This window comes from Cyprinus carpio, chromosome A19 (genome assembly GCF_018340385.1).
Source record: "Cyprinus carpio isolate SPL01 chromosome A19, ASM1834038v1, whole genome shotgun sequence".
NCBI classification, from domain to species: Eukaryota; Metazoa; Chordata; class Actinopteri; order Cypriniformes; family Cyprinidae; genus Cyprinus; species Cyprinus carpio.
Window position 1 is genome coordinate 10,332,112 of NC_056590.1, and position 72,089 is coordinate 10,404,200.

The 72,089-nt window shown below is 37.4% G+C and overlaps 3 protein-coding genes, 1 long non-coding RNA gene and 1 pseudogene across 4 annotated transcripts; 3 read left to right on the top strand and 2 right to left on the bottom strand.

Annotated features, from left to right (window-relative positions):
- Positions 1-13,675: 13,675 nt before the first annotated feature.
- LOC122148787 lies at positions 13,676-26,789 on the bottom strand (annotated as a pseudogene).
- Positions 26,790-29,171: 2,382 nt separating this feature from the next.
- LOC122148785 (succinate dehydrogenase [ubiquinone] flavoprotein subunit, mitochondrial) lies at positions 29,172-38,682 on the bottom strand. Its single transcript, XM_042776316.1, has 15 exons — positions 38,527-38,682; positions 37,555-37,638; positions 37,211-37,372; positions 35,959-36,102; positions 35,666-35,830; positions 35,373-35,521; positions 34,337-34,461; positions 33,894-34,062; positions 33,333-33,528; positions 32,050-32,221; positions 31,822-31,940; positions 31,577-31,688; positions 30,809-30,939; positions 29,927-30,040; positions 29,172-29,778 (listed from the first exon to the last, which is right to left on the bottom strand). Exons 1-15 carry the CDS (start codon positions 38,644-38,646, stop codon positions 29,692-29,694), a joined length of 2,049 nt encoding a protein of 682 aa, XP_042632250.1. The 5' UTR covers positions 38,647-38,682; the 3' UTR covers positions 29,172-29,691.
- A 564-nt stretch (positions 38,683-39,246) lies between these two features.
- Positions 39,247-40,813, top strand: LOC122148789 (coiled-coil domain-containing protein 127-like). Its single transcript, XM_042776322.1, has 3 exons — positions 39,247-39,481; positions 39,827-39,955; positions 40,053-40,813. The coding sequence occupies exons 2-3, from the start codon at positions 39,838-39,840 to the stop codon at positions 40,778-40,780; spliced, it is 846 nt and encodes a 281-aa protein (XP_042632256.1). The 5' UTR covers positions 39,247-39,481; positions 39,827-39,837; the 3' UTR covers positions 40,781-40,813.
- An 821-nt stretch (positions 40,814-41,634) lies between these two features.
- Positions 41,635-42,858, top strand: LOC109085160. The gene is made up of 3 exons (XR_006162620.1): positions 41,635-41,665; positions 41,946-42,071; positions 42,213-42,858. It is a non-coding gene; the product is annotated as an uncharacterized LOC109085160 (long non-coding RNA).
- Positions 42,859-47,976: 5,118 nt separating this feature from the next.
- LOC109076717 (coiled-coil domain-containing protein 127-like) lies at positions 47,977-48,861 on the top strand. Its single transcript, XM_019092387.2, has 2 exons — positions 47,977-48,104; positions 48,188-48,861. The coding sequence occupies exons 1-2, from the start codon at positions 47,984-47,986 to the stop codon at positions 48,766-48,768; spliced, it is 702 nt and encodes a 233-aa protein (XP_018947932.1). The 5' UTR covers positions 47,977-47,983; the 3' UTR covers positions 48,769-48,861.
- The last annotated feature ends 23,228 nt before the right edge of the window (positions 48,862-72,089 follow it).

Below are 72,089 nucleotides of genomic sequence, written 5' to 3' on the forward strand. Positions count from 1 at the left end.
AGTGACCAGCAAAAAGCGGAGACAGAGGAGCAGAGAGAGGCTTCAAATCACTCCTCTCTCTCAATCTCTCTCTTTCTTTCTTTCTCTCTCCCTCTTTTTTACTTTCTACCACGAACTGCGAGGGATGCGCGCGCGCCTGTTGTGTGTGTGGAGAGAGAGAGGAGAGAAGTGAATGAGGAGGGTAGAAGAGCAAAAAAAGAGGGAGGGAAAGTGCATTCATACAGACTTCTGCGGACTTTTCTACTCGTTTCGTCTCGTGTCGACAGAGTTAATTTCAAGAACTTATAAAAGGATCTTACATTGCACCAAAATATCTGCATTCATCAAATGAGCTGTTGATGTTGACGTCCCAGCGATTGGCATATAGTTCAGTCAGATTATTTCTTTCTATTTATTTCTGTTTCACAGCTGAACACATGCAGGACCGATGGGGTCCGCCGTACAATGAAGAATTTCACCCAATCAGATCCTTATCCGCTCGTGACGTCACGTGCATCTTCGTTCCCTTTTCAGGTTCTCCGGTCACAACAAACTCCGGTCACTCAAATAAAATAAACCACCGCCAGCAGATATGGATCAAAACGAACGTTTAGGCCCTGTCAGCAAAAAACTTAATTTTCGGGGCTACTCAATTACACTATTATTAAAATAAATGTTTATAGTATGACAATTTAACAGAGATTTTATAGTAACGTTTAGCCATGAAGCATTTGCTATGAAGTAGTTTCATATATAAAAGTCATAGCCACATAAGTTTTAAGTGCCAAAAGTCAAAAGCAACACTGATAAAAATGATTCTGTGGTGAGGTAAATACTACAGAAAAACAAATGTAATGTTCTGCATGAAAAAAAGTTAGTCCAGTTAAGGGCAATAATTTAAACATAAATACAATAAAAGTAAAAATTCTTTATAAGAACTCATTTAAGCTTGTAGATAATTAAAGCATAAATATCAACGTTTATAAAATTAATGTAAAACTTACTCAGCTTTTCTGATACTGTTGTTCCCATCATGCACTGGGGGATGAATATTTAATAAGGTTGATCATTAATTATTATTTCTTGCTGTTGTTCCGCTTACCTGTTTTATCATTGCTTTGGTTTAGTAACTTGCCGAGGTTTGTTACATGGGAGTTCATTTTCAACTCAAAATGACATTCACATACTCAAAAATTACCATTGTTGTAATTGTGTACCTCTCTGTTTTCAGGTGAGTGCTGCATTACTAATTATGGTTAATTTGGTGTCTACATGATAACTTTTGAAGTTTCTGACTAAAACACACTTTTTAAAGCATTGTTTAACTTAGGCGCCTATACTGAGTAAAAATCAAAGTATTGCCAAGCAAGCTTTGACCTAAAAAATTACTCAAACTTTTACTGGCAAAGCTAAAGTTACTTATTTTCTGTGTTAAATTTACTTTACTTAGTTAAGTACAGAAATTAAGTATGTGAAATTAAATATGATTATGTAGTCTAATTTTTACTTAATTTCTTTATGAATGTTAAGTTCAATATTAAGTAGATTGTACAGAGTAGTAGCAGTAAACTGTTCTTAAAATGTGTTAAAATTGTTACGAAGATTTTATCAAGTAAATCCTATATGATTAATCATGAGCTCGCTCCCATTTGATCTCTGATACTCCCAAGAAACACATTTTGATGTTTCTATACTTTCCTTTATTTTAGGCTCCTATAAATCCAGCAAACTGCAGTTATTCAAAGTAAGGGATGAAAACAGAAGCCCAGTCATTTATTTAGGTCACTGTCCAGATCTTTATAAGGACCTGTGCTTTTGTAGAAAAAAAAACATATATAATGTGTCTCTGTTTACTCAAATAATATTAAAAAAAGTTCCTCAAGTGCATAAAACAAACACTGTCAGCATCACAATATGACCTGCACTGTGTTCTTTTATGAATATTAAAACTCCTACCAACATTATTAGGAGCTGATGAGAACTTTTTCTAATTTTTAAGGGGGAAATGATTCAAATCAGTGCTTCTTATGGACTGTAGCCCATTATGGTCTAAAGCAGACAATTCGTAAACCAATCAGCCATGGCGCCATATGTTTTTGTGTAAGGCCCTCTGGCTGGTGCACTCTAGCATTTCTATAATAAAACAATATAATCATAGCTTTTTTAAAATCTGCAGTGTTCCCATTGACACAGAGACACCGGAGGAGAACGTGAGAAAGAATAAATGTTTTAAAAAATGTGAGAAAAGATAATGGAAATGAGGGATGTGGGTGGAAAGTGGGAATCAGGTGTTCTTTACTATATTACTTCTGAAGAATAAATTGCCAATGCAGTATTTAAATTACTCTCGCTCAAAATTTGTCCAAAGTACATGTAAGGGAATAAATTATATATATATTGAATTGCAGATCAGAGCACTTTTTGTTGTGCGGGAATGCAGATTGATTTTTTTTTTTATTTATTTATTTTTACTATCACTGATGCTAAACCTAACTGTTATGCTTGCTATGCACGCTCAGAAAAAAAAGCACAAAGTTGTCACTGGGGGGGGTACCTTTTCAAAAGGCACATCTTTGTACCCAAGGAGTCCATATTGAAACCTTAAAGGTCACTTTATTACCTAAAGTGAACATATTAGTACCTAAAGAGGTACAAAAGTGTACCTTTTGAAAAGGTACCGCCCCCAGTGACAGCTTTTGTACCTTTTTTTGATCTGAGAGTGTGCTGAGTAGGATAAAAACTAGTTGTGTGTGTTCAAAAAAAAATTACAGTTTAGTTATGAACAGCATTCAGGAAAAAAAGGAAATTCTCTAAACTGACATTAAAACAATTAAATGCATTATTAAATCGCCTACTGCTTGGTCTGTCTGAAACCATGGCAGAGCACGTGAACATAGACATTGAGAAATGTATAAAACCAAGCAAAGGTTGGCATACAGGTGAAGACCCTGAGAAAGGTATAAAAAATACAGCTAATAGGTTGAAAATGGCCTGAGACACCAACTTTACATCCAGAGAAACAGTGAAGCACAAATATAAACTCAAACTCTGCAAAGTACGAACCTTGAGAAAATCCCAACACCCATAAATAGACGACTGACAAGAATTCTTGGCATTTTGTACAAACCATGTAACCGATAAAACTTCAAAGGTAAAAAGCCACTCAGCACTCTGACAGAGAAATCCTCAAGACCAGATGTTTCCCACCTTGAGCCAATACAGCTGTTCGGATTAATACAGCCTACTAATTTGTCCACAGTAATTTCAGGCTTTGACAATAGGCCGCTAGCCATGCGGTTGTGTAGGTTTTTGGTTGGCCACCCATGCTAGCAGATTTTATGACAACATCTGAGATTTGCTGTGTGTGTGAGAGAAAATGAATTATCTCCCGATAAGGCTACGTGCACACATGAAGCAGTTCAACAAAAGGCAAAACAACTCAAGTTTTCCTTGGAGTCAGACACGGCAAGTGCTTGCGGACAGCCTGGTTATTTTTCGCAAAATGGGGACCTTGTAATTACAATAAAGCGACCAGATTATATTGCAGACTTCCTTAAAAAGTCTGTATTTTTACTGGGCAGGGCTGCAAACCACGCACACACACACACACCCTAAGCCCACTACAACACACCGAAATAGATCGGAGAAGGGGGGAGAAATACACTGGCATGTGCATATTTGTGTGTGTGTGTGTGAGGAAAATGGACTGGGGTTGGTACAGGGGTTTACAGCGGGAGCACTGAAAAAAAATTGCCTATGTATGTAACTCTGTTTTTATGCTACACAGAGCTCCCAGTAGTAGTAGAGACCCAGATGTAAGAGCGCAAAATGAAAGAGCGAAAGAGAATGGCTCAGTGATTTTGGATGCTGGACTCATATACGCCTGTGAAAACTGGAGGTCTCAAATGAAGCAAGCTTAATGCCAGCTTGTATATGAGAGCTATATCAAACCGTCAGTTATGCTTCTAGAGTTTAAAGCAACAAATAAATGTTTGTTAATTTGCTGTACAGATGATCAGAGTGTGTGAACAACACTGACATAAGCTCTCGGGTTGATTAATTTGTTCCAGAATTTTTCTAAATGGTGGCCGCTGAATGTGCTTCAGATCATTTAGCACAATTATGCATCTTTAAAGCAAATTTACTTCAGCTTCTTCAGTCGCCTTAGTAATGGTGACTATTCAGGGAATGGAACATTGATAGCTCATGTATTGGACATTTCAGAACAGATATTCTTGTTTCACCAAGAAAGCAATGAGATTAAATGAGAGTGCAAAATGAGACTTTTGCCTTCTTTCGCCACAGAGATATATATATATATATACACAAACCCGATTACAAAAAAGTTGGGACACTGTACAAATTGTGAATAAAAACAGAATGCAATGATATGGAAGTTTCAAATTTCAATATTTTATTCAGAATACAACATAGATGACATATCAAATGTTTAAACTGAGAAAATGTATTATTTTTAAGGGAAAAAAAAGAATTGATTTAAAATTTCATGGCATCAACACATCTCAAAAAAAAGTTGGGACAAGGTCTGTTTACCACTGTGTGGCCCTCACCTCTTCTTTTTATAACAGTCTGCAAACGTCTGGGGACTGAGGAGACAAGTTGCTCAAGTTTAGGAATAGGAATGTTGTCCCATTCTTGTCTAATACAGGCTTCTATTTGCTCAAACTGTCTTAGGTCTTCTATGTCGCATCTTTCCTCTTTATGATGCGCCAAATGGTTTGCTATGGATGAAAGATCTGGACTGCAGTCTGGCCAATTTCAGTACCCGGATCCTCCTTCTACGCAGCCACGATGTTGGTAATTGATGCAGTATGTGGTCTGGCATTGTCATGTTGGAAAATGCAAGGTCTTCCCTGAAGAGACGACGTCTGGATGGGAGCATATGTTGTTCTAGAACTTGGACATACCTTTCAGCATTGATGCTGCCTTTCCAGATGTGTAAGCTGCTGCCCATGCCCACACGCACTCATTGCAACCCCATACCATCAGAGATGCAGGCTTCTGAACCCAGCGCTGATAAAAACTTGGGGTGTCCTTGTCCTCTTTAGTCCGGATGACATGGTGTCCCAGTTTTCCAAAAAGAACTTCAAATTTTGATTCGTCTGACCACAGAACAGTTTTCCACTTTGCCACAGTCCATTTTAAATGAGCCTTGGCCCAGAGAAAATGCCTGCGCTTCCGGATCATTTTTAGAAAAGGGTTCTTTTTTGACTGGCAACGGCGAATGGCACGGTGGATTGTGTTCACCAACAATGTTTTCTGAAAGTATTCCTGAGCCCATGTTGTGATTTCCATTACAGTAGCATTCCTGTATGTGATGCAGTGCCGTCTGAGGGCCCGAAGATCACAGGCATCCAGTATGGTTTTCTGGTGTTGACCCTTACGCACAGAGATTGTTCCAGATTCTCTGAATCTTTGGATGATAGTATACACTGTATACCTATGATGATATTGCTCCACTATTTTTCACCGCAGCATTGGGGGAATTGGTGATCCTCTGCCCATCTTGACTTCTGAGAGACACTGCCCACTCTCAGAGGCTCTTTTTATACCCAATCATGTTGCCAATTGACCTAATAAGTTGCAAATTGGTCCTCCAGCTGTTCCTTATATGTACATTTAACTTTTCCGGCCTCTTATTGTTACCTGTCCCAACTTTTCTGGAATGTGTGGCTCTCATGAAATTAGGGTGACCATATGCGCCATTCATACGGGACACGTCCCGGCCAGGATTTTAATATTGCCTAAAATATCCAGGTTTTGGCTGTTTTCAGGTCAATCGTTGTGTGGACATTCATGAGAGCTAGAGAGCAGAGTGCAGATGGCTCCTTATGCTTTCGGATCGCTCTCGCACCTACTTGCTGTTTTTTTTTTTTTTTTTTTTTTTGAGCAGTGACGCTTCAAGTCAACCAACGAAACGAACGAACATGTGTGCGCATATTTGCATAGCTTTGATTGTTCCCTCTAGATCTCACCTTCTCACACGCAGCCCCACGATTGGTCGACTATGTACAATACCTGCATGTTATTGGTCAAGCTGCTCTGGATGTTTAAGGCATTATTAAAATTCTGGCTGGGACGTGTTCCGTATGAATGGCGCATATGGTCCCCCTACATGAAATCCAAAATTAGCCAATATTTGGCATGACATTTCAAAATGTTCTCACTTTCAACATTTGATATGTTTATCTATATTCTATTGTGAATAAAATATACGTTTATGAGATTTGTAAATTATTCCATTCCTTTTTTACTCACACAATTTGTACAGAGTCCCAACTTTTTTGGAATCGGTTTATATATGTAGGATATATATATATATATATAATATATATATATATATAATATATATATATATATATATATATATATATATATATATATATATATATATATATACACATATCCTAGCTTAATAACCGATGGCACAGAACTAACTATATTTATTTAAATCAGGTGAAATGAACAAGTGTGGGAGGAAGACAGAAGAGTAAGAGTATGGCTGAAAATGACTATGGAAAGAGATGATTTGTAAAAGAGCGAGAACAGGTACTGAACTATTTGAGAAGTCACGGAAAACTCCACTGAGGGAAAAAAAAAATCACTGGAATGAGTAGCGAAGGTAAGGGGGGTCCGATGGCATGCAGCAGGAGAGAGGGAATGAATGAGGCCTATTGATGGAGGGAGTGAGAGAGAGAGAGGGGGATCAAACAGTATTTACCCAGAGAGAGAGAGAGAGAGAGAGAGAGAGAGAGAGGGAGGTGGTGGTGGGAGGGAGTCCTGAGCAGAAGGGAGGAGGTCGATTCATGTGACCCACTGACTGAAGTGGAAATGTGGGGACATACGGATGAGTCAAGGGAGGAGACGTGATGGAGGGGACACAGAGAGAGAGAGAGAGAGAGAGAGGATGTCATGAAAATTTCAAAATCTCATTTGAATCATGGCAGTAAAAGAGAAACATCAATTGTTTTGTACTTCTATATATATAGTTAAAAAATAAATAAATAAATAAATAAATTTAATTTAATGTGTTAAATGTGTGGGAAACTCTGTTGAACAGATTTAAACATTGCAAAATGTTAAAATGAGCTGAAAGCATAATTAGACAAAAATAAAAAATGCAAAATAAAATGATCAACATTTAAATAATAAAGATAAATTAATATACAATAATAATACAGAAGAATGCATGCTACAGGAAAAACTGCTAATTGATTAATTGTATACAAAATACATTTTCCAAAAATTTTAAAAGTATATTTTGTGATTACATCTAGAAGTTGTAGGAACCTTAAGGCATCAATCATTCTTAGTATTTCTGTATCTGCAGAGCTGGACAAGACAAACGTCTCTGCAGCATGTGTGAAACAACAGGTCTGTTTGTCGAGCCTGATCTAACACATCAGCTTGAGGCCATCCACACACTGTACCGTAATAATGCAGCTTTGTAACCGACTACAGCTGAAGGTGAAGAGAAGAGCCTCACAAATGAGACACGCACTGCAGCAGAAGATGAGGAGGAGAGGGAATGTACCACTTTGGGTGTTTGAGGAAGAAGGGGTGGGGTGGCCGGGCTAAAGCTCCGAGAACAGAGGGGTCTTTTTGTGAGGCAGGAAGGGAGAGGACACACAGCGAGCCGTAGGTACAGTACAAGCCTGATGGGAGTGGAGAGAGAAGAACAGATGGAGAGGTAGAGAGAGAGACGAGAAGAAAGACAGAAGAACAGATGGAGAGGTGGAGAGAGACGTGCGGAGCGAGTGATGCCTTCACAAGACAACCAGGACCTGGACATTTTAGGGCCTACAGTATGTAGGGGGGGTTTATGCTGAACAAACCAAATCAGATATGGTTTGTTGTGAATGAACTCAAATATATTCACAAAAGTGACCTAAAGTGTTGGCTTTGCTACCACCAACTGTGCAATCAACATTTTGAAGAAAAACTAAATGACATAAACGTCACTTGCTCCAATGACGTTCACTTTTCCAGTCATTTCAACAGCTGACACAACAGCATTTAGCGAGTGACTTCATGAATAAACAAACACTGGGATGACAAATGAATAACAAACTCGTCTCTTTCCTTCTGCTGTCTTTCCGATCCTCTCTGATCATCTTTCAAAATCAATTGAAACTGTTCTGTTTGATCAAATTATAATAGCAGGAAGAAAAATAAAATTAATTATTTTGGAAAATCTTGATAATTTCCAATATATTTTAATTGCCAAATAAATCTGTTGGCAATTTCTATATTTTGCAACAATAATCACATACAATATTTTGTTTTAAAAGACAAAAAAATTTAATATTCTTTTTTTTTTTTTAAATACCAAATTATAGTGTTGGTTATATCCTCATGCACTTGTTTTCTTTCGCTCTCCAGTGTGCTCACACAAAAAATGAAGAGAAAACATTACATTTCAGAAAAAAAGACCTATAAAGTAGAAGTATGTTTTTAAGAGAACAAAAGCCTTTGGACATCCACTCTGCCACATAGCGTCCACAGACTGCAGTTTTTCTATAATTTAGTCAACAGCAAATATGCATTCCTCACTGCAACACAATCCAAACCAGAAAAACAGAACAAAACGATCACAAATGTTAGCAACTATAAAAAGACAATTCTTCTGCACAGATCTGAATGGGAAAAATATAAACAAAATAATACACACAAACAAACCTGCTCATAAGGACCTTTGTCATCATAGCAGATCCACAGTCAAGTATAATTAATCACTCTTTAAGAAAAAGAATTAGTTTAAAGAACGAAGGAGGTGGAGATGAACATAAACGTCCTGGTTTTGGACTGTACTTAAATTAGGACTCAAAGTGTTTGTGTCCAATTCACTGAAGTCTGGCTCTGAAGAATTGACTTGCCTCACGTTGCTGTTTAAACTCATAAACTAAAGTGTTAATTTGCAAACCTCTTATGGCTGATACTGCTCATTTACAAAAACCTACATCTCTGCAGCTCTAATTTAGCAAATGCTCATTAGCTAAACTACTGTGTCATATAACCAGCACATCATTGTGCACGTCATGCATTGTCACAATTTACTGTTGATTTAATGTCAAGCTGTGCTCAAAGAACCTGTACATTAAAACAGCAATAACAACAACAACAACAAAAAAAATCCCCTTTTTGCTGAGCAGGTAAAGTCAACAAATCAGCATCCTCAGCAATAAACCATCGTTTCAATCAAATGACTGGATGAAAGGTAAGTTAAGAGTAAAAAAGGCATGCCGTGCCTTATTGTAGTTGTGAAATGTGACAGAAATATCTGCTGTTGCAAGCAAAACTCAAAAATGGTCAAGGACTAGGTTTTGGCGTCACCTCCAGAACTGCAGAAAGTCTACTGAGAAAATATGCTGCCTTCACCTTTCCAGTACAGAGGAGTCGTTGTAAGAGCGCCACCTCACGGCGGACAGAGGAACTGCAGGCGCATCACACACACGGAAAAGCGCGCTGCAGCAAATCTAATAGGCATATTAAACATCTTTCAGTCTTATAATACAGATATTACGTTTTATTTAGACAAAGCAGTAGGGAGTTATTAAGAAACAAAGATCAGAACGGACAGTAAGACAGGTTGAGGAACCTACTAGGCCTATTTGTCTGTTTTTATATTTGTTTTGTGTGTCTTTATAGATCCAATTTTAATGTCAGGTCAAAAGCACGCATTAACACATCATAATCTGGACATTGGAATTCAATTTCTTATATATATTCTGCTTTTTTTCCTGCCTGCATGCGTGGCTTGGAATTTAGAAAAGAAAGGACAAGGGAAGGAGGAGTTAAAAGTTGATGCAGAAATATCATTTGGTTCGTTCCAGGAGTGACGTTACAGAAGGTCTCCCTCTAGCGGCCGCAGCGCGACACTGCAGCGCCAGCAGCGGCTCGGGGCCCGGGGGTCCTGCTGGACTGAAGAGAGAACCACCTCACCTACCCTCCCGAGGGACCCCGCAACCACCTTACAAATCAAGAGCTCCTTTAAGTGAAGGCAGGGGAAGGAACAAATTAAAAATCAACAATAATGTTACAAATAGGGGGTGAATCGGAATTTGAGCAAAGGTTATTTTAGTTAAACTAAACCCATAACAAATTGATACTTAATAAATGTTAACTGAAATGAAAGGAAAAAAGCAACAATTCTCATTTCCATTTATGTACTAAAATAACCCTGTAACACTTTAAATTAAGGTTGGTTTCTTAACATTAGTTAATTGCATTAGTTTAACATAAACTAAAGCATGCACAATACTTCTACAGAATTATTAATCGTAATGTTAAGTTTAACATTTACTAATGCATTAATAAAAATAAAAGTTGCTCTTGTTAACAGTTAATGCACTGTGAATTAACATGAACTAACAATGCACGACTGTATTTTCATTAACTAACATTAACAAAGATCAATAAATACTGTAATGTATTATTGTTTGTTAATGTTAGTTAATACATTAACTCATGGAACCTTATTGTAAAGTGTTACCAATAACTCAAACTAAACTGAAATAAGAATTGAAATAGCAAAAAGTAGACATTTAATAAAATTAACATGAAACAGAATATTTTATATATTTCAAAATATTAACAAAAACTAGTATCTATATTTCAACTAACAGGATACTGCTTAAAGTGAAAAAATGCTGTGTTGCATCTTCTTTAAAAAAATGTAACTAAAGCGAATGAATTCTATAGGTCTGGTAAGTAATGTGAAAAATACTTCAAATACAAGGAAGGCAGCTTGTTAAGAGAAGATAAAATGTTCACACACACTGTGCTGTAGTAAAACCTTTACTTACACATGGTACATACAACAAAAAACAGTTTCTGAATTTAATGACAATAAAGCAAAAAGAAAGACATTTTCCTTTCTCCACACTCAATCATTTCCACAACTGCTGGAGACAGATTCAAAACTAGACAAGAAAAATGAAGAGGGAAGGGTGTGAGGGGAAAAGACCCCAAATACAAAGTTTTGCACTAATACGTCAGGATACACAAGATGTAAAGCATGAGAAAAGACCAGCCAGAAAACATAGTGAGAACACAATATTTTTTTTTCTTTTGTTGGGAGAAAATTAAGAAAGCTCTTTCATATCAAGTCCGTAATCTCTTAAAAGCCTCCCGTTAAACATCACTCCCGTTTTCATCGACACCACCCCCTCACAAAACTACAAAATCATCATCATATAAGCCCTCCTTCAGCTGTACAGGATCCTGAAGGGGAGTGGAATCTCACAAAAAACATGTCCAGGTCCACATCACACCTCAAAATCAATATGGAAAAATAAAATCAATTCAATTCCAATTATCCTAAATAATGATATTCATTTAGTGCAGGTCAGTGATTTTGATTTAAAACGGCAGAAAAAAAAAAGTACAATTTAAATGACATATCACTTACTTTTGATACACTGATGAAAAATGAAAATGTGCATTAAAAAGGTCCTAAAAAATAGAATTAAATATTTCCTTCTTTCGATTTTGTGATGTATGACCCGAACTCAGTTTTTTTGCGATTCACCAGTATGAACCCACTTCACCTTCAAAAAACACCACACATATCTAATGCATATTTCTCTCTTTACACAAGCAAACATTCAGCAATAAAGGCACCAACGCAGATAAAAGTGAATCAGCTCTCAGACTGTAGCGTGCATAACCACTTCGTTCTCAGGCAGAGAATAATTCAAGTGTGCACTGTGCATATTTCAGAGCGCCACTCGGCTTCAGATACACATACAGGAGGGCTTTCCCATGTGTGTCCAAAATTGCAGCAAACAAGGCCTTAGAAAAACGCAGAACAGAAGCCTCCGGATCTCGGACTCAGCTCTGTATTAATAGTTGCAAATAGGGCTCTGTTTAGTGATCATCACAGTACACAGTCAACCACTAGGGGTTAGTCACGAACACACTCCCCTCACACCTGTTTGGCAGTGCTGAATCAGTTCAGGTGCATCATGGGTAATTCAGGGGTTACGGTTCATCATTATGAGACCGAAAAAATTATACAAAATCTGTGCAAGCCTTATAATTCATTTTTATGAATGCTTTGCAACCCTAGAGAGCTGAGATTGTGAAAAAGTAACAATTTTGGGGAAGAAAGAGAAAAAAAAAAGTGGACCCCAAAAGACAGGGAGGGTCGGCCACACGAACACACAAGCTCACAGAGTATGTCTGGATTAATATGCATACAAACAACCACGGCAAACTGCAATCAAGTAAAAGGAGACGGGGGCCATTGCACTCTTGTATGCATCTTTCACACAGGACTTCCTCCGGATTGCTGCACACACACACACACACACACACACACCCCACAGGCTGACTGAAAACTCGACTCGAGTCGCCCACGGGAAACACAAGCATACAGTACACCATCAAATAAGCCTTCCCACCCATCGTTTAGATATAGAGCAGACCATCAACACCAACCCAATTAGCTTCAATACCTGGATAAATGGAAACATGCAAGAAAATACAGAAAAACTCTAAACTAATTGGAAGCCAAATTTAAGGACCAGAGGTCAGTTGTTGATCACATTAAAAAGACTTAAAAACAGGATTCTTCCAACCACTGGCCTTAACAAAACACAAACCATGGGGAAGTTAAGCTAGGACACCCAAAGCTGTGATTGGAAGTCTGGATTCAGTCACATGTCAATGGCTAATGTATTCTGGATTACAGTAAGTCCATCAGTCCTAATGAACCATCTCATCTGATGCTCATGATTATACTCTGAAACTGAAAAATTAAGCACCTCATGAATGTATAAAACACTTGTACAAGAGTTCAGATAGTAATAATCTGCATCAAGCTTGATACTATAATTGAAACCGCTATGCAGAAGTTGGCATATCAAATTCAAGCTTATTGGAGAAATTGCATATCTTGATTACAGCTGTGCGTCTATTTTGGTCTAACCGTTGTCATAATTAGCACCAAAACCGGTGGGACCACTTGCAATCTCTAGCTATTCTTCGTTATAAAAACTTCAAATACTTTCAGTATTTGATCTCAAGTCTCTGCCTAAAATTCCTTGGTTGGAGCCACAAAAAACCTACAGGTTTAAGTACAGAAAATGGTACCCACCATTAATACTGGTGCATTTGCTGGATTGTTTAACGGCCTGAATTCTTTCCCTGATGGCATGTTCAGTCTTTCTCCAAGACTATACAATATCACTCACATAAATGCATAGAGATTGTGATGGATGCTGGTTTTGACACGTCGACCTTTCAGATTGAACGCAGAATTCTTACATGACCCTAGTCTCTGTTGAATAAGACAGATGTGGTTCGATAATACATTCTTGCCAGTCGCTATGAGGGAAGCAACCTGTACGGATGGAATGTAGAAGGTGATTCTACTGCGTTCTAAAAAAATCGGCTTACATGTTTGATATTCTCTGACTGGATGGAATCATAGTCTCGAGCTCAAAAATATTGTAGTCTGTGCCCATCAAACACAATGCAGTTTTCTGTGAAATCAGTCAATCCTGAATGTCCAAAAACTGCTGACTGGCTCCAACTTTTGGGAACAAGCCTGGTGTAAAAATCATGTAGTGTATTCCAGCCTTTACACAAACCAGAACCACCTCTGTTTTTTACTATGCCAAAGTTAGTACCAGTTAAATCAAAACAAGCCCAAAGACAAGCTGATTTCCTAAACACAAAAGAAAAAGGCCTGCTACACCAATCACGTGGAAAGGACAAGAGTGGTTGGACATACTTCACAGCACACTTACACACTTTATAAATATTTGTCTTTTGGGGGGCTTGGTGTGGATTTGGTTCCCATTAGAGGAATTGGTAACGATATGAATCAAAGGAACTTGGGGGAATTATGGAATGGCAAAGGTATAAGGTCCTCTAGAAGGTACCAAAACCAAAACCAATCTATTTGTTCATTTAAAAACAACACAAATCAAGAAAAACAAGGTCGACCCTCCTATTGCCACCAAAAAAAAAGCAGGATTCTCCTGCGAGATTTAATCTGTGCCTTTAGGCCCTCCTTCGAACATGATCAAAAACTCATGTCCAACAAAACCTGCATACATTTATTCACAAATGTAAAACTCTAGCCTGCATTTTTAATAGGGCCAGATGCAGCAGGCAGAGAATTTCCAATGCCGTTTATAAATCAGACTCATTTCATGAGTACAGTACAAAGTAGGATTTCACGGTGAAAATCCCAAAGATAGCACGTTAGCAGTATTCCACAGTCAAAAACGAACCGGCAGGTCTGCCGCCACTTGATTCGTACCAACCAAAGGGCTCGGCGGATTCTCACCCCGGTCACACATGCACTGTAAATTCAGCCGAAGGGCTGTCTAACTGCAGTGACAAATGAAAAAAAAAGTACAGTTCGTGCATTCAAAGTAACATACAAACCAAAAGGACACACAGAGATCTCTAAAACCGGAAGCCGAAGTCTTTAAACCGACGCTTTTGATTTAGATCCTCCAGGGAATCTCTCTGAAGATCTCTCTGGACAGCTCAGACTGTGTAAAACATTACATGGAAAACAAGTTTTTTTTTTTTTTTTCAGACAGCTTAGAGTCTTTTTTCGGGGCTGTACTGGTTTGAAGGTGCGGCAGGAAGAATATGTAGGAGAGAATTGTGGGGGAAGGTGTTAACAGGAAGTGAGACCGTAAAGCCCCCAGAGTCCAGGGTGGGTGCGATACCCTGGTGCAAACCGGACTGAACTGGATCGAGACTGGTCCAGGTTAGGTCAGCTGATGTGGCGCTTCAAGCATTTCCATTAAGAAGGTGCCGATTGGGGTGTCTCCAATCAGCTTGAAGAAGAACAGGTGCTCAAGGCACTTTAGGCCAATAGAGCACAGCGCTGGCAGCCGGAGGAGGAGCTTGGCAAACCTGAAAGCCAAGTGAGATGGAGAGAAACTACAGTGAACTGTAACCCAATTGGCATATCTTTCTTCCCTCTATGGACATTCTAGATGGGATTTTTACTTCAATAACCACACTGTTGCAATCTATTAAAGCATAGAAGAGAGAAAAAAAAAAACACACATGTACTCTACCTGCCCTGCTGGTCAGGATATCTCTGTTTACAATAAGCCTCCAGCGATGCATAGACCTTCTCTCTCAGTAACTCCACTTCACTTGGGCCTTGACAAGCCCTTTGCATCTGCACATAAAACGACACATTAAATGTAAAGCTGCCTTTATGACCGAACAGCAGGGGTGGAAATCAGCAGGAACTTTCAGCGTAACAATATAATGGTCTCTGGATGTGTAGCTTTTTAAAAATTGCGACATATTGCAATATTTTTATTGCTTGTTTCTCTTGGCACTTTGCACTATTATATTCTTAGCCAATTCTGAGTTTAGACTGTGGCTGAAGTGTACAAACTAGGAATGCACTGATAATGCAACAGTATCAGTCCATCACAGTAAAGTTTGTAGTTAAATTGTTCATTCAGATATTTTAATGGCAAAGAATGTTAGAAGATTAATACACTTTCTAATATTAATCGATGGTGAGGAATGGGAAATAAAGAGCACTTCTGCTGCATGTGCTTGATTACGGTTTGCTCACACAGCACATACGCTTCATTTAAATAAGTAAAAATACTAAATGCTACATTATATTTATAACAACTGGTTTCCTAAGAAACTGTGATGTAGATAAGTGCATTTAGAGCAGCTCTAAATGTGTGCTCTGCCATTAAATAAAAGATAACAAAAATAACCTGGTCTGACCTGGGTTGAAGAGGATGATGGCTCTCAGGCAGCCCAACTCGGTTTTATCCATCTGCATGTCCCTCATCTTGCTCACCAGCTCCGTCAGCACCCTGACGCCATTAAAATGAGGGCAGGAAGGAGCAAGGGACGAAAAGCAGGAAAGGAAAGGTGGGAAAAAGAGAAGAGTCATGTTAAAATCTGAAGTACAACAATTCGCATTTACGCACTAAAACAAAATAGCTGGAGTCATTTTCACAAGCACTTCAAAACACAATCATAAAAAAATAAATAGTAATATAACAGCCTTCATATTTCATCTTAATCGGACAAAAACAACAGCGAAATGAATGTTTTAGAAACAGAGCATGCCACGTAAGATATCAGTCACTCGTGTTAACATTAGTCACTGTCGGGCCAAAAGCGAGCGTGCTAGTGTGTGCCAGTTGCGTTTCCATTGTCACCCCGATGAGGCTTGATCTCTGCCTCATACAGGACTTTTGTATCTGCATGTCATACATTTCATATATGCTGTGTAACTCGTATAACTCAGATTTTCTGTTTGTGAGCTCTCTCTGTTGCTCTGGCTGAAAGGATAACAGCACAGTGATAGAGAGAAGAGAGCGCTGGTCCGACAGTGGAAACACAGATCGTTTTTGGCCTTGCGGCTTGAGGTCCGAGGCTCTGTGTTAGCCCTGGCTCGCACTGGCCCGACAATGGAAACACAGCTATTGTGAGTCAAAGCAACACATTCAATCACACAGACATTCGTACACAAGGTCAGTTTGGTCTTTACCTGCCCCAAACAGCCCCAGACATAATTTAATCCAAAATAAACTGTCTCAAACTAAAGGCTTTCCTGACTGCTGCTGTTTGTTTATGGCGTGTGGCGGAGTGTCATTACCTGTCGAATATGGCCCCAACCTCTGCATTGTGCGCACTCTCCCTGTGTGTTCAATCACAATGTGTTATTAAAATGGCATTTCACATTTCATTGTTATATAATGTCTCCCCGCTCCAGAAAGGCCCAGGCAGAGACGTTAAGACTCCACATATGATGGCGGTAGGCCCAGTTCAAAGAGTAACAAGCTACAGGCTCTTGTTGAAAGGAAGGCAGACGATCATGGGTTGGCAGCAGCAAAGCTTGAAATGGCAATTCCCAGCACAAAAACAAATACAATATAACATGAAGAAAGAAATCTTTTACAGGATAAGATCAGGGCTCAACAATAAGAATGGACGCTTTAATTCATTGATGTAAATGTTTTGCAAATCTGTTGATGTAAATTCCTCATCAAGGTTCTTTCAAAATCTGTTGAACATCAGTTAAAATAGGTAAAAATGAAATGTAATTAATGTGTTAACACTTCATTTCTAGTTTATTTTATAACAAATGTAAAAAAAAAAGCCTTTATGTACAATGCATAAATTGCCTTGTAATGCAATCATACTCATCTTTTAATTATTAATTGTAGCCAAATTTAAAATGCATATAATATTTGAAAGTTTGCTTGTCAAGTGATTTGATGCATCACACTTTCTAAAAGTGTAACTATGAATAGATAAGTTTTATAATCTATTATAACTATGGCAATAAATTATTCATGAGGGCATACAATGGTGCATTACAAGGCATAATTAATGCATTTGACTACTTTTCCAATGCATTATATAGAAAAGCTTATTTTTAAATACAAAAATACAAATGTTTAATGGAAAATTTACATTTTTCCTTACACTTAAATTTATAAAATGTTGATTAATAAAAATGTATATTTAATTTTAATTTCAGATTTTTGCAAGTGCAGCCAGTGAACATCTGAACAAAAGCAGAAATCTGAACAAAATCATTATTGTTGAGCCCTAAAGAAATATAATATTATTATTTTTGTTGTAAGGGAATATAACTGCTCATTGACAAAGTATTATTATGTACTATAACATCAGCATCTCCTAATTGCTCTAAGTGCATAAAATGACTCTGAACATGCATCAGATTTTGCACAGAGGGTTAAACAGCATTTAAAGCCAATAAAGCAAAGCGGGAAGCATGTGCACACATCACAGCACCAACAGGAGGACAATGAAGCGCTGCAAAAATCGGGTGAGTTGGACAGTGAAGCACAAGGACACAGAGGCTCATTTCTGAAGCAGAGACATTATGACAAGATGAATGGCAACGAAAGACAATTTCATATGAACATCACAACATCACTGTAGCACAGAACATCTAGAATGAGCTCATTTAAAACAACAGCCTGTAGCTCATTATTCCTGGATTTGCAGAAGACAAAGATAAAATATGGAGTCTTGAGAAGTTATGGAGAGAAATGTGCTAAATTTGTTTCTTAATATAAACAATCGCTGTAATTACCAGCAGATCAAGAGTGGATGCCAGAGCACACTTCATACATGTGCACGGAATTGATCATGTAAATGGGAGTGTGTAGAGACTATAAGCAGAGGAGAGCACTGGTGCACATATAGGTGTCTGCATGTATGTGTATGTCCTGTCTGTTCGTGCAGTGTCAGTCTATAAAAGCACACTATATATACACAGCAGCGTCAAGGCAGCAGGCTGTCAGGAGGTATTTTTCTTTGTCACGACACAGGAAAATCCAACCACCTTTGCAGCCTTAAATGTGTCAAGAAGCAAAGCTGTTAAGATTTATGAGCACAGGTCTACTACAAATCATAATATAATATTTCTTGCCTAATCCTTTTCACACATAAGCACAGCAGGTCACATGCACATCTTTTTGAAACCTATAGCGAGTAAATCTAATAAAGCCAAGACCTTCAGAAGATCAATACAAGGCTATCCTGTCTGCAGTCATGTGACATGCCTATTACCTGTCAAAGATGGCTCCCACCCCTGCGCTGTGAGCACTGTTTCTGTGCACGTGGAGGCCGGTGGCCAGCAGAATGCCATCCTTCACCGCGATGGAGCGATGAGAGAAAGACGCGATCAGTAGCTCCATTCCAGCCTGATAGACAGATGAAAGCAGCAAAAAGATGAGGGGGGATCATTACTGAGAAAAGCTAATTATTAAAGTGTTTGCTAAGGGAAGCATCAAAAAATCCTGTTTGCAGGTTGTAGAGTCAGAAAGACAAAGGCAAATAGGTTTACCAGCACGCAGCAGGATGACCTGGTCATCCAGAGACAGCTCACTGAAGTGAGGGATCCGTTTTGCCCACTCCACCAAAGTGAACAGCTGTTTATCAGCCGCCTGGCAGATATTTGTGACTGGGTCATTTGGCTGAGGAGAGGAAAGAAAAGTTTTGTAAGTAGTAAGGAGAGGGAATGCAAAAAACTTGAAAATAACATCATGCAAGGCTTTTTGTAATTTAGCAGTAGGAATTTGCATTTCAATGATATCATATTGAGATTGCAATTCAATTTATGTTGATAACGATGAGAAGCTCTGGACATTTTTACTCAATGTGGATTAATCAAACGCTCGGACATTTTTGTGACAAACTTCAGCATCCCAGAATGTCACTTCACTCCAGCATTGAGTGTCACCATTCACCAACATTTGAGAAAAACTACAGTCTAATACACACTAAAATTCAAAGATCTTCACGACAAACGGAAAAAAACTCAAGTTTGGTTTAGCCTGAAGTAATAATGACAGACATGCAATAATATTATTATTTTTAAAGAATATTATGCAACCAAGATATATTTTCATCCTTGCTTTAATTTACACAGTTCTGTTGTGCAGAAACGTATTTGACAAAAAAATTAATAAATAAATTGTTAGTTGTAATTTGAATGTCAAAAATTTATCAAATTGTTCAAGTTTTATTAATTCATTTCATTAGAAACCATTTTTGATAATAAACTTGGATTAAAGTAGCTACTCTGTGGAGTTTGATTGAATAAAACCGTCCTTTTTACATTTAATCTCAAGGACTAACAAACATATGGAAATCATTTCCTTCATTAATGCTAGATGAATATTGTGATAAATATGGATATTGTACGATATAAAAAAAAAATGTGATAATATTTTTGACCATATCACCCAGTTCTACTCTGGAGATGATGCTAGATATACATGCAGTCTCCATCAGACAAGAAGCTTGATCAAAACTGAAAGCTCTAATGGAGCTTTTCCACTGCATGGTACGGCTCACTTTTGGGGGGTTTTCACTGTGTACAGTACCTAGTGCTTTTTTTAGTACCATCTCAGTTGAGGTTCCAGGTAAGCCACACCAATATTAAAATGTGATGATGAGTTATTAGTGCAGATCACTGATTGGTCAGAGAGAATCATCAGTACCAGAGTCACTGGATTTGAGACACGAAACACCAAACCCACTAGATTGAAATAGTCAGCTACAGCCACCGCAGTATCATTTGTTCTAACAACTTTTTTTAAACGACTTGCTTTTTTAAAGAGGGGAAGTCGTGGGCTAGTGGTTAGAGAGTTTGACTCCTAACCCTAAGGTTGTGGGTTCGAGTCTCGGGCCGGCAATACAACGACTGAGGTGCCCTTGAGCAAGGCACCGAACCCCCAACTGCTCCCCTGGTGCCGCAGCATAAATGGCTGCCCACTGCTCTGGGTGTGTGTGTTCACGGTGTGTGTGTGTGTTCACTGCTGTGTGTGTGCACTTTGGATGGGTTAAATGCAGAGCACGAAATTCTGAGTATGGGTCACCATACTTGGCTGTATGTCACGTCACTTTTTTTTTTTTTTCCACTTTAAACTACCGTCACACGCAGCTTAAAAAAAGAAATGGCTGTATTGTGGTCAGTGGATGAGGTGGCAGAGCAACGATAACAATCAGTCTATAATCCCACCCACTTCGAAGCAGTACTAAACTGCAGTGGAAAAGCAAACCGAGCCGAGCAGAGTCGTACCACGCAAAGTGCCATAATACGCAACTTCCTGCTTTTAATCAGTCCACAAGCTAAAATTAGAGCCCAATTATCTTGAAGTTCTGGATCACGTAACAAATAATCCTGAAATCCTCTTTAACATGCTTATCTGTAACTTACAGAGCTTCCCCCTGAGCTGCCATCCGCATGCAGCTCGGTCTTCTGCTCCACGGCCATCTCTGCTTCTAGAATCTTCTCTACAGGCATCTCTTCGTTCGCGGCGCTGGTGGACTCCACCTCTCCTTCACGCTCCTTGTTCCTCTGACGCTCCTCTTGAACGGCTGCATCGCACACAGGGAAATGAGGAAGAGGGACAAGACGGGGAAATAGAGATGAAGGATAGGGCGGAGGACAGATCAACAGGATGGGAAAAGGAAAACAGAGAGAAGGGTAGTAAATAGGGAAAGCGGTAAAGATGTAAACAGGAGTAGAGAGACAGAGATATACAGATACATGTAGTTCCTGGTTAGTTTTCAACATTCATTCACACACTGAAGTCCCCCAGCAACATTCCTTCTTCAATGACCCAGTAAAAGATACAAAGGTCCTTTATTGCACATATTCAAAACAACATTCTCACGACTAATATTTTTTTGCTGCATCATGTCATTTAAAGGGGTCATATCATGAGGAAAAATATTTTCCTTGACCTTTGACAACAGTTTGAAGCACTTTGAAAACATTCAGTTCCCAGATTAAAAAAAAAAAAAAAAAAAAAAAAAAAAAAAAAAAAAAAAACTTTTGCATGTCACATCAGACACATGATTGTCCACATTTATACAATGACTATTAGGTAACAAAAACTTGGTAGATCTAGTCTTGGGAAAGAAATAAAGAGAAAGTGGGATGATACAATTACTTTTAAACACCAAAAAAACTATTAATAAGAGCAAAATGTTGTGGCGTTTCTGGTGGTGTAGCACCTATAGCTCCGCATATCTTTCTCAACATAAGAAAACGTTTATTTTTAACACTGTTCCTGAACATTTGAGTCTGACTTTAAGCATTAATGTGAAACAAAAAAATATATAATATCACTTTAAGAATATCAAGAACCATATTAAATGATGAATAAAAATGCAAAAATAGTAACATTAAGTAGATCTCAAGGAAAAAAAGATGTACGAAATGACCCCTTTAATAGATGTGACTAATATCCTACAGAGCAATTCTTTCAACATTCCCACACACACACACACAACCACCCCTCCCTCCCTCCCTCCCTGTTTTCTCCTTACATCGTTGTCGTTCATCTTGGACCACTACAGAAGGAGAGGGAGGAAGAGAGAGAACGAGAGGAAACAAAAGAGGGAGAGAGGGGGGACAGGTGTTAGTGGTGACAACAGCCCTCCCTCCCCCTCTGCATCTCCTCTCTGGTTTGTACCGTGATGACTATGACTTAGCCACAATACCTTCTTTACATTCAGTGTCAACAATCTTCTGAAATCTACATGTCTCTGCTACACCTACTCTTGTCACTGCGATCGTTCTGTCTGGCTTAATTCTAGAAAACACTTGCTCTCTCCTTAGTGACAGACCGATATGTTGGCCAAGAGAATTTATCATTAAATAAATAAATTAAATACAAAAAAATACATTTCTGCAATTATTTGGTACATCCCAGTTGCCATTAAATTGCACATAATATTTAAAGGATTACTTCACCCAAAAATCAGCACCAGCTTATCCAAAATGTAGAGAATTTTCTTTTTTCAGCTGAAGAGAAATTAAGGTTTTGAAGGAAAACATTTCAGGATTTTTCTCCGTCTAATGCAAGTGAACGGGGCTCAATGTAGACAATGAGGCGGTTCTTGTCGCCTACGTCACGTGTGACCTTCCCAACACGCAAGAGGCCATTAGTTAAAAAGTAGTTTTTTTTTTCTTCTGAAAATGACTGATCGTTTCACAAGAGAAGACCCTTATTAGATTTTGGACTTTCAAAATGGTCTATGGTGTGCCCTGTTCACTTGCATTAGATCCTGGAATGTTTTCCTCCATTACCTTCATTTTTCTTCGGCTAAAGTCAGTCAGTCATACGCATCTTCGGGGGGCCTGTGGGGGTGGGGGGAGTAAATAATCAGTCATTTTCATTTTTGGGTGAACTACTCCTTTAAATGCTTTATTGTCCATCATCCACTCTGCTCTCTAGACATCAGCATCAGTTTGTATTTCTTGCAAACACTAAATGCATAGCACCACAGCACTGAACATTTCAAGATGTAGATCAGTCTTTCTATTGCATTAGCTTCACATAAATAATAATACACACTGTGACTTATGTATTCAGATTTACAGTTTAAGTATTAAACATAGGTCCATTTATGAGGAGAGGAGACACTGGCATCAGACTCTGAATCACAGTGAATATCAGTGAATCACTACTCCTTACTTCTAGTGTAAAGAGTATCTCATCTTGGGTTTGTGGTATGTGTATGTGCTAGGTAGGACAGCAAGTTCTGGTTCTTACCCTCTCTCTTCATCCCCATGGCCAGGCACTTCTGGTAGCGGCAGTACTGGCAGCGGTTCCTCTGGCGTTTGTCCACCAGACAGTCCTTATTGTCTCTGCATGTGTAGCTCAAGTCCTTCCTCACAGTGCGCTTGAAAAAGCCCTTGCAGCCCTCGCAGCTGTACACGCCGTAGTGCTTGCCTGGAGAAAAGAGACACGAGGTGAATTTATGGAGGTGGAAGATTTGCCTCAATTAACAGTTGAACCTAAATTTAATGGTTTCATAATGTTATCACATAATGTTGTTGTTACATAAGGGTTACATAATGAAAAGCTGTTCTGTTCATTTGTGAAGAACATTTTTAAATTTCAAATAAATGCTATTCTTTTGAACTTTCTATTAAACAAATAATCCTAAAAAAAGTTTTCCCAAAAATATTACGCAGCATATGATTTCTGAAGGATCATTTGACACTGAAAACTGGAGTAAAAACTCAGCTTTGCCATCACAGGAAAAAAATTCAATTTTAAAATTCATTAAAAAAAACATTTTATTATATTACAGCTTTAGTTTATTTTTGATTAAATAAATGCTGCCTTAGGGAGCACGGGGGACTATTAAACATTAAAAAAAAATCTTACTGACCCCAAACTTTCAAACAGCAGTGTATATATAGCATATTTACCATTATATTAAACAGGTAAAAATATGTTTTTGTTGTACACTGTGACAATAACAAACATTTTCTTCTCATTACATATACTCCTAATTGATACTGAACCATTGTTTGATTCACTATTTTACCATTTAAAAATTAGCAACAAACATTTAAAAGGAATAAAACTTTTTTTTATATAGTTTCAGTGTTTCCTTCAGACGGGTTAGTGTTTATCAGTGACGTACCAGAGGAGCGGTCCCCACAGATGGCACACAAGCGTTTCTGAGAGACCATGGGCCCTGGGCTGTGGGCGGACATCGGCTTCAAACCGAAGGGTGGTTTGACGTCATCAGAGCTGCTGACTGCATGCAGTCCCGACATGGACACGGTGGAGTTGATCTGAGACGGGCGATGAGGTGAGAGATAGAGAAAGAGATGAAGTGATAGAATTTCTTTTTTTAACTGAATAAAATGAACACTTCCTCATTTTTGTTAGTGATGCACAAAAATCAAATCAAGAAAATACATGTTAATTTCTTATGATCAGTATCACATGCCTGGTTAGCGCTCAACCCTTAACTGATCATAACCAGATAATAATAAATAAATAAATCTCCCCAAATCATTCAAACACCATTTCATCACAAATCCGACCCTTTGACCACAGCTGGAAGATGACCAATCATTACGAATCTTTGTTTGGTTGAACACAACCCCTCAACAGATGGTATTTAATCATCCAAACAGAGCTACATTTCAAAAGCTATGAGCAACAGTAAAGGGAAGAAGACATATGCATGAGAGCAGCTACTAGACAACGAGGAGGGAGTCAGAAAGTGAGAGAGGGTACAAGGTCTCACCTCTGTGTTTCTGGCAAACATGTTCATCTGTGAAGCAGAAATGCAGTGATGAGGAGGAGCGCAAAAAAAAGCTTGTGGCGTGAGGGAGGTGGTGCTAAATAATTACTAAATCAACCATGCTCTTTTGTTTTGGCTAAACTCAAATTTAGACTATGAAAAAATAAAAATCAGGTTTAGATCGACAGAAACCTACCTGAGAGACTTTGGAAATTAAGGTCAAAATACCAGATGGTCTGTTAAACATTAACAGTTTTAGAGGGAAAACCTCAAATGATCTCAGTGAATAAACAGTGATTTAACTTCAAAATTTTCAGGTTGAATTACATATTGCTAGTCATTGCACACTACTGTTCAAAAGATCTCACCAAGGCTGCATTTATGAGGTCTCTTATGCTCACCAAGGCTGTATTTATTTAATTATAAATAGTGTAAAAACAGTAATTTATTACAATTTGAAATAACCACTTTTAACGTAATTTTGGTTAAATTTTTAATAAATTGATGTTAAATATTGTAAGTTTCAGGATTTTAATTAATTAGACATGCTTTTTCATTAATAAAATTTAATTAACCATTTATGTAGAAAAACTTAAATGGGAACAAAAACGGAATTTGGAAAAAAAATAAAAAATGAAATTTAGGAAAAAAAATAAAACAGATTTCATAAGGCCCCAACTAGTAAGCAGACCTAGAAGCCGAACGAGCTGGACTGTTTGTCTTGTAGCACAAACTCAGACCTTTAATGAAATATGGGGAGTCCAGTGGAAAGACAGAAGTGTTAACAAGGTAATGCTCACCTGTGGGCTGCTGATGGGGCCGTAGCCTACTGAGGGAGTTCCAGGAAGGCAAGGAGAACCCAGAGAGGAGCTGATGACGGAGAAGGGTGAGCCCATGCTGCTGATGGGACTGTTCACGGCCGAAGTGATGGGTGGCAGGGAAGTCATGGCGGCGGCTGAAGGGGCCAATGGGGGCGAACGCTGACCTGATGGTGGTGAGGAAACGGATGAGCTGTCTGGACTACGAGAATCTGTAAGGAACAGGGAAAAATTATACAGTCACATTCAGCTTGGCCATTCATTTTAAAAGAACTGTGTTTTTTGTTTAATGGTATTTAAAGGGAGAAAACAAACAACCCATTTTACATAAATGCAAGGTAAAATAAACTGATACGAATGAATAAACATTCATGAAACAATGATAAACCGAGGTCTACAGATTGCAGGAGTTTTAACAATAACATCTTATCAATGCTCTAGTAATACACAAAACACAGTGTCAGACATAACGTGAACGTTAAACTTGAAGTAGTGCAATTAAAATCTAAGTTTACAGCTCTAAGCGTAATTAGTCATAGTAATAAAAATCAAAACAATCTCACCTCTGCTGTCGCCCATGATGTGCAGCCGGGCTCTGCTGATCACACCGGCTCACTCGCTCTGATGTCGGATGGCTGTTCAACTCAAGACCGCGGACTGAGGCCCGGGCCCTGGATCTTTTACTAACCTACGTTATCACTGCAGATTACAAAACACTGCGTGAATGACACTTAAGAACACTTAAACTACAAACTCGCGACAAATAAATGCCTCAAAGCGAGTTATAGCGCATTTCTATGTAAACATGACAGGAAAAAATATGAATTTTGCACGCATAGGAACTAGACAGATTCAACAGCTTCCATGTTTTCTAAGAGGATTTAGCTCGATAAAACAAGATTTATCGCGTGCAAGCAATCAAAACGAAATTTCCAGTCTCGGCTAGTTGATTAGCTCGCTGGAAAGCTTTAATTTACTAACAAAACGAGCAACATTTCGCCTTATAAAGCTGTTCTAAATGTATGCTCAAATTAACTAGTGTCGTTTTAGTGACCGGCACTGGTTTAATTTAGAGAGTTATTGTGAGTAAAAACACATGCATTTATATTTGTGTACAGTAAATCGGCTCAACTAGCATGTTAGCTAGCACGCTAATAAACTGCAGGCACAATTTACTGCTTACGAACAAACAGCGGAAAATCGCGCGTAGTGTTATTATAGCAAGGGTAAAGCAACACGTACCTGTCAATAAATGTAAACAGCAACAGCATTCACCCGAATTACGTTAATACGATGAATATTTATATTTTAAAATGGCTTAATTAGGGCCGCGACTCTCCGTTCCCATTTCCTCGGTGTGATTCTCACAGTTGCCCTGATCTTCCTTTCTGAGGAGGAAACTGAATCTGTTTACGTCCGAGCGTAGAAACTGACGCCATTTTGGCTCGGGGCAAAGGATAATTTGAGCCGAAATGTCTACAAATAAAGTTCGTTTCTTCATTGGAAGTAGGTTATACAAGTGCTTCTGGGCGATTCTACAAATGTGTGTCGCATTAGCGTGTTTACATAATGCCATAACAACTACATCAAATGTTGTATTACGTTATATATCAATTTTCTAAAAAAAAAAAAAAATATATATATATATATATATATATATATATATATATATATATATATATATTACTTTTAAATGTTTTTGTTTCATTTTTTTTTTCATTAGAGCATTTAAGGAAAATATTAAATTCTCATTTAGGTATTAAAGTTTTAGTTTATAACTGTGTACAAGCTGTTATTTTCAATTGCTATAATATTTGACAATGCTACTGTACTGACAGTATTTTTGATTAAATAAATGCAGCCTTGGTGAGCCTCAGAGAGTCTTTTAGAAACACAAAAGTTGACACAATCTTGTCATCGCAGTTTGTCAAGATAACTAAGGCCTGAGCCTTTCTGAGAACTGGGCTGCCATCCACAGGCAAGAGTGCTTTACAACAGCTAACCATTCCTGCAGTTAGACTTAATTGCAATGTACAGGTGCATCTCAGTAAATTAGAATGTCATGGAAAAGTTCATTTATTTCAGTAATTCAACTCAATTATGAAACTCGTGTATTAAATAAATTCAATGCACACAGACTGAAGTAGTTTAAGTCTTTGGTTCTTTTAATTGTGATGATTTTGGCTCACATTTAACAAAAACCCACCAATTCACTTTCAACAAATTAGAATACTTCATAAGACCAATAAAAAAATAAATAAATATTTTTAGTGAACTGTTGGCCTATTGGAAAGTATGTTCATTTACTGTACATGTACTCAATACTTGGTAGGGGCTCCTTTTGCTTGAATTACTGCCTCAATTCGGCGTGGCATGGAGGTGATCAGTTTGTGGCACTGCTGAGGTGGTATGGAAGCCCAGGTTTCTTTGACAGTGGCCTTCAGCTCATCTGCATTTTTGGGTCTCTTGTTTGTCATTTTCCTCTTGACAATACCTCATAGATTCTCTCTGGGGTTCAGGTCTGGTGAGTTTACTGCCCAGTCAAGCACACCAACATCATGGTCATTTAACCAACTTTTGGTGCTTCTGGCAGTGTGGGCAGGTGCCAAATCCTGCTGGAAAATGAAAACAGCATCTTCAAAAAGCTGGGCAGCAGTAGGAAGCATAAAGTGCTCCAAAATGTCTTGGTAAATGGGTGCAGTGACTTTGATTTTCAAAAAACACAATGGACCAACACCAGCAGACGACACTGCACCCCAAATCATCACAGACTGTGGAAACTTAACACTGTTCTTCAAGCAACTTGCTCTATGAGCTTCTCCACCCTTCCTCCAGAATCTAGGTCCTTGGTTTCCAAAAGAAAATACAAAACTTGCTCTCATCTGAAAAGAGGACTTTGGACCACTGGGCAACAGTCCAGTTCTTCTGCTCCTTAGCTCAGGTAAGACGCCTCTGATGTTGTCTGTGGTTCAGCAGTGGCTTAACAAGAGGAATACGACAACTGTAGCCAAATTCCTTGACACATCTGTGTGTGGCTCTTGATGCCTTGACCCCAGCCTCAGTCCATTCCTTGTGAAATTCACTCAAATTCTTGAATCGATTTTGCTTGACAATCCTCATAAGGCTGCGGTTCTCTCAGTTGGTTGTGCATCTTTTTCTTCCACACTTTTTCCTTCCACTCAACTTTCTGTTAACATGCTTGGATACAGGCACTCTGTGAACAGCCAGCTTCTTTGGCAATGAATGTTTGTGGCTTACCCTCCTTGTGAAGGGTGTCAATGATTGTCTTCAGGGCAACTGTCAGATCAGCAGTCTAACCCATCTGAGAGACCCCTAGTGAACCAAACTGAGGGGAGTCAGGAAACCTTTGCAGGTGTTTTGAGTTGATTAGCTGATTGGCATGTCACGTATTCTAATTTGTTGAGATAGTGAATTGGTGGGTTTTTGTTAAATGTGAGCCAAAATCATCACAATTAAAAGAACCAAAGACTTAAACTACTTCAGTCTGTGTGCATTTAATTTATTTAATACACAAGTTTTACAATTTGAGTGAATTACTGAAATAAATGAACTTTTCCACAACATTCTAATTTATTGAGATGCACCTATAATTACTTTTTCAATGCTTAAGCATCTCTTTTTAGATTAAGATGTAGTCAACACAAATACTCATGCATTTTTTCCACTGCACACTTCACATTGCAAAAACATTTAACCCACTGGACTTTCCAGCAGATTTTTCTCTCTCCAGCAAACACAAATACATTATAGTCAATATCACAGACCCAAATATTATCACCCAGATCATCTTTATTAAGTTTGAACAGAAACTACAAAACATATCATGCAAGATGTCCAGAACTTTATACAAATGAGTTGTGAGTGTGTTTGAGAATGAAAGGCCACTAGATCAGATAAATGTGAAAAACCGTACACCGCATTAGCATCACAAACTGTCAAGTTGTTAACTAGTTTAATCGATTTTTCACAAGGTGCAAAGAGCTTCTTGACAGCATAATGACAATCATTCAACATTTAAATATTAAATATTTAATGATTTACTTGCCAGCATGGTTTAGAGCAAATGTGATGGATGTGTTTTAGAGAAGATACACCAATATCACACAGTTGAATCTTCAACACGGAGTCTGACTAGTGCAGCTTTATTATTTGCTCTTATATTTCAGCGAGTTTTACTGTGGTCATATTTCAATGAAGTGTAGCTGGTCACATGCAAGATATTCATTTATAATATTGGCTGATTATAAATAAGCAAAAGGGCGGAGTCAGCTGGGGCGGGTCAGGGTGTGTCTTAATAGGAGCGGATTGCAGGGGGAATGGCAGCACAGTCCTCTGCGTTCAGAGAGTTGTCAATCACAGGTCTGTATTCCAGAGTAACCTGAAAACACAAGTTTGTATGTTATATTAGCGCATGCTTTTTCTTGTATGCAGACTATCAAGAAAGATTTAAAGGTAAACAAATGAACGGTAAGGTAACAATAGTAAAACAGTCTCACAGTGAACCAGAGGATTCATTATATATTTACCTTTCCTGTCTTGGGATCCACATAGGACAGTGTGTGTTTCCTCCAGTGCTGCTCGAAAGGCTTCTTCACTTGTCCCTGCAGAGGCTTGGAGTAATCGTACTCATCCACGCGGTCCTGTAAGAAACACAGAGTAACAAAATCATTAAAGATGCAAACGTATTACAACATGACAGTTGATAGTTTGCTCAAAAAAGAAAATATGTTGAAAATCTTCTCAACCTAAGATGTAGAGGAGTTTGTTTCTTCATCAATTAAGCATTGCATTACTTGTTCATCAATGGATCCTCTGCAGTGAAAGGGTGCCGTCAGAATGAGAGTCCAAACAGCTGATAAAAACTTCACAATAATCCACAAGTAATCCACACCACTCCAGTCCATCAGTTAACATCTTGTGAACAGAAAACTAATCCATCAAGACGTTTGAACTTCACAAGATGTTAACTGATGGACTGCTGTGGTGTGGATTACTTCTGGATTACTTGTGATGTTTTTATCAGCTGTTTGGTCCTTTAATTTTGACGGCACCCATTCACTGCAGAGGATCCAGTGCTGAGCAAGTGATGGAATGCTACATTTCTCCAAATCTGTTCTGATGAAGAAACATACTCATCTACATTTTAGAAGGCCTGAGGGTGAGTAGATTTTCAGCAAATATTTATTTTTGGATGAACTATTCCATTAAGCTGCAAGACTGCAGATTACAAATATCTGGAAGCAACAATAACCATTTGTAAAAGATGTAACAATACATTTCCATTTTCAATAGCAAAGATGTCATTTTTACTAGGTTAAAAAAAAGTACTGAACACTAAAAATTCAAACAGCTTTGTAAATGTACAAAATGTTGTGCTTAAACAAGCATGCTGGTTTCAGAGAGTTCACCTTGAAGTCCTCGCGTGCGTGAGCACCTCTGCTCTCTGTACGGGCCTCAGCGGAGACGATTGTCTGCACTGCGTTCAACATCAGATTCTGCAGCTCCAGAGTTTCCACCAGATCAGTGTTCCAGACAATGCCTGAAGACATAACAGCAGCACGAAGTACTATATAAGAACCATCATACTGCAGCAATAACACAACCTTATTAATACAGTGATGCAGATCAAGAAACAAAGAGTGACATTTATTTCAATGCATTTTATACAATGCATTAATTCGATTAAAAAACACAGCAAAAGCAGAAATATTGCGAAATAGTATTATAATTTAAATGAGCTGTTTTTACGTGCACATATTGTAAAATGTAATCTGAGATCAAAGCTGAATTTTCAGCATCATTACTCAGTCTTCAGTGTCACATGATCTTCAGAAATCATTCAGATATGCTGATTTACGCCTCAGCAGACATTTCTGATTATTATTGATGTTGAAAACTGTTGTGCTGTTTCATATATTTGTGGAAACCATCATTGAATTTTCTTCAGGATTCTTTGATGAATAAAAAGATCACCTTTTTTTAACAAAAATCTTTTGAACTAAGTCCAGTGTGTCACTTTTAATAAATTAAATGCATAACTGCTGAAATAAGTATTAATCGTACTGACCTCAAACATTTTGAACAATGGTGTGCGTGAGTGTGGAGGTATTTAAGGTATTTGTTATGGTATTTTATTTCTAATTTTGTTCAATTCTCCTGTGCCAGTCTTCTCTGACCTCTGTCAAATGTCTTGATGTCTTCCAGTGACTTGTAGACGGACTCCATCTTGTCACAACCTTCCTTCAGGACGTCTCCAGTGCGGAACACAGCAGCATGACTCTGCATGGTCTGAGGTCCAAAAGAAAAACACAAAACCCAGATTCAATTATGTTGAAATTAATATCTTATAATGACCCCATTTGATTAGTTTATAACTTCATGATTCTTTTAGGAAGTATAGAACTGCAGTGATGTGACAGACCTTCTGCATATTCAGTCTGATCTCTGAGGTTCTGGTACTGCCGTTAGCAAAGCGGATCTTGTCCAGATTGGCGACAGATGCCTCTCCTGCATTGGGTTTCAGAGGGGAAAGCTTCTCTCCTATGAGACAGGATCAAACCATTACACAGCTGTTTTATATATATATAATATATTCACAAATAACCATTGATGCCATAAAAACTGCATTCCTTCAATGCAATGCCTGTACCTGGAGTGTTTGTCTCAGCAATGGTCAGGGCACAAGCGCGTCCGAACACCACCAGATCCAGCAGTGAGTTGGCACCCAGGCGGTTGGCCCCATGCACTGATGCACAGCCGGCCTCACCGCAGGCGTACAGGCCCGGTACCACCGTATCCTCTCCATCCTTATGGGTGATGACCTGCGAGGATTAGAGAATATTAGTGTCATGCTCTCAAAGGAATCACTTCCACACAGTGATTGAACATTTACGTTATGATACAATGCATTCAAAACCTGTATACCATTTTCACCTCCTGGGGTCTGTTTGGATACAAAGAAACTGTATTTTATAAAACAGTCATAACTGAATATATTTTTATTTCAACTAAAACCATATTGTATCTGATCAGCAAATTCTTATTAAAGAGTGAATGCGTTTTAAATGTTATTACTGCATTTACCACTTTTTATTAATAAAAAAAATGAGAATTTCAAATAACACATGACCCACACTAAAAAACAAAAAACAATATTGTATAAACAATATAATAATTTTAATTAGTAATCATCTGAGAATTACTATTACCAGTATTAACCCCACTGGAATTAATGGAATTTAATTAAATCCCATCAAATTTGAAAATCGTGATTGTTCAAAAAAGTCCAAATTTATTAAACCTGCATATTTATTTATAACAAAACAACATAAATACGTGTGAAAAAAACGTTCACACAAAATAAAATCATTTTACTCGCATAAACTTTCACTTTCAGACGAAATAAGTGATAAATTTTTTTATGCCTCAATGGCTCATCAATGGCTCTTCCCCTCCTCCCCTTCCTTTCTTTCCTAGGAAAAGGATAAATATGTGTAACACAATTTATAACTTGATAGATAATTAATTTTTTTTTTTTTTTTTCTTTTCCTTCTCTATCCCTTTAAGAGATATCTATCTCTATATCTCTTATATATAATAATGGATATCTCTTAAAAAAAAAGGACCTAGTAAGATTCTCCCCCAATCCTGCTTGGGCGGTCTCAATCCTGTGGGCGGGGGTCTTTTTTGGAGTCTTTAGTGTTAAATTTATTGCAATTTAATTTATCCTTGCTGATTAAAAGTAGTAATTTCTTTAAAATAAAAACAATATACTCATACCAGTTTTTTACAAATACAGTTCTAATACAAAACTGTAATAAACTGGTGCTACAACAACCAGTGTGGGATAAATAACACTCCATATCGTATTAATTAAAAATTCAGAGTTTGTTCAAATCCCTTATATTCATAGAGATGTTAAAAAAGGAATACCTGTCCCTTGTAGTTGGTGGGGACGCCGCCCATGTTGTAGTGGACGGTGGGTAATACTGGGATGGGGTCTTTTGTGACGTCCACTCCAGCAAAGATCATGGCGGTCTCAGAGATGCCGGGCAGGCGAGCGGCAAGCTGCTGGGGCGGAAGGTGATGGAGCTGCAGGTAGACGTGGTCTTTATCTGGCCCAACACCTCTGCAGGGAACAGGGAGGAAACTCATTCTTCCCATCGGCTGAATGACTGACTGAATCACTCACTTATTAAACACAGTTAAACGCTGCCACCTACTGGCAGTTTCAGTTTCATATTGAGAGAATCATTTCATTGTATATACAGTGTGTATAAATATTTCAATATTCATTAAAATACATGAATACCCACTTTTAAATATTAATGCAATCTTTATACAAAATATTTCTTTATAAAGCTACTGTTTGTAATATCTGTTCAATGCTTTTCTCATTTGAAACAATAATGGCATGATCTTTTGGGGGTCATTTTTAGTCCAAGTTGGTGACTGTGTTCTGGGCACAAAATAGGCTGATTAATATTATTATACCTTCCTTCCCGGATCTCGATGGTCATGGACCGTGAGACCACGTCTCTAGAGGCCAAATCTTTAGCATTGGGTGCGTAACGCTCCATGAATCTCTCTCCTTCACTATTGATCAAGATTCCTCCCTCTCCACGGCAGCCCTCTGTGATCAGGCATCCGGCTCCATAGATTCCTAAGAGAGTTACGTCAGAGGTCATTTAAAACTAGCCATAGGCTGGCTGAGGGCTGGATATTTATAACACAGATGATCGAGTATCAACACAGACACAACCGTATAACCACGGACATTATATATATAACTGTTAGATATCACTGATGTGACATGAGACATAATCACGTTATAAACTGTATTTTTGTATTTTTTGCGAAGATTGGTTTATGATGCTTTAGAAGACAGTGAAGGCATTCTAAAGGACTTTTCCAGGCTTATGAGAGATGAAGCTCACCCGTGGGGTGGAACTGAACAAATTCGAGATCCTGGCAGGGCAGACCAGCTCGGGTCACCATGGCATTACCGTCTCCTGTGCTGGTGTGAGCTGATGTACAGCTGAAGAATGTGCGGCCATAACCATGCAGGTACCCAGTTACTTAAATAATACAAACACATCATTGTTATTCATACTCTTGGCTTTAAAGAGTATAATACATTATATTATCACATAACATTCTTTAAACAAATAATGTCAGTTTTTTGTTATTAAAAAACAAAATGAATTATAAATAATATATATATATATATAATAAAATACAAATAATTTATTTCAAACAGAATCAAAACAAACTTCTAAAGATATAAGTAAAACTATTTTAAGAAAAAATTTTTTTACCCTTTTAACTAAAACTAAACTAAAAAATATTAAAAAAAAAATGTACAATCAAATAAAAATAAAGCTGAAATAAAATAGAATATAAATATTAGATGAATAGCTTAAAAAATAAATGTCTTGGAAGCTAAACTTAATGCAATAAAAATGTGTACTTAAACATTTACTGAAATAAAAATAGCACTAATAAAATGACAAAAGCACATAAAACGAAAAGTGAAAAGATAAAAAAAATCTAATTAAAAGTATTAACAAACACTATAATAATATATAAACAATACTAAAATAACACTGCTGAAGGGGATAGTTCCCCAAAATGGTAAATTCTGTCATCATTTACTCACCCACATTTTTCTCAAAACCTTAATAAATTTTTTTCTTTTGCTGAACACAAAAGATATAAAGATATTTTGAAGAATGTGGGCATCCAAACTGTTGATGTTTCCCATTGACTTCCTATTTTTTCTCATTCTGTGGAAGTCAGTGGAGGCCAGCAACTACTTGGTTACGCACCTTCTTTAAATTGTCTTCTTTGGTGTTAAGCAGAAAAAAGAAACTCATACAGGTTTGGAACAAATTAAGGGTGAGTAAATGACAGAATTTTCATTTTTCAGTGAAATATCCTTTTAAAGACATAACATGAGATCACTTCTCTCACCCCGTGGCAATGACTGTGTTCTTGGCTCTGAAGCGGTGGATGGATCCGTCCTCCATGCACAACGCAATGACCCCCTTACACTCTCCATCCTCCATCAGCAGATCCAGAGCAAAATATTCCACAAAATAACTGGTGTCATACCTTAGAGACTAGACAGCAACAGACACAGTTAGACAGGTGCTCCAGTTGAAGCTGAATCTTGCACAGCCGACAGAATGCCTGTCTTGATGTCTTGATTTCTCGACGTTTTAAGAAACCCCAACCCAACTCACATCCACAGACTCTCACTCACCCCGTCCATACAGCGTATGAAGAAGAGAGTGACCCGTCCTGTCCGCCACACAACAGCATCTATGAGCCTGACCTCCTTTCCCGAACTTCAGACTCTGGCCTCCGAAGGCACGCTGATAGATCTTCCCTTCCTCGGTACGGCTGAACGGCATACCGAAGTTCTCTAGCTGAAAAGACACAGATGGAAATAACAATCATATTGAAAGTCAGTAAAACAAGAGGTCAGAAAGTCTTCTTCTTGTCCAATCTCCTGACAGTAATCGTAACAGCGGCAGATCCTGCAGCCGTCTCTCACCTCCACCACTGCAGCAGGCGCCTGCTCTGTCATGTAGTGAATGGCATCCTGGTCTCCCAGCCAATCAGATCCCTTCACTGTGTCATAAAAGTGCCAACGCCAGTTGTCCTCCTCCATGTTGCCCAATGCAGCATTAATCCCACCCTATTTTATATATATATAGAAAAAAAAAACAAGAATATTATAATCCATTTTAAATAAATTGTAATAATAAAAATAATTCAATGTATAAATAAATTAAATAGGTTAACATTTTGCTTTTTTAATCTTTACAAAGAAAGACTAGTGTTTACCCATATACACACAATAAAATATAGTTAACAAATATTAAATAAATATATAATTACATACACACTTACACATAAATATAAAATATAAATCTAAAAAATGAATAATGATTTAATATATGTGACTCCGGTCTACAAAACCAGTCTTAAGTGTCAATTTTTCGAAATTGAGATTTATACATCATCTGAAAGCTGAATAAATAAGCTTTCCATTGATGTATGGTTTATTAGGATTGGACCTATATTTGGCCGAGATACAACTGTTCTGTAATCTGAAGGTGCAAAAAAAAAAAATCATAATATTGAGAAAGTCTTTAAAGCCTTTAAAGTGGTCCAAAAGAAGTACTTAGCAATGCATATTACTATATCAAAAAATGTTTTGTTATATTTATGGTAGGATATTTACAAAATATCTTCATGGAACATGATCTTTACTTAATATCCTAAAATCTGTAATTTTGACCCATAAAATGTTTTGGCTATTGCTTAAAATATACCCCAGCGACTTAAAACTGCTTTTGTGCTCCAGGGTCACTATATAAATATATATAAATTATATATAATTTAATATAAAAAACAATTTAAATATTTATAATTCATAGTCATAGATTGAGACCACATATATATTATATAGAGAATATTAATTATCTATTATGTTTGAACAACACACTTATTAGAGCTTTTATTTTTTCAGAGTGGTGTAAGAATATCAGAGGTGTAGTTTCAAAGGTTGAACTCTTCTGTGAACTTTAGACTTCTTTAACTGAAAACCAGTGCGCTGCTCTCAGACGTCCTAAAGAACTGATTCCCTTTCAATCTGCTCCTGATCAGTAAAACCTGGTCTATAAACTAGTGTAAATCCAGACGACAGATCAAGCTGTTGCAGTATATGAGAGGGTATGAGAGAGCAGGTGGTTTTGTTGCTAAATGATAACAAGGAGAAATGCAAGAGGAAATCTCCAAACCTGTGCGGCCACGGTGTGTGAGCGGGTGGGGAAAAGCTTGGTGACACAGGCGGTGTTAAAACCGGCCTCCGACAGACCGAAAGCTGCACGCAGGCCTGCGCCCCCCGCTCCCACCACGACAGCGTCAAACTCATGGTCTACTACTGGATACTGAGTGGAGATCTGAGGGGAGACATACCAAAAACACACTGATCACACAAGACCAGTAGCCAGTTTCTTTAAAGTGACAACCACCTTAATAGCCTGCAATGGTGGTGCATGTACGCGTATAACAGTCAATACTAGATCCTGCATGCAGAATGAAAACTACTGAAACTAAACGAGGAAGTAGCATATATACTTACAGCGTCTGAGACTTTTGCATCTCCCCTTTTCCCATAGATGGAGAAATGCAACTTGCGGTTGCTCGTCTGGCACACCGCTGGCAGCTGGACAAAGCAGCAAAAAAAATTAATTTTTATAGTTAAAAAACAAGCAAAATCACATCTGTGATGTTCATCTTTGTTTATGCATTTCAATGCTTTACCTTCATTTATTAAGTATTTATTCAATTCACATTTATTTTGTATAGACAAACATATCATTTCAATTTAGAATTAATTTATAGTTTATTTGTTTATTTTCTTCTTCGCTTAAATTTTTTCTTTTGCATTCTGTATAATAAAAAAAAAATATATGCAATACAAAAAGTATGACAGTCTTTTAGTAAATGACAAATGTGTTTCATTTTTAGTAAGAAAAACATCACTGAAACACAACATAGAGACAACAATCAATGCATTCTGGTATTTTCTGGTGACATAACAGTGAGAAGTCTGGTTATTGCTTCATTGTAACACACAGATAAAATATAGGTTGGGCGATTATATTAGAGACTGTTTGAGGATCGAATAAAAGTCATGCATCCAGACACTTAAAAAGTGATTATATCCAATATAATGGCATGAGGATTTAGCATCACATGGCTAATGCTAATGCTGCCTGCTTGACCTTCAATGGATTCCTGTATACAAACTATCTAAACTTCATTTCTATAAAATGCAACAATACATCAGGTGAAAAACCCTCAAGCATTACTGCTAAAAGGCAAGCTCTGTTAATAAAATAGCATCACATAAAACGTACACGCTTGTAACAAAGGTACAGATACTATGTAACAGTGTTACTTAACACAACAGATGATGGTTACAAAACCAGCACACAACAGGCTACAATAGACTACAGCGACATCTGAGTATAAAGCTGTTCAACTGTCGGCCTGCGTTGGCAGAATGCCATTAAAATACAAAGCATGCAAAGTATAAGAGAGGACTTACAGCTTTAGATGACACAATCTTTCTTCCGAGGACACGGGAGGCAGCGCACACCGCGGCCATGTTGCTCGATTCTGGCTGACGATGAACACGCAAGCGCTTGTGATGGGAAGTCCGACTCATTTCCACGAATCGGTTCTTTCGAACAGTTTAAGTGATTCGGTGATTCTTTCCCCCGGCTTCACGGCGCGGCGTATTGACTCGATTAGGTTTTATTTAAAAGTTGTTTATTGTAATCGCATATTTAGGTCGGTTTGTTGTAGCAATGTTTCTGCTCATAAAAACACTCACGGAACTTTTCGCACAATCAACCAAATCGGTTCACTTAAACAACTCTTACTTTCGTTCTCATCTTATTCGGGTTTCCATCAACTATGCCAAAATTAAACCAAGCACACACAGATTATATTAACGTAAAATATGTATATAAATGCTGAAATAAATAGTGAAATAAACAGGGGATGGATTTCTTTCACTTGATCAATTCATTTATAGTAATTTTAAACGAAAAATCAAACATGTATAAATAAAATATTTAATAAATATTTCCACTTAATTTAACACGTAAATGACAAATAAAGATTGTTGTGAATACATGTAGGCCAAATGCAAAACGCGCGCGTTCAAATCTATCAACCAACTGATTGAAAAGATCCGAACAATTCGGTTCAAATGAATCGCTAGCCGGTTTCGCAGCTTCGGTGAGGAACCGTACCAATGTGTGTCCACAGTGGGGGGTATTTGTCGGTTAGCGTTGTCCAAAACCAAAAGCAAACATGCTTTGAAGCTGGGTGGAGTTGTTTACTGTAAATGCCACTGTATAGAATATAACACTCAATCTTATAAATAAGCGATATTTTTGTCCAAGAACACTGACGCAGCCGTCAGCCCTACTAATGTATGGAAGCGACTATTTGACTCTATGTGATAAAGGACGAGTGTTTTGAATACTTGCAAGGTAACATGGACATTTGATGTGTTATTGTTTTGCACAACGTGTATTGTGCTTGCATGACTAATAGTAAATATTCTTTGTTAAAGGAGTAGTTGCTATCCAAATCGCGTATGGATGTCATGTAAACAGGAAGTGTCATATTTCAACTAATATCTTGCGCTTCTCAAGTTTTTTAGGAATTTTATGAGAATGCAACTTTCAGTTTGCATAAGGATAGTGATGCATCACTATAATTAAAATTATGCAGTTGCTTTTTTCAGTCATTTAATGTTAGAATTAAAGTTGCATTCCCCTTTTTATATCATATTGGTCAAATGTCTGATATAGAAGTATGCATTTGTTTTCCAGCTGCAGTCCACATGAATAACCTGAATGATCCTCAGGACTGGAATATAAGGCCAGAGAGGGATGGTGGTGGTGACAGCAGCAAGTGGAACTATGCCCTCCTGGTGCCCATGCTGGGACTCGCTGCCTTTCGTATGTACTACACAACACTGTTGCTTCAGTAGCATGTACATTGTGATCGATTGCATTTTTATATTTTTATTTTTCGTTGTCTTGTGTTATGTCTTAGGATGGATCTGGTCCAAAGAGTCTCAAAAGGAAATCGAGGAGGCCAAGGTCAAGTACGAAAAGAGCATAGAGACGATCCAGAAGGACCTGGATGTGAAATACCGACAGACGCTCTCTGAAAGCCGCAGAGAAACGGCTCAGCTCGAGCTTGATCTAGAGAAGGAAAAGCTGCGGGTGCACGGCTACCGTCAAGCCCTGGCTTCCCAGAGTCGGCAGCTCGAGGAGGAACATCGAGGCATGAGGTTGGAACGTGACGCTCTAGAAAACGAAAAATCTAGATTGCGTTACGCAGGACCTGGTGGCGCCCTCTTTCACGAGGCCCTGGAAAAGGAGAAAGAGCGAGAGCGGAGGGCTTCGCTGGCTCTGAAGGACGTAGAGTACAGGTTGGTGGAGAGGCAGAGGGCCTTTTGCAGTATTTTGGTGCCCCGTGTGAGGAGGGTGGAGGTGGAGAAGGACCTTCTGGTTCATACGGCTAAAGAACCCCTTCTTGCACATCTGGAGATGGAGGACGGTCTCAGGGATATCTTTAAGAATGATCGCAGTTGTGCTGAGTATCTCAACACAGATGAGCGCAGGAATGGGAGTCTGATGTGGCTGTATCTCAAATACTGGAGGCTGCAGCTCACTCTTCAGTCACACCAGAGAGCTGAGGCGGCTATACTCGGCGTACAGAGAAAAGTGACACTGGGAGATCAGAAATTAATCTGTATCACTAAAATGATGTATTAAGATCTCATTGTCAATAAAGTTAATAAGAATCAATTTTGTATATTATTTTCTTCGTGGGGAGAGCAACTTAAAGGAGTAGTTTACCCAGAAAGGTAAATTTGCTGAAAAGATGTAGATGAGTTTGTTTGTTCATCAGAACAGATTTGGAGAAATTTAGGATTGCATCACTTGCTCACCAATGGATCCTCTGCAGTGAATGGGTGCTGTCAGAATGAGAGTTCAAACAGCTGATAAAAACATCACAAGTAATCCACACCACTCCAGACCATCAATTAACATCTTGTGAACTGAAAAGTTGTGGATAAACAAATCCATTAAGATGTTTTAACTTCACACTGTTCATGGTACTTCTACTTATCCATACGTCATCCAACTGACCCAAATTCTGACATTGTTTGCACACTGATGCCAGAACAGCCAATCTTTGTTTGACCCTTTCCTGCTGTGGATGGAAATACTCAAATTTTATATTCAGAGGGAATAATATGTTTATCACAGATTTAATTAGCATTTATCCATTTAGACTATTTTATAAAAGGTGGCATAATACAAAGCAAAATACACAGTTTGTCACAGAGACAACAACATTCATAACAATGCACAACGCCGGGTGAAATGCAAAAAAAAAGAAGAAAGAACCACTTAAATGAAAATTAACTAAATCCCTCATGAATTATTAGCAATGCACTGCAAAACATTCTTAAACAAATAAAATCAGGCCAGCTTATGTCTCCAAAAATGGGGTGGGGATTTAAATAAGCTTTACATTTGCAGAACTGGTTTGACCAGCACTGAAAAAATAGAAAATAAAAAAACACAAAAAAATACACAAGAGATAACACAGAATAAAACAATCAATCTGTTCTTCTGATCCTTAAAGGGAAGGTAAGTCAATCTTACATATTATATGAAGGCCTGAAAGAATTTAAGTCTAAGATAAAAAAAAATATATATATATATATATATATATACACACACACACACACACAGTATGCATACCAATATGAGTTGGGTAAAGACAAAAAGCCACACCTAATGTGTAGGAACTTGTTGCAAGAATTTGCTTGCAGTGAAATCTGAATGTGAAAGTGATGTGACATTCGTGAGCATGTTAAAATATAAGCTGATGTTGTTCTCTTCTGACTTGTTTATATTTTCAATACAGTCAAAATGAATGATCTGAATGCACGAAGGAATCAGATGAATATAAGAGCAGCTGGAAATGGTTGAGATGATAAATGTAACTGGAACTGGCCTCTGCTGATTTCACTGTCTGGCTTGGCATTTTACCGTAAGCATTACATTTTGTATTAATATTGTTATTTCTGGCACTATATCATTGGCTCAAATCTTCTAGAACACAAGCCATTTCAACTTGTCTTTGGATGTAAAGAAAGACTATCAGCTTTCTGCATTCTTTGCTTCTTTACAGAGTGGCTCATGCAAAGGAGAATAAGAAATGAAATGGACTGCTTGAGGAGAAGCATTGAGAAAGACAGAAGGGAGGACAAAGCAATGGCTGTGATTCACGAGATCCGCAGGTTGTTACATGATAGACAAGACATCATTTGCAGCAATACTGTCCCATATTTTGCTCAGCGGACAAGAGAGCAAGAGTTAACCATCCTGGCATGCAGTGACCCTTTCGCAAATCAACTCAATATAAAAGCTGATCTCCTCAAGGTCTTCCAGCATTCTAAAACCTGCTCAAGAGCCACAATAAACACATGTGTTGAAGACTGGCAGAGAAAACTTAAAGATTTACTTAAAAATGAGCAAAAATAGATTGCCACATAATTTTATAAGCAATAATTTAGGAAAAATCAGGATTAGTTTGACCCAGTGATACACTGGACTTATGTTTGTATGTTATGTTGTATTTTAATGCCAGTTGTATGTGAATGTGTGAATGTTCAGTGATATTGGTAATGTGTATGAAATGTGTTATGAAACTGAGCTGAACCAAGCAATCTGTACTAACAGCATATGTAATTTTAGTCGAGTGGCTAAACATTGACTGTGTTATACAGTTTGCAAAAAATAAATAAATGCCTGTCTGTCTGTTCAAAATTGCATATCAGTGTAGCCTTCACTGCCATAGTTTAGTTTAATTCCCTTTGCAAAAATCTAAAATTAATGGCATTCAATATACAGGATTAATTTGTTAATTGAATTCATTTATTGAATAACTTATTTTTGACAAGCCTGTTTCCCAGACCTCATCAAATAAAGAAAACCTCACCTGTAAAGACACACTGACAAAGCAGAAGTTTCAGATTTAAACTGGTTTAATGGTGTTAAGAATAATTGTACATTTGCATTGTCAAACCAGATGCAACTTCACTGCATACAAAGAAAATATTACAAAATCCTTTGACACTTTAACAATGCATTTTAAATTGCATTCAATATATTTCTTATTGAAAATATAAGGTCCAGTGAATCTGGAATACTTACATTTCATATTCCAATATTTTAAACTGAGGGTACAATATGTTAATCACATTTGCTAAAAAAGGGCCACTTTATTGAAAGAAGCAAATCATTCAAAACCCTTAGCATTGTACTGCAACGACACACATCTTTAGCAAGTGATTACAATAGAGCAAATCAGGCCATCCATCCCTACTCCAGAAGTGCTGATTGGGAATTTAAATAAGCTTTGCAATTTGCAGAAATTCAATCAACTATAAGTTTAACCAGCGCTGAATCTCATAGTTGGTGATCTGTAGGCAGACAGCCGGCAAATGAAAAGATTAGTTAAGTTTTTTTTAGGCAAGGAATATCAAAAAAGCCTTGAGCCTTATATCTGTCCAGGTCTATTCTGATCCTTGAAGAGAAGGTAAGCTGCTGTAAACATACTGTAATATAATGTAGGAACTAAATATAATTAGGTGTAAGATACAAAAAAGATATATCAATATGAGTGGGTAATGTACGCAATAATACCACCAAGGTGCACCTGTGATCAGGAACATATTGCAACATTGAAGTTCTTTCTTCCATTCTGTTTTTCTTTCTTGAAACCAACAAACAAACTGTTTCTTAAAATTGAGCTGGTGACCACAAATTATTCTCTAACTGATTGGTGCTCTCTTTTGAACCATGCAATGTTTGATCTATCTACTTGACTTTCACTACCTTACTGTGGACTGTGCGCAAATAATTTCAGTACTGGGATCTTAATATAATTAGGCATTGTATCTTTTAAGTGATTACGCATTTCCTTTTACAATGATGCACCAACCTCCATTTAAAAATAATTTATGTACTTAGGATTTATTATGATATGTAATGGAAATGGTGTCATGACTATAAAAGTTAACAAGATTAAATTGTCAATATCCATACACAGTCTATATTATTGGTAATATTGTATTTTTAGTTTTTCCAAATAAGAGCTGATTTAAAGGACTAGTCGGTCAACTTAAAAATGTGTAAAACATACATTTGTGTCCACATGATCCACAGAAGGACAGCAGCAGCCCAATCTTAAGTGACCCTTTTCTTTTTCTGGTGTGGATGGCCATACTTAATTTCATTCCAATAGTTTTAAACTGAGGGTACAATATGTTAATCACATTTGCTAAAAAAGGGCCACTTTATTGAAAGAAGCAAATCATTCAAAACCCTTAGCATTGTACTGCAAACACACATCTTTAGCAAATAAAATAGAGCAAATCAGGCCATCCATTGCTCCAAAAAGGGAGTGGGAATTTAAATAAGCTTTGCATTTTTGCAGAACCAGTTTTAACCAGCGCTGAATATATAGTTGAGGGAAGACAGCCCCAATGAAAAGATTTAAAAGGAATATCAGCATTATATCTGTCAGTCTATTCTGATCCTTGAAGAGAAGGTAAGCTGCTTAAACATACTGTAATATATGTAGGACTAAAATAATTTAGGTGTAATATACAAAAGATATATCAATATGAGTGGGTAATGTAAAAATAAAACCCACCACACCTGTGTAGGAACATATTGCAAGAAGTTACTTTCCATTCTGTTTTTCTTTCTTGAAACCAACAAACAAACTCATTGAGCTGGTGTTATTCTCTAACTGATTTGCTCTCTTCTGCAATGTTTGATCTTATCTACTACTTTAACTACCTTACTGTCTGTGCTAAAATAATTTCAGTACTTAATCTTAATATAATTTAGGCATGATCTTTTAAGTGATTAAATGTACGATATCCAAACAATTTAATTTATGTCATTAGGATTTATTATGATATGTTGAACTATAAAAGAGCAGAACCAAGTCAATAACACAAACAGCATATTCTAGTTTAGTGGTAATATTGTATTTTAGTTTTTACCAAATAAATACTGAGTATGTTAAGTATTGTCTATCAATGTAAAAAACTTCACTGCTTTAATTGCTTTAGTTAAGCAATCTATGGATTGCTGTTATTTAATATAAAGGTTCTGGATATTGTGTACACAATATTGTAAAACAAATGATCACAGAAATTTGTATTAAATTATTTAGCAATTAGTTGTGATGTCGAAATAAGTGTGCTAGCTTTTGATTTAGGCTTGTAATATAAGACCAGATAGGCAGTGTGCTTTTAAATAAAGCTTTGCGTTTGCAGAACCAGTTTAAACAGTACAGAATAAAAAAAAAAAAAGGCATGCGCATACCAATATGAATATAAAAACACCAATATAAAGCAACAACACATCTAAAAAATAAAAAAAAAAATTCATTCACATACCAAAATAAAAATGGTCAAACTCTAATATAAAACAAACACCAATAATTTTATTAAAATCTGTGTTTAAAATCTGGTTTAAATATTATCAATTGTGCTTTACAGTTAACAAAATTAATACTTCTCTTCAGCATTGTATATCGATGTAGTCTTCACTGCTTTAGTTGCTTTTGTTAAGCAATCTTTGAATTACTGTTATTTAATAAATTACACAATATTGTAAAACAAATGATCACAGAAATTTTTATTCATTTATTTAGGCTACTTAACAATTAGTTGTGACATCAAAAAAGGGTGCAAACCTTTGATCTAGTCTTACAGTGAATGGATTGGATGACAAAGGTGGACTTTCCATGTTTACACTGACGTACTCTCTATATCTAAAAGGCCTTTAAGGGGATACTCCACCGCAAAATGAAAATTCATGTCGTTCCAAACCCATAAAAGCTTTGTTCATCTTCGGAACACAATTTAAGATATTTTGGATGAAAACAGGGAGGCTCGAGACTGTCCCATAGACTGCTAAATAAATAACAGTGTCAAGGTCCAGGAAAGTATGAAAAGCATCATCAGAATAGTCCATCAGTGATTCTACCGTAACATTATGAAGCGACGAGAATACTTTCTGTACATGAAAAAAAAAAAACAAAAACAACAACCAAAATCAACAATTCCTCTCCTCTGTGTCTCTCCAAATCAGCGTAGTGCCATTTTTACAAATTTGAGCGATATGCAGGCGGCTTACGCTCTTCTGTGTCAGCCGCGCTGTGCCGATGCACTGTTTGCTTTCAAACCAAAGTGTAAATACATGTAAAAAAAAACATGTTCTTGTGGCGTGGCTGACACAGAAGAGCGTAAGCCGCCTGCATATCGCTCAGAATAGTCAAAATGGTGCATCCAAAATATCATAAACTGTGTTCCGAAGATGAACAAAGCTTTTACGGGTTTGGAACGACATGGAGGTAAGTGAATAATGACAAAATGTTCATTCTGGGAACCCTGTAAGCTCTCTATATGTAATACTCTTTGAATCTACTTAGATGTTATATCATGATGATTTGATGTCAATATTATGCTGTAAAAGATAGAACTATTTTCTGTGGATGCTCATCTTTAATTCACAAAATTGTAAAATAATTGTAATATGTACATAATTATATATTAATGAAGCTTGATAATGACTTAGACATTATGTGATCATAAATGTAGGCTACCACATATCACAGGATTTACACATTGTACATAAACTCGAATCATCAATTAAAAAAAATCATGAAGTCACGGAACTTTTCACACCATTAGTCACTTTACTCACTTTACCTCAAATGCTCATACCTTCTGCTTAAAGGGGTCATATGATGCGATTTCAAGTTTTCCTTTCTCTTTGGAGTGTTACAAGCTCTTGGTGCATGAAGAAGATGTGTAAAAGTCAACCACGCCCTCCTAAAACGCCTTGTTTAAACACGCCCCCACATGTCTATGTCACTTTGTGGGAAGATTTTCATAACACCGCCCAAATGTTCACGCAAAGAAAGAAGGCATAACTTTTATTCTCGCTGTAGTGTTGTTGTTGCTGCGCCACCATGTTGTGGAGACGCTGTGTGTTTCGTTGTGAAAGCGAAACTATTTTGTTTGGTCTTCCAAAAGAGGACACAACTAGAAATCAGTGGTTAAGTTGTATTTACAACACTTTTCCAGAACAGTTCAACCCAAACAATCAGATGTGTGCAGTGCATTTTATTGAGGACTGTTTCCTGAACCTGCAGAGTAACGTTAGCCTACAATTCGCCTGTGCTCAAAAGCTGTTTCTATAAAGTTGGGCAGTTCCAACTTTGCAAGACCAGGCTGGCGCTTCTGACTCACAGCGCCTGTTGTTTCTCCAATCACAAATGCAGATATGGTTTTATGTTTATGCAGCACGATAAAAACATGAGTAAAAAGACATTATAAGTCATTATAATCAGTAATTATGTCCCCACTGGATGCAATTAATGCTTCGTTTGTAATGGGTTTTATTGGTTTTGTCTCATCGTGCCGGGAGATGGCATCACTATGGGAAGGGGCATAACATTTCTGTCACGCTTGTGGCATTCAGCCAATCACATTGCACTGGATAGCTGGCCAATCAGAGCACACCTCACTTTTCAGAACGATGACTTTGTAAAAATCGGCGCGTTTCAGAAAGGCAGGGCATCGAGGAGCAACAATAATGTACAATTTACAGAAAATAAAAAATAATTTATAACCTTAAACAACATAAAAACACATAAACACACCAAATAAAAAAAAAAACACAACAAAACAGCATCATATGACCCCTTTAAGAGTTGGTTGTTACTCGATTATCTCTACTTAGTCTGATTTGTGAAAATTGCAGAGTCATATACAGTATGTTTTGGAATCAGTAGCTTTCCCATTATATCATATTGGTTATATATATATATAGTTTGATATAGAAGTATGCATTTTTTTTCCAGCTGCAGTCCAAATGAATAACCTGAATGATCCTCAGGACTGGAATATAAGGCCAGAAAGGCAGGGTGATGGTGGTGGTGACAGCAGGTGGAACTATGCCCTCCTGATGCCCATGCTGGGACTCGCTGCCTTTCGTACGTATTACCCTTAGGGTGCCTTACTGGTGTTTATGTTGTGATTAATTTAACCTTTTCTTTCTTTCTCCTGTGCCCTTTAGGATGGATCTGGTCCAAGCAGTTTCAAAAGCAAATTGAAGAGGCCAAGGTCATGATCAGAAAGGAATTGGTTAACCAGAATGAGCAAATTGAGGAGGCAAAGATCAAGTTCCAAAACAACATGGCTTACCAGAAAGAGCAACTTGAGAAAGAACGTTCCAACATTAGGTTGGAACATGAAGCTGGAAAATACCAAACATCGATATTGTTTCACAACACCCTGGAAACTGAAAAAGAGCAAGAAGGAAGAGCTTTAAGGCTTCTGGAGGACGTAGAGTACAGGCTGGTGAAAAGGCAAGAGATGTTTTGCAGTAAAATGGTGCATTCTTCATGGAGGGTTGTAATGGAGAAGGAACTATTGGCTTATATAGCCAAAGAGCCCCTTCTTGCAGATCTGAAGATGGAAAACGGTCTCAAGGATATTTTTCAGAATGATAGCCACTGTGCTGAGATTCACAACACAAATCCCCGGAAGAATGGATGTCTGATGTGGCTGTATCTCAGCTACTGGAAGCTGCAGCTCAGTCTTCAATCACACAAGAAAGCTGAGGCTGCTGTACTCAACACACAGACAAAAAAGTAAGAGAGCAGAAATGAATCTATATCACTAAAATGATGTTTTAAAAGATTGTCAATAAAGTTAATTAGATTCAATTTTGTGTTATATTGGTTACTTTGTGGGAAAATCAAATTCAAATTTATGTTGTTGTTTCATTATGTTTATGCTTTTACTTTCGTTTTGTGTTCACTTATTTGATTATTAAAGTTTTATTTTTAAATGTTCGCCGGTTCCGCCTCCTTCTTCCTTAACTTTGTTACAGTGGTGCCAGTAGGTTGTCTGAACTCCTGCATCTTAAGTAAAAGATACACCTGTTAAAAGGCTGTCAAGACATGTTAAGCTTGTTGCTTATGGTGGAGAGGAGATCCACTGTGTTACCTTACCATTTGAATGATCAGATCTACCCTCTACAGTTCTGCGTGGTCCAAAGGGATGTACAGCCATTGCTTGGGCTGCCTGACTGTCTTCGGATGGGCCTCATTTCTCTCAATAAAGCAGTACACCAGGTCAGTCTAAAAGAAACTTAAAGTTTTGTTCAACAGATCAACACAGAATATGCAGATCTTTTCAAAAAAAAAAATAAAAAAATACTAGACAAAACACATAAGTTTAGTCATTTAAAAAGCTTTATATATTAAAACGTTTTTATATGTATATATTTCAATTAGGCTAATTTAAATGCAAAGTTTAGTATTAACCACCAGTTCAGATAATAATTATTTATATGAATTATATGTAAGTATAATTAATATAATATGAGTATAATAAATAATTATACTTATGAAAGATTGGCCAAAAAAGAAAAGAATGGGAACCCCTGTGAATTATATGGACTGAATAAAATAAAGAGCCATAACTGAGATTGTTAGATGCTCTGGCTTTGTTTTCTTGACCAATAAAATCTAAGCTTTGGTGTATGGAATTCCATTCTGTTTTGTATTAGCTTAATTAAATAATAGTAATAATAGAATAAATCAGCTCTTAGAGATTCACACAAGCTTCAGAATGCAGTGAAAAATATGACATTTCTTCGCATGAATATCAGCAATTAACAAAAGTCGAGATAACCGACTTACTCTGTCTTTTGTTCATCCGCTCTTGCCTTGTTGTCTTCGCATCAGGTGCCTGTGTCGTCTGGTTCTTTACATGCTGTTCCATCTGTGTTGTTGTAGGAAATCAAGGAGTTATAGATGCCAAAAATCAGACTTCACTGGAAAAGACAACAAAACCCAGATGCCTGCAGAACATCTAACGATCTCAAATGTGGCTCTCTACATCATAACCACTGATCTCAGATGCTCTCCTCCTTTTCTTTTTTTGGCTCATCCCCAAAGTTTCATCACTCATCCAAAAGCCTCACTCATGCATCTAAAAAAAAAAAAAAAACTGTGAATTAACTTTTTACTTACAAACATGCATTTTTATTCATTGTTCTTAATTAGTTTATGCTCTGATTCATTGAAGTACTCCACACAGCAGGCTTATGAATGATCCTTTGTACAACAATGTGATTATGCAGTAAAAAATATTAATAAGACAAAACACCGGTGTAAAATACAAACGACAAAAATAGGATAAATATGCAAGTAATGGGTGAGTTCATTATTTTTAACAGAGAGAATTGCCTTGTATTTAAGAATTGTATTGTATATGAAGTGATGAGTGACATTGAATTGCACCATTTATTGCTAATTAACTACTAATTAGTAGGTAGGTTCTGAAAGAGCTACCGAAACTTGGGATTTGCCAACAGCTCTTATGTGATATCAAAAAGATTTTGAGGCACACAGTGTAAGTAAAAGTTAATTATGAGAAACAAAGTTGAAATTAATGACAAATTATTTTAAACATTTACCAAACCAGTTGGTTCAGACAATATTTTATGTAATTTTAATGTGATAATGATCACAGTGCTTTTCACTTGAAATGTTTTTTTGTGTAACAGATCATACAAAAAGTGGGAAAGTGATTTTATAGAGGAATTCAATTAATCAGAACATCAAGTATAGGCAATAAGAATATAGCCATCTACATAAATGAAGAATAGAAGTTATTCCACTGTTGTCAACTGTTTTGAAAATTTATGAATAGGCCTCTTGTTCAAATTAATATTATCAGACTGTGAAGAGTAGTCCATAAATAATAGTGGTACAGTGTTTAAATGTGATTGTGATGTTAGTGTAATCACATAAAAAAAAAAAAACATATTTTTAGCCAATATGGGTGTCATGTCATAAAATAATTTTTAATACAACTTAATTGTATTTAAGTTGATCACAATTTAATAAAAATATGGTAAGTTACTAATTATAATGCTTTCTATTCAAACAGGATATATTATATACAGAAAGACAGCAAAATAACCTTTACATTATCAAAGAACATTCTTACTGACTTCAGCACGAGTTTAATCACTGAAGCTGTCAACATTGTAAAATGTATCAGTTGGGAGTCACATTTGTACTTAACAATTATAATGTTATAACTGTATTGTTATGAATAATGTTCTATATTGAATTACAATATTTTGTTTTCTCTAATGTATTTTATTTGGGGAGGATTAGGCCAAAATAATGCACCATAAAAGTATCTGACAGATGCACAATTATGCCTCTTTGCAGCATTTTGGACAATGTGCACTGTAAGAAATAAATGTTTCTTGTTCGTATTTAAGTATTTGACATGATGTTTAGGCACAAAAGATCTTCACTGATATCAGACATTTCTCTCAGCTCATGTGTTCGTCAGAGAAAATATAAATTAGCTTTCAAAAGAATTGCAGAAAAGGGTTGAATCAAAGAACCACTGTTTATTTAAGAATAAAATAGCAAAAGTATGAATAAACAAAAAGAATATTATCTGGAGCTTTTACTCTACTCCAAATAACTCCACAGATATCACAAAACATTGTGAAACATCATTCACCTCCCATTTAATATTTGATTTTGAGTTTCAGAACTCAATAGTTTGTGATTGTTGTTCTCAGAGACCTTTAATGCATTCTTTAATAGAGTTCAAAATTACACAGGTTTTCATCAGAGGTTTTTTCTTTTCTTTGGTGCAGCTAATGAAACTGAATCTGTGCAGAGCTCAGACGAAATGATCAATGAGTCCTGTGTGTCTATTTCTGATGCTACCCGTCTTCTCAAAGATTACCAAACAGAGATCAACCACAGGATAAATCCAACTGATTTCTCAAGAGCTGTTTTTTTTTTCTTTTCTTTTTTTCAGCCAGGCTAGAGGAGGTGTACTGACATAAGCCTAAATCATCTTAAGATTTCTTTAAAAGATATTCACAGACAGGCAAATATCACACTAGGAGTAGGCGGTATGACCAAAATTCTGTTTCACAGTATGTTCCATGCTGAGTTATACAGTCAAATCCTCTCATTATAACATACAGAGTGTATACACAATGTAAATAATAGATTGATTGCACAGTGTAGAGAGATTCATTGGTCAGAACAGAACTCCCTCTTTGCGATCTTATAATCCATTCAAAATGCAGAACTTGTTTTTGGCCACATGCACTTTGCAAAGTTTCGGGAATGACATCTGCATATTTATGCAGGATTCACTCTCGACATAGCAATGAATGACATAGTGATAACTATAGCAATGGATTGGACAAAATATGTGAAAAAAGCACCTTCAATAATTAAGAAGCACGCTCAGATTTATTTCCTGGAACACCTATCAAGAATTAGATTTTTGTTTCAGAAGAATTAGAGAAACTTGTTCATGCCTTTATCACCAGCAGGGTGGCACTACTGTAATGGTCTCCTCACCGGCCTTCCCAAGAAGACCATTAGACAGCTGCAGCTCATCCAGAAACGCTCCTGTCAGGATTCTGACTAGAACCAGAAAATCTGAGCATATCACACAGGTCCTTACACTGACTTCCAGTTACATTAAGGCTTGATTTTAAAGTACTTTTAACTTTACTCGTTTATAAATCACTCAATGACCTAGGACCAAAATATTGCAGATATGTTCACTGAATATAAACCTAACAGACCACTCAGAGGATTGAGTCACTAAATACCAAGGGTTCACACAAAACAGGGGGAGTCCGCCTTTAGTTACTAAGTTGGATCAGCGTCCAGAAGAGATATTAAAAACATTAGTCACATTTAAATCTAGACTCAAAACTCATCTTTAGCATTTGTTGAAAGCACTGTGCGTTAACTTGATTGCAAATTTTAATATTCACTGTATTCTATGTAAAATCATTTTCTATTTTTAAACTGTTTTAAATTCATTTTAATAAGTCAATTTTTAAATCATTTCCAATGTTTTGAAATTGCTTGTTTTATGTTTTTTAAATTGCTTGTTTATTTTTGTTTATTATTTTTCTTCATGATTATTTTACCTGTAAAGCACTTTGAATTACCATTGTATACCAAAAAAACAACAAAATAAAAAAAAAAAAAAAAAAAAAATAAACTAAAAAAAATAATAAACAAAAATCAATGCATAACTAAAATAAGCATTAAACAAAAATTAATGTCCATAGGGTCTTAGTGTTGGTGATAAGTATATTCAAAAAAAAAAAGACCTTGAATATTCCAACATGAAATAATAAATGCTTTGTTGTCCATAGGGTCTTAGTGTTGGTGATAAGTATTGTCCTATGACAGAAGGTGTGAGCAGATTGGGTTAAATGATAATTGTATTAAAAAAAAAAAAAAAAAAAAAATCCCACATCCTGTTCAATGTTGTCCTCTAAACAAATTTGCAAATTAAAGTCCACGAAAACATGCATAGATTCACTATGTAGTATATGGTAATTATTTAAAGCCTATAAAGACTCCTCTAAATACAGTAACATGTTACTGTATTTTTAAAAATCTTTTACATGAAATTGATTCTCGAATCTTTTTTTTTTTTTTTTTATTTTTGGAAGGGGGGGGTGGGGGGGGAGGTAAACGGATATGATAGATTTAAAGGGAAGCGCGAGTCGGTTAAACTGAATCATTACAAAGAACCGGTTCAAATGAACGATTCGTTCAGGACATCACTAGCTGGATGCGGATCTTGTTCTCATTCGGAGCCGATCCGCGCTGACAGTCTGCAGGTGCGGGAAGATGATGATGTGAGGATCCGCCGGTCGAACCGATTCACCGGACAGACTTGTGAATATTAGGTAATAAACAGACAGTTATCTTGACAGAATATGACAGAGCTTCATCGCAGATCCTCAGCCGGTACCGGAGGCTCTCCGCCCGGGATCAGCCGCTCCAGCGCCGCGGGTGGAGGTGGAAGAAAAGGCGGATTATCTCAGCCGGCTGGATGGCGGTGTCTGCTGTCCTTCACCATCCTTTTCCTGGCGTGTGTGTGTGGATTCATCTCCAGACTGTTCGCGGTGATCCGCTTCGAGAGCCTCATTCATGAGTTTGATCCGTGGTGAGGAACTTTGCGCCCTGACTTTATCGCTTTATTTCTTTGAAACGCACTTAAATCTCTTAATAACTGTGAAAGTCATCTTGTATTTGATCTCTTGCTTTAACTGTCAGAGCTGCAGTAAAGTGAGTGTTTACAGAGACGATCAGTACTGAGTTTTTGCCACAGATGGTGAGCTGACTAACTAGACAGCTGATGTTTTAGAGCAGCACATTAAAACAAACAGCTGTTTTTGTTCAGCAGCTTTCTGTTCTGTGTTCAGGCTAAAGAGAGCAGTGGCTGGCTCTCAAAATCTAGTGTACTGCCTATGACTTACAATTTTAAGTGTTAACTTTAGTGATCTGTCCTCCAGACGTATTTTTGGTCTTGTGATCTCTGATTATGTGATATCAGCTTTTCTGATTTGACCTGCAACACACTGATGCAAATTGCCTGCAGGTGTACCTGAGGTCTCAGGTGTGTTTGAAGCACATGGGGTTCTGGATGTTTTTAAGACGCTTTTCTCAACATTGAAAATGTCAGCTATTAATATCACATAATTTCTTTGTAAGGGCTTTATTTTATTTTATGGTTTTATTGATTGATATATTGATTGATATATATATCTATAATATAGCAGATATGTGTAATGTGTGTGATATATATATATATGTATGTATGTGTGTGTGTGTGTGTGTGTGTGTGTGTGTGTGTGTGTGTGTGAAAGAAATTGTGATTTTTTTTTAACTAACAATTGAGATATAAACTCACAATTGCGAAAAAAGTCAGATTTGTTAGATAGAAAGTTGCAATTATCTTTTATATATAATATAATTGTGAGATGTAAATATAATTATGAGGAAAGGAGTAAATATTGCAAGGTGTAAACTCATAATTCTGAGCAAAAAAGGTAAACGTTGCGAGATGTAGACTCATAATGAGCTTGCATGGGCTGGTTCATGTCAGATTCAGCATCCGGATGGAGAGATTTGATTCATTTTCATCTTGTCTTTCTGTTCATCATACATGCACACTGAAAATGATTTGCTGGATTTACTGAATAATTTTTGCAAGCCACTTTTTCTGCAGTTTTCACATGGAATTTTAAGTAATGTTAATAAAGAAACCTTAGCTGGTGTTTTGCCCATTTTGTCATCGGATGCCCATTTTCCACAAGCTGATATGATTCTTTAGGGTCTTAAAGGGTTAGTTCAGCCAAAAATGAAAATTATGTCATAGTTTGGTTAACCCTCAAATGTCTCAATGGTAGTGTAAAAAACAATTTCTTACCCTAACACAGTAAAACCAGAGCTTTTTTTTAGAGCAAGAGCTTTCTGTAGCATTTTCCTTTAAATGTAATGACGCTGCTGCCACCCGCCCCTATATAAAACATCTTCCAGCTGCTCTCAGAGAGATTGTTTACTTTAACATCGAAAATACATTTCGCTCCAAACTTGCTAAAATTATGACTTTTTTTTTTTAAGCATTTTCTTCTCTTAGGGTCTGTTGTGACAATTTGCACAAAGATTGATTAATGACGTTAAGACAACTGCTGACTTTTTCTTGTATGTGAAGCTGGACCACGAACACCGTCAGCAGGGTCCGTAAGATACAGCAGTCGCGTTTAGTTAAGGATCCGGAAGATGGAGGGACAGAAAGCTCTCAGACTAAATCTAACATATCTTAAACTGTGTTCTTCAGCAGCTCAGAGGTTTGGGACATGTAAATGAATGACTGCTATGTTCGTTTTACATCAGAACTAACAACCAGAACATAGTTCAGTTCTTCTCAACGGAGTGTATTCACTTTTTATACCCTACAAAACTGCTCTTGGTGAGAACAATGCCATGGCATTTTTCCTTTGAATGATGACCTCTCATTCAGGGCCCCTCAATTCCAGGGTCTCAGAGAGATTGTTTACTTTAACCAGTCTGTTGCTTGCTAATTACACTAATTAGGAAAGGCAATGCAAAGATTCAAAAAAACCTATAGTGGTGAAGGGCCTGAAATGATCTGCACATAGTGACACGCACAAATCGACAGGCCTTCTGAAACAAACGTAATCTCGATTTCAGAAAGCTCAGATGTAAGTAGATATTATGTTCATAAAATCAGTAACAAAACACACTGGGTGGAGTCATTTTGTCTTACATCTGCTCCGGTGGTGAAACAATGGAGGACACACATTCAGGGCCAAGGTAAGACACCAGTCACATTGAAACAGTACTGTCAAAAAATCTGGGAGGGGCCTGTCTGTAACAAAGACAGGCATCTGAGATCGGCTCGATGACCTCTAAAGATTTTAAGATAAATCAAAAAACATGTATGATAATGTATTTTTTTTTTATATGCTGCAGCATTACATATACCAAACGTCTGCTCATAGCTGTTTATGTCTGCAGAGGATTTACATGTTCATTTTAAATTTTTATTTTTTTTTCATTCAGTCTGATTGAGCTCATATTCCTTTCCAGATGTTCTTAATAGATTCTGTAATGAGATGAAGTGAAGTGGAACAGATTGTCTGCTGTTATTGTCTAAACTAATTGAATGTGTTTGGTGACTCAGACTCAGAAAAGTTGTTACATTTCGATCAAAGAAGGCATTGAATCATTTGCAATAAGACCATGAACGTATTAAGAACGTAAGTCTGATATCATTTTGACTTTAAGGCCATAGTATCTTATCTTTCTCAAAATGAAGCATCATTACTGCATTTATCTCACAGCTAATGATCTTGATTGACTGAGAGGAAAACACATTCTGGTCAGATTCTGGTGTTTGTGTTCACACATGAGTAGAGGAGACAGAACGAGACGTAGACAGATGGAGAAAGCGCTCTGGCTCGATCTTGCGGTTTGTTTGCTAAACATCCAGTTCCTCCTGCTGCTCGGCGAGACACAGATAGTTAACCAGTATTGATTAAATAGCTGTTAGAAACACCAGTGCGGTCTGTTCTGCCTGATAACACACAAATATGGATTTTCTCCATCATTTAAATCCCAGTGAGTGGTTGGATTTAATTCAAACAGTAGATTAATAAAGTAAATCAGGTCAGAATGTAAAAGACCTGCTTATAAGATACATTTTAGTGTATAATTGCTGAAGTATTTATTGCATGTTTCTCCTCAGTAATAGAATAAGCTCCAAAGCACTGCTGCTGTTTCACTTATTTTGGGTGCATTTCATAAATGAGGTTTCATCATGGAGCAGGTGCATGCACAAAAGATTAATTATGTCTCGTCACGGTCATTATAGAAAACATGTAACCGTTACGATCCCAGCAGCTCTTTTATGACAAACTTAATGCTGAAACCGGTTTATTGTGAGGTTATAGATAGACAGTTAATGGCAGTACACACTGTATCTAAAACTTATTCTGATCTTGCGATATGCATCTTGGGACTTGGGTCGTGATTGACAGCACACCTCGAGTCTGTTTGTTTGTTGTTTTGGCTCCTTCAAAACAGCACACTCTGTCCTTGCATAATCCAGTTCATATTATTTGATGAAAATATAACATATTATTAGATTACTTTTTTTTTTTTTTTTTGCTGAGTGCTTCATGAATTTGTTTTATTATTCAGCAGTTTTTAGGATCTGAGCAGTGCACAGCTTTTCACGTTTGAAAAAAATATATACACACGTTTTAATTTAAAAATAAAAAATCACAAAAATTTTTTATATAAATTCATCTAACTTTTTTTTTTTAATATAATGTAAGATAACTCTTTACTTTTCACAGAAATTGCTTTTTTGTGCATGGTATATAAAAAATAAATAAATACATTTATAAAAAAAAAATTAAACTATATATATATATATTATATAATATATAATATATATAATAAGATTTATATATATATATATATTGCTTAAAGCAAACAATGAAATATGACACACAATCATTATTACATCACTTAATATAAAAAAATAACATTTAAGCAAATTAATTACCATTCAGAAACAGACTTTACTGCCCTCTTTCAACATGGAGTTTAAAATTGTAAAAAAAATTGAGTTTGACTTTGGAATTCTGGATCTGGAATTCAAACTCTAACTCAATTCCAACTAATTCCAGATCCAGAATTCCAAAGTTCCAGCAGAAGTCAGTCTCTCAGAAATCATCTGCTGCTTTGTTGTAATGTAAGCAGCTTCTTCTGAAGGGTTTGGAGCATTTAAACTAACACTGAGGGTAAAACCCAAGTGTTTGTTCATCTGCGAGCGGCTCTGGGTTTGTATGATAAACAGCTTCATTAGTCTCTGTTAGCAGAAACCCTCGGTGCTTCAGCGATTGATTCTCTCCTCCAGAGCTGTGTCTGAAGAGCTGTTCGCTCATTCTGAAGGGAAATGAATCACTCTTAGACTGAATCCTCTTATGTTTGTCTTTGCAGTTTCTGACTGAAACAAACAACAGCATAAAAGTTATCGGGTCTGTTCAAGAATCATCTTTGTCTGCTAAAACATCCACAGATGAATTAATAGTCGTCATGCAGTGAGAGTCTAGTGCTATAAAATGAATAGCTCAGATCATTTGAAGAGATTCTGTCCAGGAGAAAGAATTAAGTCGTAAACTAGATGTTCTATGTTTTGTGAGCGTTTGTTTGTCTCTCTTTGGCAGAGACATTTGAGAGCCTATTTTTCTGGCATAAACACTCGTCTAAGTCAGGCGGCTGGCACTTTTTATGTCCATGATGCTCTGGCGAGTGTGTGTGGGTTTGTGAATATAATGACATCATCATCCTTATCTCTGGTGGCTCACAGACTGCGTGTTTTGTCAGTGCCATGTGTTGCTGGTTGGCAGACTGTCAGTCAGTCAGACTCAGCCGGATCTGATCCACACGTACAAGGAAACAGACAGTGGAGATTCCTGGAGTAAAGTCAGATCAGTGCATGCATGCTGAGTTGGAATGGATGATTGTTGATGGAGAACAGAATGGAGGGTCCAGTGAAATCCATTTTATTTGATCCAAAATTCCGTTTGACTTTTTCCAAATATAGAATTTTTCACGGTCCCGTTTTAATACTTTAAGTTTCAATGATCAAAATGCATGTCTGATTAATTGAAAATCATGGAACTTGTATGGTTTAACAACATATAACATATAACAACATATAATGGTAAAAATGTGTTTACTGTTTGATTTTTATAAAACATTAATGATGAATAACTATGAATGGATGGAAGACATATTTGTAGTTCTGTAGTTCAAACAGTGTTCATGGTGTCCCGATGACAAGGTCATGGGATTGATTCCCAGTGAATGTATAACCTGATCAAATGATCAACCTTGAATGCAATCAGGTCTGGAATGCAGTCTGCCAAGTGCATGAATGCATAAAGACTGATGATGACAGCAGAGGGGATCTGAAGAGATTCAATTATTTTTCTCTCTAAGAAGCATGAAAAGGAATCGCTGAAAGCGTTTTCCTCCGCTATGGTAAATGCTTTAAAAAGTATTATTTTAGAGAATCAACACACGCTAACTCATTTGTCATTCCTCAGGTTTTCATATGCATACATTTCAAAGGATCTATTTTGTTGGCATATTCAGACGTTTGAAGAGATTTCACTGTAAATCACTTGATGTCAGTCGCAGAAGCTCTTTGAAGTTTCTCGTGACTATTTCTAACTTGAGAGACTTAATGAGAATACATACTGTGCAATGTCCTCAACCAAATGAATCCCAACATATATCTCACTCAGTTCAAATGTTCTCAACTTAATTTAAAATAAAACAAAAAAACATTTAAGTAGGCTATAAAAAATTTTTTTTTGAAAAGAAAATATTTATTATTTTAATTCATTCCTTCAAAAACCACCAAGAACAAGGATTCTCAGGGTCTTGTAAAAACTTGTATGAATAAGGAAATTTTAAAAAGTCTGATTCTAGACTTGGAAAAAGTCAATAAAATCTTAAATCCTCAAAGAAAAGTTTTATAACCTATTCAAATTTTTAGTTATGTCAAGTGATAAAAATAAAAAATTTATTGTGTGTAAATTGCTATTCGTGAGTAAAAATATTTTAATAAAATAACTTCACAAAAAACAAAAAAATCTGTTCAGTTTTTGAAACATCTGGAATTATATAATTTAATCAGTTTAATTATTTAATTAAATTAAATTATTTTAATATAATGCTATTCCTAGTTATTAGCACTAGTAATTACGCATCTCTTAAGAATACTCAACGTCAATAATGTCACTCTGAGGTTAAATATTTGCATCTAACTGTATAATTGAGTCTCTACTTAATATCTACTTTCACTTTTCAACTATAATAAATATTTCATGTTCATGTCTGTGTTGGGCTCTAAAGGAATCAGGTAATGACTGTTAGTGGATGTGATTATGGTGTGTCCAGAGGTTTTGTGTTACATGTGATACAGGAAATCAATAGCTGAAGTCACTGCATTAGAAGTTTCTCTTCACCTGGGTTTGTTTTGCAGGTGTTTCAGTATTTCACATTCTTCTTCAGCCCCTGAAGATCATCAACGAGGGGAAATTCAGTCCGAGTATTCATCCTTTCTCTCGCTTTCTTCTTCTCCCGCTGTTATTTATTTTTCATTTGCGATCGCCTCAGGCATTTTCACGTTGTTTTGCAGTTCTCTCTCTCTCTCTCTCTCTCTCTCTGTCTTGCGGTGGTTTGTTGCATGCATTTGTGTCAGGGAGGTGCTGGTAAGACAGTAGCTGTCTCCAAACCTACACTCTTAAAAATAAAGCTTTTTTTTTTCTTCTCAGCAATGCCAGAGTAGAATGTTTTTTTTTTTGTTTGTTTTTGTTTTTTGTATCCCAAATAACCTTTAAGTGCACATTTCTTAAACGAATCTTTTTTTTTTCTTTGTTGATCTAAAGAACCTTTTATAAAGAACCTTTTGTGGAATGCAAGGGTTCCATGGATGTTAAATGGTCTTCATGGAACCAAATTGATTCCAATAAAGAACCTTTGTGTTTTGGAGTGTAGTGAGCTGTCTGCACAGGCAGCTACCTTATAAGTCAGCATGATGTAACTGCCCTGGACGCTTGCTTGTGATGACTTAAAATGCTGTCTAGGTAGGTGAGTTTGGAAAATGGGCAAATGTCATTCCTTCTATCATATTGCAATTTGCTTTAGGACCTGCGCAATCGCCATCAAACACATATTGATTTGAGTCATCTCACCAGAGTCTTCATTTCATGCTCTGCTTTGAGAATATGATGGACTATACAGCATATTTTAATGGAATGTTCTGGTTTATATTGTATAAGACAAAGATTTCATTCCAAAAAATCCATCATGGATATTTTTAGAAAGATCTTGTCCTGAGAAAATTATAATCATTTCTGTCAAATACCAAAGTGGAAGAGCTTATAATGTCTGTATTTTTTGTTGTTGTAAGAAAAATATTGTTGTTAAATTATTGTGTATGCTTATCTTTATTTATTGAAATTTGATTGTTATATGATACATATTGTTACTTTTTTTGTTGTTGTTAAATTTTTTTTGCCAAATAGCATTTCTGCAAAATAGCATCTGCAGCCGATCTGGCATGCAAGCAAATAAATACATGAATGAATGAATGAATGAATGAATGAATGAATGATCTTGTTTGTACATCTTTGTAAATGCTCAAGTGAATCAGAAGCAATTATGATCCACAATTGTAATCTTTTCTTTTTCTTTTAATTTTTTTCCATTTTCAAATCATTTTCATCATTTTCTGTGACTCATTGTCGGACTGTCAAAAGACATTTTTACCCAAAACCTAAAATGCTAAATAACTTATTGCTGAGATATGTTCTGTACATTGTTTTATACAGTGCCCTCCATAAGTATTGGAACAGTAAAGACAAAATTGCTCTCTGCTGTGCAGGTCAAGACATTTGCAAATATGATTAAAAGATGAATATGTGACAAAACTACAGAATGTTAACATTTATTATTAGGTCTTGCGACATACGTTTTACAAAATAAAAAGGACAGCACTTTTAGAGTTCATCCCACTATTTTTGATGTGAGCATAAGTATTGGAACAGTGAATTTAAGGAGATGTAAAAAGAATTAAAAGCTAATATTTAGTTGCAGATCCCTTGCATGCAATCAGAGCAGTGAGTGTGTGACTCATAGACATCACCAGACTCTTGGTCTTACTGTATGCTTTGAAATGCTTTTCCCCAGCCTTTAATGTAGCCAATTCCAACTGTTGCTTGTTTTGGGGAGTTTCTGTCTTTAGTCTCCTCTTCAGCTGGTGAAATTAATGTTCAATCGGATTTAAAATCGTGGAGATTGATTTGGGCAATCTAAGAACTTTAGGATTTCTTTGCCCTGATAAAGTCCTTGACTGAACTGGCAGGGTGTTTTGGGTCATTGTCCTGATCCAATATGAAGTGCTTTCTGATGAGGGTTTGGTGGCATTTTCTTGAATATTGGTGGGCAAGCTGATTTTTTACCCCCCTTTCTGCATTCATTTCTGCTAATTGCCATCATTACCATTAAGTCATCATTAAAATTAAGTAGGTACCGTTCTAGAGACAGCCAGCAATGTGCCCATGCCATGACACACACTCCACAAGCTTTTACATGATGAGCTTGTATGCTTAGGATCATTCGCAGTTTCCCTTTTGTCTCCAACACTTTTGCTTCCTAATCATTAATAAAGGTAATACTTTGTTATCGGTCCATCAACTCACTGGTCCCAATTTGTGAAGAATCTTGCCTTTCTATTTTTGGTGCTGATCAGGGTTTGCATCTTGTTGTGTAGCTTAGGTTAATTCTGTGTCGAAAATTCTCGGCGACTGGAGAGTTTCAGAGCATACCTCAGATTTCTGGAGGTTTTGGTGATTTTACAGACAGTATTTTGGGTTCATTTCCAGTTTTATTGAGTGTCTGTCACAAAACTACTGTGTTTTCGCAGCGATCAGGTCGTCGTCGGTGCGATGTTTGCCGGGCGTTCCCAATCTTTGATTTCTCCCGTGCCTTTGTTTTTCCTATAGTTCTAATTGACTTCCTCTTTTTTAGCATCCAAATTCGTGCTTTTCTTTCAGAGTCGGCTCCTGTCGTGCTTGGACTGTCCAAAAGACCATCTGTTTTTACCCAAAAACGCATAAAATAGCTCAATACACCCATTCTCTTGCTGTAGATTACTCTAACCTACCACACCACTACTGTCCCCTGTAACTTGTGTTTCTCATCACATTCACCGCTGCCCCCCCCATAACGTAGTCCGGAACACGTAACGCACCAATATGCCTCCCCTCTGCCTGTCGGCCCAGCGTCAAGACCTTCTGCCAATACATGATTAACAAGATGACCTATGTGGACAAAACTACCACCGGAATGTCCACCACCTTTACTTCACTAGCGTCTACCTCGCGACATACCGACTTTTTACCAAATAAACACAACGGACAAAGCCCACTTTCTCACAGAGTTCCCACGCAACCCACCCTATTTCGACTGACTGAGCCCATTAAGTAACTTGGAAACGTTTGAATTCCACATCGCGTGTAAACAGATTAACCGCTAATAATATAGTCCTGCGCCAGACATCCCCCCCTCTTCAATGGGATCATAGCAGTTGAGACTGTGACGCATAGACATCACCAGACTCTTGTCTTACTGTATGCTTTGTGAAATACTTTCCCCAGCCCTTTTAATAAGCCACTTCCAACTTTTGGCTTGTTTTGGTACCTCCGGAGTTTCTGTCTTTTAGTCCGCCTCTTCAGCTGGTGACAATTATGTTCATTCAATCGGATTTAAATCCTGGAGATTGATTTGGGCAATCTAAGACTTTACATTTCTTTTCCCTGATAAAGTCCTTGACCTGAACTGGCTACCCCCCTGCGTGCTCTTGACGGCCTCTCACTCATGGTCCCAATGATCCATATGAGTGCAACGTGCTATTCTGTAATGAAGTTTGGTGGCATTTCTCCTCTTGAATATTTTGTGGTGGCCAAGAATGATTTTGTACCCTTCTGTCTGTAATTCCATTCTGCTACTGCATCATCATTAAGTCATCAGCTAAATTACAGAGGGTCCTGTTCTAGAGACAGCCATAGGCATGCCCATAGCCATGACAAACCACCTCCACAAGCTTTACAGATAGACTTGTATGCTTAGGAATCATTCGCAGTTCCCTTTTGTCACATCCCACACTCTTTGCTGTTCCGAATCCCACTTACGAATAAAGTCGCGTTACCATCTTTGCTCTCTCATCCATCGCCAATTCCATCTGCCACGCCCTACACCTGGCCCCCCCCTCCACACTTTTGGTCGCAAGAATCTTGCCTTTCTATTTGTCTGTCGCTGCGGATCACGACCCACGGTCTTAGCCAACTTGTGATTCCTGTGTAGCCTTTCCTGTAAGTCTGTGGGTCAATTTCTCCTGGCAGCCTGTATATATGTCAGATCAATCACGCTCAGCGTTCTGGAGGTTGTTGGTGTCTTTTAAACAGACATGTATGTTAAGGTTCATGTTCAACAGCTTTTATGATTTGGTCTGTCAGCAACTACTGTTGTTGTTTCTCAGCCCGATCAGGGTCGTCGTTGTCCTCTGCTGTGATGTACCGGTAGTTTTCGCAACTCCTACTGACTTTCCTCCCTAATCAAGCCTTCCTTTGTCTTTTGCACCCTCATACGTTCTCACAACCTTGGACGCCCTCCTCTCTTTGCTCTTAGCTCAGTCCAAATTGCGCTTGCTTTTCTTTCTCACGCAGCTCTCGGCTCCTCCTCGTCTTCATCCTGGTTTGTTCCCTGCTCATCATCGAATGCAAGGCTTGCAGAAGCAATGGATAAAACTGATAAGACACATTCCCTGCTTTTAATATCTGAAGAATTAAATGCAACAGGACACAGCTGAAACACATTAGAAAGACCTTTTGAGGCAACTGTTCCAAGACTTAGGGAGGGAGATGAAACTCTAAAAGTGCTTGAATCTTTCTTAGCTGGTAAAAAACTTTGTGTTGAATCACCCAAAATAAAATGTGACACCTTCTGTAAACCCGCCCCTATTCATCCCGTCTCTATATCATCACATTTCTCAAATACATAATTACAGATTTCTTGACGCCACAGCAAACAGAAAGGTTTTTATGCAGTTTTACCGCATTATATGCTGTACATGTGTGCAGCTCTTTCTGTCTTGTTCTCTATTCAACATCTCTGTTTTTCTTCACCCCTCTTTTTCTCTCTGGCGGTTTTGGTAATAAATGAGAGCGTCATTTATTTTGCCCATTCAGGTTTCTCTGTTAGTTTGTCCTTGACTTTTCTGTTCTGGAGGCCATTTCTCAAAAGACAAGTACGCATAATCCTACATTTCTTTTCAGAGCAAGCCCTTGAACTGTCCTGTTGTCCTCCTCCGTTTTTCCTTGTAAACCTGAAGCTCAATCTATAGAAGTTTTAATACGTCTGTCCTTTGATGCCTTGTGATAGGTACAGTTATCCAACACACCGTAATCTCACAAACACTGCCATTCCCCATCATCTACACCAGTCATCTCTCATAATACTATACACGGTTTTTGAACTTGACTTGACCGCGTTTTTTATGATCTATAAATGCAACAAAAGACAAGAGCCAACATCCGCTGTTTGAGGGGGCGGAGAGCTTGTTGGATTCACAGTGTAGTGAATTTAATAGAGGTTTTGATTAGCTGTATGGATTGATTCCACAATAATCCTATAGCTCTTGTTTAAAGCCTCAGCTTGATTAATCAATTTTCTGCTCTGAAGTGTGATGTGGATGTTTAAAATCTGATTTCTTTCTGCTCATTTTGGTGGCGGGCCATGGCACCAAAACAGGGACAATTATTCTGTGTTTTTTCAAATTTATAATTTACTAACACAGCTCTCCTTCGTCCCTTTGGGTTTGACCTCGCATTGCGCACAATAAAATGGTGTCACTAGTGATTAATTTTTCCCTGTGGCATGAAAACAGCATTTTTATTTTCTTGTGTGGTCTTGTTTATGTTATGATGGGTCATTGTGTTCTTGTTTATGAGCATTGAGTTCATGTGCTTGAGGGATGTTATTTGTGTGTTTTGCGTGGATACATGATGAATAATGAGCCTGCATCCTTTTCATTCATGGATCAATACACCCCCCACTCTATCGACCCTGTAAGTTTCTCATTTTAGGATCCAGTTATAGATGTCTTGACATAACTGTTCAGATTGTGCAATTCATATTGATAACAGTATTATTTGCATCGACACAACAGTTTCTCTGTGTTTATTTGGTATGGAAAAACATGGCCCCATTACAACAAAAATTATCCTTCAGAATTTAATAAAACCATAATAATTCCTGACATTGATGTAGTGTGTAGAATGCAGTACACATTATGCCTTTCTCTTCAGTGCTCTGGCAGTGTAAGATCAGGTCATGTTTAGACTGTGGAAACTGAATCAAACGTTGATGAAGTGGAATCTTTTTGGAGTCTATCTAAGTAGCTGCAAGCAATTTCCCTGTGGAGATCTGTGAAATCGTATTCTGACTGATTCTCAGAACCAGGCTCTGAATCTCCTGATCAAGATGACAACGAGGTGCTAGGTTTCTTCTGATACATGCGCGTGACGTAGAAGCAGATAGATTCCGCACCTCGTACCATATACATTGATCGAATCTCTCCACGTACAAAACGAATCAGATTATCTCTCTCTACAGAATGGTGGTTATCTTCAGCATTGTAAGACTCTTGTAATCGCTCCACTGCTTTAATTTTTCAAAGTCAATCCCTCATGATACGTTCATGTTCATGACTCAGAGTCTGACTAATGCAAAAACTGCGATCAGGATGTTTCTTGGCTGCTTGCAAGTGCTTGAACCGTTTTTTTAATCACTTTTAATGAATAATAAGTAGCGCTCCATTTAGTCACGGCATTGTTTTGGTGTTTGCATTCCTCATGGTTTTGTTAATCTAGGAACTGAATGATTAGAGTAGCTAAAGCTTAGGTTCACTCACACAATATAGGAGATACATTTGTGAGTACAGGGGTCCTCTTGTACAATCTGAGACGCAGGAGATTCAGCCAGACGTCTGTGTTTTTGTTCTCTGTTCCTGCTCTCGGAGCACAGCTGAGATCTATTCTCTGGGGTTTTATCTGATGTTTTGAATTGATCAAACGTCCATGGAGTTCGTTATGTTGATAAACTCTTTCTGCTTAGAGTCACTTTAATGTCTCCATTGATGTCATGTCTGTCTGACACTGCTCGTTCTTACACCTAAACAATATCTGCAATACTGTTTATGAGATGAAATCAGTAATCATAAGATGTCAATATTAATAACATGTACCATTTTTGGGTTGTTGAAGTTATTGAGGTTTTTTATTCATTGTACTTCTAGATCTTAGAGCTGCCCAGAAGGTAAAATGGGTCACTCTGTGTGTGTTGTGTGTTGTCCATTGTCCCAAAAAAAGAACCTGGTCGTCCATCACAATTTATTTCACCCTCCACGTGTCTCTCTCTCTCTCTCTTTCTCCTCTGAACTGTCTCTCTTTCATTCCTTGCTCTTAATGTTCATGGGGAATTCAGGCTTCCTCTGTTCTCTCTAACAACTCTCTTCCCCCAATTCAGCCCCCCCCTTTTCAGCTCTTGTTTTTCTGTACTTTGTGAGTTGTTTGTGCATTCTTCTGTGATATTTGTGTGTGAAGTGAAGACTCATGCTGAGCTTGGAAACATGTGTTCTGAAAACCTTCATCCATTCAGTGTTGGAGACAACATGACTACATTTCTTCTGTTTTCACTGTCATTGCATGACTGCCTCCCTCCTCCTCCCCTTTCTCATCTCGTGGATTCAGTGTCACTCTGCCTTTTGATTTTTGACTTTCACGTGTGTGTAATACACTCAATCTGAGTTGGGTGATCCGGGTTGAAGATTGTGATGATAATGTTGTTGCTGATGTTCCGTCATGTTTCCTGTTGTGAATTGGAGACGTCATAGAGATCAGTTTGCAGTATTTTTATTGTGGTGTGGGCTTGTAGCTTGTCCATAAATGGCAATGTTATTCACAAGTGATAATTGAATATGTGGAATAAAACAAATGTGATACTTGGTCTGGTTCTGGGATAATTATGAATTTTTATAAATAAAACACTTGACAATCATCTCTCTCAGTAATTTATATTACAGAAACGGGAGGAATATTTTGGAACTGTGTGTATTCCACATCACGTTATGTTTTTAATTCAGATAAGGTTTGTCTTACTTAATTCAGATCCAATTCGCTGTTTCTTTTAATAAATCCTTGCGTTGCTGATCCTTTAATCTCTCACAGCCATACAGTTTTCAGGATTGTGTAATCTATTTCAGCTTTCCATTACATCTACAATTAAAATCTAAATATGTTCCATTTTCTGACACTTACAATCTTGCGGCTTTCTGCGACCTACTCTTATCTTCAGGTGAGATTGTTTCTGTAATCCCATTTATATATCGCTTCTAGCCTAATCTTGATCTTCAGATCAAGTTTTTCTCTTTTTTAGCATAAATTTGCTGGTTTTTCGATATTCATAAACCACCTGTCTCCTGCGCTTGTTAATCCATGTCAGTTGGATTTTTAATTGGGAGTAATCATTCAGTTTGTGTTTGTTTATCAATGTCAGTTTGATTTTTATGGTCAGATTGGTGTTCGTTGTGTCATCTCATTCTGACACCTTTGACTGTACAACAGAAATCTCGCGACACTAACCCGCACACAAGACAAACTGGAAGAAAGCTGTTGACTGAATGACGTGACTGTCCTAAAAATAATGTCTCTCCTCTCCTCTGTGTGGTGTGTGTGTGTGTGTGTGATGTTTGTGTGTGTGTTGTGTGTGTGTGTGTGGGGGTGTGTGTTGGGTGTGTGGTGTGTGTGTGCACATTCGTCGTTTTGTGTGTGGTGTTGTGGTTGTGTGTGCATCTTTGATTGATTACCATCCCTGGCTTCACAACCTCTAGAGCAAAAGAATGGATTCCTCTGCGATCGGCTCACACCATCCACTCAGCCTGTCGATCGCGCTCAGACTGTTCTTTTTGTGTGTTTTTGAATGCGTCGACATGAAGTGTGTGTGTCTTTGTGTGTGTGAGGATGCTCAGTGGGAAGTTTGTTAGTTTCTCTCATGTGGTGTCCAGAATCTTTTTGATGCTTACTCGTGTTGTGCTCACAGATGCGGGGTCTGGATCCAGACAGACATAGATGCAGATGATGTATCCATGTTCACTCAGTATCTGAATAACTACAGTGTCATAGTGTTACACTCGAGTGCCTTCAGAGATCTGAAGAGTCATCCTAATTCATACCGAATGTTTTGTTTATTTTTTGTTATAGCCTAGGTATGTATTTTTCATTCATTCAGGCACTACATTCGTCTGGACGCTGGAACCACATGAATTCTTTCCTCCTTCCATGTTTCTTGCTTACCGTTCTGTGTTTCGACTGTCTTTATTTATTTTCTGTATTTATTTTCATGATTTCATCTATTTATTTTATTTTCATTTTCATTCAGCAGAACTGAATGATTCTCTTCATAATAGTTTCTTGTCTTTACCTCTCTGTTTTTTGATTCATTTTAGTATATTCTGTCATGAGCTCATTTTATTTATTTTATTAATTTTACTCTAAAAGTTTAAAGTTTATTTCTATTTTATGTCATAACCACATTGTTGTTTTTACTTATGTTGTGAGCTTGTTTGTTACGCTCCAACATCAAAATGTAAAGTCACGGTCCATAATTCAATAGCATGTATGTTGACCCTGGACCACAAAACCAGTCATGCTGGTCTTTTTATTTTTCAAAAATTTGAATATTTATAAATTATCTGATGCTGAATAAATAAGCTTCCAAATTGATGTATGGTTTGTTGGGGAATTGAAAATATCTGGCACGAGATACCACTTATTTTGTGACAAATAATAAATAAAATCGAAACTATTTTAAACAATATCCTTTAAATTTGTCGCAATTGAAGTTTCTTAGCAAATGCATATTACTCATCCCTAAATTAGGTTTGAATATATATTACACCGTAGGACAATTACAAATAATCTGCATGGAACATTATCTTTACTTAATATCCCAATTATTTTTGGCATAAAAGAAAATCAATAAGTTTGACCCCATACAATGTATTTTTTGGCGGCGATTGGGGGGCGATACAAATCATACCCCAGAGGACCTTAAGACTGCTTTTGTGCTCCAGGATCACAGATGTGATTGTGTTGACATGATTCCAGATCAGCTGTTTCTTAAGTTTGAAAAGAAGAGTGCAGATTTTATCACACTGCAAAATTTACCTTACATTCATGTTTGACATCAGTCCAAAACCTCTGCTCTGAGTCTCATTTTGCATATGAAAGCTCGTCCTGTCGAAATATATCATCGTGTGTTTGCTCGCAAACCAGACGTTTAATTTACATACTCCCACCCCCTCGGAATCCCTGACCACCAAACCCCGCTTCTCTACGAGTTTTCCTCAACTGGGTTCGATGAGAGAGCCTGGTATCCTCTGGGACAATCGTTTGAGGAACGGTGAGTGCGAGTTCAACCACCCCAAAAATCAACAGCAAACATCATCAACCACAACGTTTCCCATCATTTTTTAATTTCAACATGTTATTCATATAATTTTTTATTTAGTGATTTTCCATTTTTATTTTGATTTTTACATTCATCATTTTTCTTTATTTTTTTTTTATTCCCTTGTTTATCCATATTTTATTGCCCACATATTTTTTTATTTCCTCTTTCCTCATTTTTTCATTTATATTTTTCCCCATTTTTTATATTCATTTTTTCCAATTTTTTATTTTCACCATTTTTACCCATTGTTTTCACTTTTTTCCATATTTTATTTCGAACCCAATTTTTTCATTCTCATATTCCATTTCCCCTTTTTTTTCATATTTTTCAATTGATATCTTTATTATTTTTTCCGCGATAATTTCATATTTTAATTCATTCACGTCTGAAATCTGATTTCACTGAGGACTTCTGAGGAGCTCAGACCGGTTTCTGTTTGTTCCTGCAGGTCGTCTCCTTGGTCTTATGGTGACTGCAGGTCGATTGATTCACTACATCTTGTAACCGCGTCCCACCTGACAGTCCCCATCCGGGATGTCCGTGGTGGTCCTGTCACCCTTTCTTTCATTGCTCATGCACCGGCCCAGCGTCCTCCACCCCCCCCTTCCCTGATGACCACCGTGATGCTTTGGCAACATCCGCGGGCGGGCTCTCCTATCTGTCCGCCTGCTGTCATCGGCCGGAGCACCGTCGCCCCGTATACATCTCCCGACCCTTCCGCCACACCACACACCCACCCCGCCCCCCACCCCCAATGGCCATCCGCAGCCTTCGAAACCCTAACCGAGGACCCACATTTGCCATCATACGCCTTGCCAGTTCCACACTCTACCTCCTGTGCGTAAGATGAAGACGCTAACAGCGGAACGCTTCAGCATTGGCATTTTTGACATTGCGCAAACTGGAAGTCTCACGTTTCTGTGTTTTACATCTCAGCCGTGCAAGTTCGATCCCTCAAACGGCGATCGGTCGTCTCTGGACGACCCGCCGTACCGTACCTGTCTTGGCCACCCCGCCCCCACCCCCTCTCCACTACTTTCCAATACCCATGGTGAGTTTGCGAAAAACTCGAATTCACCGCGTGCTGGTCAACAAGGAAGAAGAAGCGAACTTTGCACTGGACTTGTAAAATGTCATATTTCTGCGTACTACTTACATACAACTTGTTATCTATCAGTCTGTCTATAACAACTTACCCTTGCATAAAAAAAGCTTTTACGTATGAAACTGCCGCATGAATCTTACATTAAGTCCACTTAACAAGTGGGCACTGACAAAGCACCCACTATAAGTTAAACCTATCTCGCATTATCGATACCCTAAACACAACGTACCACTACTAATACACAGCTTTCCATTTACACATAGCAAATAACCCGTCGTTAAGTGAAACAATATATTCTGTCCCTACTTAAATGCCCT

Coding starts and splice junctions, on each gene's coding strand:
- LOC122148785 (XM_042776316.1), bottom strand. CDS start 38,646: ATGAGTCGGACTTCCCATCACAAGCGCTTGCGTGTTCATCGTCAGCCA. Junction 36,103..37,210: donor CACACACCGTGGCCGCACAG/GTTTGGAGATTT, acceptor TATATAAAATAG/GGTGGGATTAATGCTGCATT. Junction 30,041..30,808: donor ACGCACGCGAGGACTTCAAG/GTGAACTCTCTG, acceptor TGTTTCTTACAG/GACCGCGTGGATGAGTACGA.
- LOC122148789 (XM_042776322.1), top strand. CDS start 39,838: ATGAATAACCTGAATGATCCTCAGGACTGGAATATAAGGCCAGAGAGG. Junction 39,956..40,052: donor GCTGGGACTCGCTGCCTTTC/GTATGTACTACA, acceptor GTTATGTCTTAG/GATGGATCTGGTCCAAAGAG.
- LOC109076717 (XM_019092387.2), top strand. CDS start 47,984: ATGAATAACCTGAATGATCCTCAGGACTGGAATATAAGGCCAGAAAGG. Junction 48,105..48,187: donor GCTGGGACTCGCTGCCTTTC/GTACGTATTACC, acceptor TGTGCCCTTTAG/GATGGATCTGGTCCAAGCAG.